Consider the following 71,931-nt stretch of genomic DNA (forward strand, 5'->3'; position numbering starts at 1 on the left):
TCTCTCAAATAAAAATTAAAAAAAAGAAAAGAAAAACTTGTCTTCCTTTTCAATTAAATCTCTGCAGCACACAACACAGCACATTCATTACATTTGTTGACCAGAACCAGGAGAGATCAGGGCACCTGAGTGGCTCAGTCAGTTAAGTATCTGACTTCAGCTTAGCTCATGATCTCAGGGTTTGTGAGTTTGAGCCCCACTTTGGGTAAGCTAGAGCCCCACTTCAGGCTCTGGACTTGTTCTCTCTCTCTCTCTCTCTCTCTCTCTCTCTCTCTGCCCCTTGCTCACTTGCTCTTTCTCAAAAACAAATAGATACATTTTTTTAAATAAAATATTTTTAAAAAAGGAACCATAAGAGGTTATCTCTAGAATCCTGCACTGCTTGTGGGACCACCTGACCTCATTGCATAAATGTCTACTAAGACCATATGATTGCCAGACCCTGTTCCAGGCACTGGTGGAGAATTGAACCGACAAGTTTCTTTGCAATTACATGATATGATTTATGCTTAAGTAGAAACTCAAAAATTTCATTTCACAGGTGCTTCTCAGGAATACTCTCCTGATGTTTAAAGTCAGAACGTTCTACCTTGGTTTCAACCTGCCTTAGATTCCTCCTGCTATGAGAGAAAGACTATTTCTTTTCTCCAGTGCGAGGTCCTTGTTAAAAAATTTTTTACTCAAAACAAATATTTTGTTCCAGACCTCAAGGACCTTTGGACGTTAGAATACTTAAAACACTATACAAGCAATTCCATTAAATGTGTTATCAAGTGTAACTGGGCATCCCAAGAGAAAATAGCAAAGTGAGATGTTAAAGAATCCATCCAGAGAGTTAGTTTAGAACACAAAAAGAGAAAACAGAATGGCTTAAAATAAGAAAGTAAGATGTAGAATACGAGGTGAAACGAGCCAATTCTCACGATAGATAGATGATAGATAGATAGATAGACAATAGAAGATAGATATGATGATAGATAGATAGATAGATAGATGATAGATAGATCGATCTCCTACTGGTTGGTTTCTCTGGAGAACCTTGACTGACACTATATTCAAAATAAGTTGTGAAGAGACATTATTTCACTTTTGCAGTTAATGATTAGAAATTAAGAGGAAAGTAAATAACCAAATGATGTGCGTGCCTATTAAGTGTCATAGCAGGACTCCAAACCACATTTGCCTGACTGAAAAGTTCATAATCTTTTGATCACCCAGAGTGGTTGGGGAGATAAATAAGGCTCATGTGTGAGGAAAAGTATGAAAGGCAGCAGATAAAATGTGAAGAAGCCCATACAAGGCACATGCCGAGGGAGTGGCAGAATCCTCAGGGGCTGTGGAGTTTCAGACCCAGATGACCTCACTCTGATACAGTCAATTGATTATTCTAAAGAAGGGGCTTACAAACAAGTGCCTGCTTGGCTCATGTGCCTTTCTGAGAATAAGTGGTTCATCCTTCCTAAAGTTATCATTCAGCCTTTATCTAAAAACTGAAACCTAACAATGGAGTTGAGTGGACCCACGGTCAGAGGCAGACCTTGGGGAGGTTAAATGTGAGGAAGGCCAATCCCCTCTGAAGGGACCTGGGGCAACACCCAGTAGAAAAACGGCATTTCGGATGTGGGTGAGAAGCCCTCATCAGATCCTCTCCTGGGAAGTGCCAACTTAGGGTTCACAGACAGTGAGGTAAGAAAGCTCAACTGTGCCCTTAATTATCTCAGTGTCCCTCCCTGTGCATCACTGAGACCCCGGTATTCCTGGGACTCAGAATGATTAGGCTGCCGCCACACACTCTCATGCTTCTTTACTTCGTAGTCCACATAGCCCAATAGTAAACATGGATTATTAAAGATTTCTGTGAGTCTTGCCTTATAATCTACAAGACCCTCCCTGAAACAACTTTAAAGATAGCGGAGAGGAGTGGACACCAAGAAGGGTAAATGGCATGAGCCTAGGCGCATCACTTGGCCAAAGGGGCCTGCTCAAAGTTTTGATGCATTTAACGTACCTTTCTATCTACCCATTCCTTCCACCCATCTAAATCCAGCATGCCCGTTGTATCAGCTATTGTGCAAAAAGCTGGGAGTACGGAGATGAATAGGACAGAGTCTCTTTCCTGTGGGGTTTATATCTCATTGGGAAGTCCAGAAATGATGGCTGTGCCTGTAGGAAGGCAGTATGAAGGCTGTTTCAACCACTGAGGAAGAGACATCCATCACTTCCGTTTTCCCAAATCCCGCTTACTAGCAGCTCAGGCTCCCATTTTTCTGTGGGCAGAGCAGTAAGCCAAAGTCCATAGGTAACACACAGCATCTGGTGGGCACCAGGATAAAGTATTCACATCTTAGTCCCCATCACGTTGTGATCCAAGCACACTTCTCAAGCCCATCATTCCCTGCTTTGTTTCTCAATATTTCAATCTGTAGCTACAGGAACTCCCTCACACTCCTCTGGTCTGTTCATGCCCTTTTAGTGGTTTCATCCCTCTTCCAATGCTATTTCTTCCCAAAGAATATCTTTCCCCAAATCACTCTTTTGGTTAATCCTTATTTGATTTTCTGGGAGCAAAACTTACTTCAATCATTCTCATCTCTAGGAAAATTCTTGATACACCTGGGAAGAGTTAGGTATCTGATGCAAGCTGACTGTGTTCCCTTCAAAAAAGATGCATTGACATCTTAACCCCTAGTGCCTCAGAATGTGATCTTGTTAGAGAATAGGTCATCAGTGAAGTTAAAATGAGGTCATACTGGAATGGGGTGGAGCCCTATCCAGTATGACTAGCGTCAATAGGAGAAGACCATGTGAAGACAGAGACATACAGGGAGAATGTCATGTGAACACAGAGGATGGAAAAGATGCCTATATAGGCCAAGGAATATATAGGAATGTCAAAGATTGCTAGCAAACCACCAAAAGGTAAGAAGGGGGAAAACAGATTCCCCTCCTCACTCAGGGGGAGCATCGCCTGACCGACATCTCAAGATTGGCCTTCTAGCCTCCAGAGCTGTAAGACAATAAATTCTGTTGTGTTAAGTCACCCAGTTTTTAGTATTTGTTTACAGCATCCCCAGGAAACCAATATAGTGTTCCTCCTCTTCCACGTTCTTGTGATACCCTCTTTTTACATTAGCCTATTTTCCTCTAGACTGAATTCCTCAAGGGGAAGGACTCTCTTATTTGTCTATGCTGGGCCATGTCTAGAATAGTGCTCCATACAGAAAAGGACTAAAAGCATATGTGCTGAATCAGCAAATAAATGAATGAAGAGGAAAAGGAGACTGGTGACTCTATGGGGAAACATGGAGATCCAGTCCAAGGGTTTTGTTTTGTTCTTTTCTTTTCTTTTCTTTTCTTTTCTTTTCTTTTCTTTTCCTTTTAGCAACCCCACTGCCAGAATTTTTCCATTTGTATCTTTGGAAATCTTAGCTTCTTCTTTAAATGCACCTCGAAAGGAAATGGTCATCAAGAATGGGACAGTTACGTGTGGGAGGGATTATTGCAAGCCAATTTGAAGAGGAAAGTTAATGCAAAGGAAGGGGCCCTAACTAGAGCAGCTCAGGTCTTTGAGAAGGAGAGTTGTTCTCCCTGAGTAAAGAAGGCATGAATTTGGGGCCCAGAAAGATCCAGAGATAAAACATTCCTCTACTTCCTAAGACTCATCCTTCTAGCTACTCCTTTTTGTCTTATCCCATATGCTTGCAGGTCACAAATCTGTTGTACCTTTCTTCCCTTGAGATCCCTTATCTCCCTTCCCAGAATTCCTGTCCTGTTGTAGTTTCTGAGCAATTTTTCAGAACTTCACTCCAGTGACCTTTTTAATAATGCTTTTTCTGATTCCTATCCCAAGCCTCTTGCACCCTCACATATCTCTTAAAGGACCTATCTGCACATCTACATATATTTAAACCAATCATGAGGCCCTCCTCTCCTTCAAAACAGAAATTATGTCTTTACATTCTTTAACATCCATCTCACTAGGAGGCATGTTGGTGGAATAAAGAAATGAAGGCCAGGTAAACTTTGCCCTAAGAAAATCGCAACTCTTCTTAGGTTGCACGCATGAATAACGGAAGAAAAGCATTGGAACCTAGGCTACAAAACAATACTCTGTAAGGGGACTAGCATTCTTTCCCACATGCGACAGAACTCAGAACTCAAAGCATCGGCAGCAATCGTGGCAGGACAAACGGCAAAGCATATTTGCAGGAAAGACCTTGGAGTTGGGCAGGATGGAAGGAGCAGCAAAGATAACAGTAGAATCTCATTCCTGAGAACGAGTTCCATACCCTTCTCTCTCTCTTGGCCCAATGACGGTGGCCAGGCACAGTGGAGGTAGGCAGCAGAGTGGATGGGATTTAGGAAGGTCCCTTTGAGTAAAACTCTCTTCTCTCATTCTAGTCTAATCTAATTCAAGGGGCCCAGATTGGCTGGGGAGGACAAAACCATCCAGGCAAGAAGAGGCAAATACCCTCAGCAAATATTGGCGGTGCTCATTTGCTCTTCACTGGCCCAGTACCCCAAAGGTGGGGGAAGAGAATTCCAGGCCAGAAAATATAATTAGTCAGCCTGCTGGTTTGGGCTCTAATTTAATCTGGGCAGCTGTGCCAGGAGCCTGTATTAGCATGACACTGGGAGGCGGAGAATATAATTACGGAGCAATAGAGAAGGGGAGGTGAGGTGGGATGGTGACCCCCATTTGTGCCCGCGTCCAGGATGGCGGGGAGGGGAGGGTGATGTCAAGGGGGAGTGAGGATTCCCCTGAGAGAAGGGAATAGGAAATAGGCTTCTGTCAGTGGATGGATGGCAACTTTAATTTGGCTTTTGAGAAATTATGTGTGTGGTGTGCAGGATGTGTGTGTGTGTGTATGTGTGTGTGTTGGTGTTGGTGTGTTGGGGGGACAGGGCTTTGTAGCTAGGGGCTAGTCCACTCTGCATGACAAAGGTGAGTCTGAAAGTTGATGGATGGCCTTGGTTACCTTGGAGGGGACAGATGGGAGGGGGATGTTGGAGCAGGTTAGGGCTGAGTTCTGGACAAACCCTTAGATACTTTTTCAGTGGGCTCGTCTAAATGGGTTAAGCAGAGTAAAGATTTTAAATCTGCACACTCATTACCTCCCTTTTGCCTTTGGCAAAAGAAATGTTATTAAAAGAATACTTCTTAGGGAATGTCATTCATAGCAAAAAGGGACCAGCTACTAATTTTACTTCTAGGGAGTTAACTTTGTGCTGGGCTGTGGGTTAAGCAGTTTATACTTTATTACGTAGTCTGTATAAAGCTCCACAAGGTATTTGGTATTATAATTCCCACTGAACAATTGAGGAAACCGAGGCTCAGAGAAGTTGAATAAGATGCCCACAGCCACACAGCTAGTAAGTGTTGAAGGCGCAATAGAAATCAGGCCTGTCTGACTCTGGATTCTAGGCTGCTAACCAGCTACAAACTAACATCAGTTGTGAGTTACTATCACAATTGGAAATAGAACTTGGCTCTCCCACAACACTGCCTTTCTGCGCAGAGGACTTATGGGGTAAAGAGGAAGATATCATCTGCCAGGTTAAGAACGGGATGTATTAGAGAAGTAGAAACAAAAGCCGTTTTCCTCATCCTCAACCCAATGCTTTGGTCAGTGGAAATAAGAATGTGATAGTAACCGCTTAATTCTTTGCTCACTTGGTGTGCACTGGGTGATATGCCCTCTCATTTCACACCTACGGCATTTGGAGGTCCCAAATGTCTCTCACTGTCCCATATCATGTGAGGAGACGTAGGCTTCCGGATTCCAGCACTTGCCCAAATGCAAGTGGCTGACTCATGGCAGGGCAGGGGTTCACATCCGGACAGCCCACTCTCTTAATCCCTGTCTCACTGTGAGCCACACTCGTCCTTCAGGCGTCATTGCCTTGGATGAGGGAGTGTGGGGCAGCCTGACCTGCCCTCCGCCCCAGGTGGGATGTGTGTGATATTCCTCAGGCACTCCTGGCTACCCAAGAACAAAGGAAAGGAAAGAAAACAAAACAAATGGTTAACTGATAAAGATCACAGTCCTGCAGGACAAGAGTCTCCCTCAGTTTACAAATGTCTTAGTAAATTACAAGAAATAGACAATCTTATCAATAGCCTAATCTCCAGAAACCTATGGACTCCGTTTCCTGGAGCCCCTAGCATCACCCTCCCCTCCATAGTGATGTGGGGAACATAGGCAAGAAGGAAATGGCAGGTAAAATTAAGTTTCCTTATAACCTGCAGCCCGTTGACAAATACCTGAGGCAAATACAGAGTACAACATTTCTCCTGGAACCTCCTACCCTCCTAATGTTAATAATGCTTTGCCACAGAGAAAAACAACCTTAGCTTGACAACTGCAAGGCCTCAGGTATCTTAAGAGTCCTCTTTAGCATATCACAGTCCCTTGAGAGACCTCCCGTTTGACTTTAGTTCCCCCACCTCCATAGTATATAACCAAGCCTTTCTTCACAACCCCAGTGCCGCTCTTTCTGCCCACGGGTTCTGTCCCAGTACTTTAATAAAATCACCTTTTTGCACCAAAGACATCTTCAAGAATTCCTTCTTGGCCGTCAGGTCTGAACCCCACCCCCATCACCCAAAAAACCTCATCACCATCCTTCCCTCCGTGTCCATGATGGAGCTGTGAGGCCTATCCACCCCAAGAAGTGACCTGAAACTTCAAAGATCCATAGAAATCTTCCTTAATTTCAAGCCTCAGCACGTACAAATCACATTTCAGCCTGTTGTTTGAGGGAATAGGACAACCTACAGCTGTAGCAGGGATCTCAGAGTTAACTTTTCCTGTGGCTTTTAGCCTTTTCCACTACCCTGTGAGGACCTGCAAAACTGTTCTGTCGTGTCCTAGGGTCCTCTGGTCTTACAAAAAAAATGGGGAGGGGGCACAGAGAGGCCTGGTTCTTCATTTTCTTTTGGTTCCATTACTCTTTCAGCTCTCTTTTTTCCTAGGCAAAGACCTCCCTCCAGGGCCTTGAAAGCCACTGGGAGTAAGAAGGGAGAGCAGCCAGCTTCCTCCTCCCAAAGGAGGAAGGGAGGGAGGCTCTGCTCCCAGGGTGTCTGGACAACAGGGTTAGCCAGAGGAGATGGCCCTCCCTGCCTGCCTGTCCTGCTTGCTCAGCTGCTCAGCATCTGCCCTGCACCCAGGAGTGGGGCTTCTCTAGGGCCCCTGCCAATCTCCTGGGCTCTGGCAGAAGGAGCCGGAAAGGCCGCAGATGGGTCCTGTATCCTGAAGCCTGCGGGCGCTGTGGGGCGGCTCCATGGTCCATGTCCAAGAAGCCAGAAAAGACGTCTTGATTTCACAGATCTCCCTACCCTTGACATCCTCCACTTGTATAGCTTTTATTCCCTATATCCCCTCTTTTACTCTCCAAAATCCTCCCGGCCTCCTCAAAAGAGGGCACATGCTCTCTTAGAAAAAGCTTTGGGCCGAAGGTCAAAAAAGCTTGGTTTTGCCCCTCATCGTGTGGGCAAATCTTCATCTATAAAATGAGACAAATGGTATCTGCTCTGTGTTTCTCACAAAGCTGGGAGCAGGGGAGGAAAGGCCTGTGAAGACGCGGTTACGTCAGCTACTGAGACGATGACATGGGTTGCCCTTAGTATTGCCACCACAGCGAGGGGAGTTACAGAGCAGCAGAAGTCTCAGAATGAGACCCACCAGGCGTGAAATCCGGGCCTCCTACTGACACCGCTAGAGCTCATTTTCTTCATCTGTCTCTTGGGGATAAGATTCTCTGCCTTGAAGGGTTGCCATGAGGTTCAGCAAGGGGATGGATAGGACGGTAGTGAGAGCTTGATACGTGGCTGTCCTCTCCCAGATTACAATGTTTCCCACATCCAAGCCAAGGCTGTAGGGCCCTGCACTAGGGCTGTGTGGGCTGGACCTTGCATAAAAGTGAAAGGAACAGCTTTGAATCCAAATGACAGCCCTGCCTTAGTTTAAAGCTAGGTTTTCTTTTCTGCTTATTATGGATCTTTGATAAGAAATACAATTGCTGAGAAGTCTGTTTTGCTTGCTGTTTGCTACGAGCATTGTGAGACCTTTCCTGATTGTAACCCGCTGTGTAGTAGAATGGGCTGTAAAACTTCCTAAATGTAGTCTGATATGTGATGGAATGAGTGATTGTACATAAACTAACCGGCATTTCTCGCTTCTGTAAACCTGCTTGTTTAGCACATTCCTCACCTACCCCCTTCCCCCTTTCTTCCTCCCGCCACAAGTAACGGACAAAGCCTTCCCGCCAAAGGACAGACAAAGGACGCCCAATCAGAGAACAACAAATGTCCTTACTTTAAAATCAACTAATCAGGCCCCTCATAATTTGAAACCTCCCCTGTGCTATTTGTCTCTGTCTATAAAAACGCTGTACCAACCCTGATCGTGGCCTCTTGCGTCACCAGCGACGAGTGCGCAGAGGACCAGGTTCGAACCTGCAATAAAAGACCCTTGCCGCTTGGCTTTGACTTATGACTCTGGTGGTCTTTTGTGGGAGGTTTAGGGACTTCAGGCATTACAAAAAGTGCCTCCCCAAGGAACCAAATACAACCAAGGTGCATGCTCTGAGACCTGCCTGTACTGGCCGGGAGGAAAGGTGTCTTTTTTTTGCCTGTCCCCCAAATCTACCGAGATTGTGATGTGCTAGACTCGAGCGTAAAGGTTTCCTGAAGCGGGTTAGGACTCCAGTACCAGAGTTTCAGGCAGAAGGAGTATGATGCACAGGAGTTACAGTAAAATCACACACACACACACACACACACGCACGCACGCATGCATAAACACAGCTTCCAGAATGAGATTTCTAAGCATGCTTCTGCTTACATCTTGCTGCACTCAATATAGTTTTGATATCTTTCTGACACTCCCCTGTTAAGAAAATGAAATACTAAAGCTAGGAGGTGAGAGCTTTGATCACGAATAGGGTGTTTACGTAGTCCTCAAATAGTTAGGAGGACTTCATAATTTTAAAACATTATAATTTTACAATAAAAAAAAAAACAGAAAGTAGCATCTTATGTTACCAATAATGGGAAAACTGATACCGTGTGCTTCCCGATGTGACGCGCTGAGGATACAAGGCACATACAGACTCCTGACGAAATCATCTCACCCGAATTTAGTCGCATGAAACTGCAAGCAAACCAAATTGAGAGATGCTCTACAAAAGAGAAGGACTATCCTGTTTAAATGTCAGTGTCGTGAAAGAGAAAGGAAAGCTGAGGAACAGTTCCCAATTAGAGGAGACAAGAGACATGGAAATTAAGTGCACTTTGTGATTCTACACATTATTAGGAGAATAACGAAATCTGAACTAAGTCTGTAGATTAGATAATAATATTGTATCCATCTTAAATTTCCTGACTTTGATCATTGTGCCATGGTCGTGAGAAATCATTGTTTTCAGGTCAGGGTGAGGGGGCATAACATCTGCCAATTACTCGCAAAAAATTCAGAAAACTAGGCAGTGTGATAAAGCAAAAATATTAACCCTTGTAAATCAAAGGGACAGTTGCACCAGAGTTCTCTTTACTCTTCTCCCATAAGTTTGAAATTATTCCAAAAGAGTAGTTCACAAAATAAAACAAAATTCAAACCCAAAACTAACTGAACATCTTCCGTTCCATTCATTCTTTGTCATGCAACTCACATGTAGCCACCTTGAGCCGCTTGATTTTTCCCAAACAAACCCTGTATTTTCTACCTTGCTATTCATGCTCGCTCAGATCTCTCTGCCAGCACAGGCTTCTTTTTACTCCATGAACGTTTGAAATCCTATCCAACCCTGGACATCCTTAATAAAAATTACCCAATATTAAGGAAGAAGCCCTCAATAGCCCCTAAATCCATCCAGTCTGCTGGGTTAATTCCTAAGTCTGGGTTAAGTCAACCTTCCCAGCAGTGGGCTAGTCTCAGATACCACGGGGGAAACCACAGGAGGAATTCAGAGCCTGGGTGTAGGCTGCCACCTGGTGGTCATTAGGAATACATTCGCTTGAAGAATTCCGTCAGCCCGTTTGTAGGGAAGTCAGGACACGTTCTCCGTGGCGCCTCATTCAGTTCATCTGAGGGTTATAAAATCCACTTTACGGTTTGTTTGAGACTAGAGTTAAGATCTGTTTATTGTTTTTCACAGAATATTCACTCAATAAATGATAGCTATTATAATTAGAAACAAAATAGTATACTGTAGAAACCATTTATTTTCACGTTTTCATTTTGTGGTTAAGGAGCATGAAATCCAGGAAAGATGCAGAGCAAAGCCTACAAGACAGATTTGTTGACTCCTGACTTCTTTGCCAAATGTAGGTCAAGAAGAAACGAGTTCATTATGAGCATGGCAAAAACTATAAAAGGGAATCAAAGAACACTTTGCGTGGTCTAAATCTTTCATGCTCATGCTCTCATGTACTTCTTTTTTTTTTTAAGTTTATTTTTTACTTTTGAGAGAGAGAGAGAGAGAGAGAGAGCACGCAAGCAGGGGAGGGGCAAAGAGAGAGAGAGAGAGGGAGAATCCCAAGCAGGCTCTGCACTGTCAGTACAGAGCCCGAGGCTGGGACTCAAACTCAAGAACCATGAGATCATGACCTGAGCTGAAACCAAGAGTTGGACAGTAGGACGCTTAACTGACTGAGCCATCCAGGTGAGGACTGAGGCCCCACCTCATGTACTTCTACCTTCTAAGGTCAGCCTGGCAAGCTGCTAGCTCCATGTGGGTAAGAGCAGGAGGGGGCTCCAGAGGTGGGAGGGAAGAGAAGGACGGTCCTGTTAGGAGGTGCTGCCCCAGGGAAGGAGGCCATGTTTCCTCCCGTGAGGTAGACCACAGCATTCAGGGTGGTTATACTTCACTTTCACTTTCTCTTCAGTGTGAACCTGTTCCTTTCAGATTCTCTTCCCTCTAGTTCAGCGTCCCTTTCTTCTCCACCTCTTCCTCCTTTTCTCTAAACCTAACAAAGGGTTCTCTCCTTGGTGCCAAGACTCCTACACAGACCAGGGGCTGGGGTTAACACACATGCCATTTCCCCCTCCTGTAGCTCTCCCTCTGATCAGCAGATGACGGTTATCCCACTTCCTGTGATCAACTGACAAAACACCGATGCAAGGGTACAATGTCTTTCCGGAAATCCTGGGTTGTTCTTCCCCAGTCCATCACTGGGTTCTACTCCACACCCTCTCGTGCCCCTATGTCTGCTCCACTCTCTAGTCCACTGTGGCTGGGGAATAGTTGGACTTCGGTGGGATGGCCTCAGAGCCTCAGGGCTTCCCTTTTATAGAGATGAGAGAAGGACGCAGGCTTAAGAAAGAGCCACCCTCCCTCCAATCTATTAACCTCCTACCCCATCTCACTATATCCTAAGTGCTCATGCTCTACTTCTGCCCCTGACCCCACACTCACCCTACGTTTTTTCCCCTTACACCAAATCTCCAGCAACCCCCGAATTCTACCTGCTGTTGTGGCTTTTAATGCCTATCCCTTTAAAGATTTTAGGGGCGCCTGGGTGGCACAGTCAGTTGAGCGTCTGACTTCAGCCAGGTCACGATCTCGCGGTCCGTGAGTTCGAGCCCCGCGTCAGGCTCTGGGCCGATGGCTCGGAGCCTGGAGCCTGTTTCCGATTCTGTGTCTCCCTCTCTCTCTGCCCCTCCCCCGTTCATGCTCTGTCTCTCTCTGTCCCAGAAATAAATAAAAAAAATTAAAAAAATTAAAAAAAACGTTGAAAAAAAAATTAAAAAAAAAAAAAGATTTTAGAGTGCTGGACACAAAGACCCCAGTTTTAAGTTCCTCAAATCCATGAGGTCACTAACCTCCTGGCACTTATCCCGTAATTTCTTCAGGGTTCAGCCCACCTTAAATGCTATTTGACTCAAAAGACATTATATTGCTTTTCTGCCATCCCCTCTTTATTTTCCCACCACCACTGAATGATATCATCGTCATGAGTGTCTGCTTTGTACCAGGTACCTGTATAGACAGGAACCCTACTAGAAGCCCTCTTTTCTTCTAGAAAGGGAGACCAAGATGAAAATTATTCCACATTTTTTTTCCCTCAAGTGCATGGGTCTGACCTAGCCCCAAAAGAACCCTGACTCTCATCCTAGTACATCCCCAGATCCTTCCCCCTCCACTGCTCTTACACTCTATTATGGGTCCCAGGATCTATCCTTCTCAACAGGCTTGTAAAACATTGACTATTCACTATGTGAGTCACACTTGAAACCCAGTGAGGCCCTGTGCTTCTAAACTAAACAGGCTTGATCAGAAGAAAGATAGAACATAGCTCACCAGACAGTCAAACAATCTTGAGCTCAAACCATCTGAGTATGATGAAACACGTGAGTGTCACTATTTAATCTAGAGAAGACAGAACTGTAGTGGCTGTAGTGGACAACTTTCCCAAAAGTAATTTCCTTGGGATGCTCCTCAAAAAATAAACATGTATGTAATATATATATTATATTTGGGAACTACAAACTCTCTCTCCTTCTAGGAAAGTCACATCTCCATCACTTATTAAAAACTTCAAGGAGGTGTGCCTTACAGTCAAGTTTGTCTTTTGTTAACCACGTGTTTCCCCAAATTATTAGATTAGCCTGGAAGTAAGCCCTCTAATGGATAGCATTTTATATTGTCTCTTTTCATATCCTCCTGGATCTAGCTTATTTCTGGCACTACCCAGTATGAATAGAGTTATAATTTCAGATCTCTGAAGGAATATACTCTACAGAGGCCTGTAACAGATTGTTCTCCCATTCTGCAGGACTTATAAACAAGGAAGATAGAGCAAGACAGAAGGAAGGACTTTCCTGCAATTGAGTTGAGTGATTCAGGAGGATGGGTGTGTTAGAAAAGTTAGCAAAGCCCATTTCTTGGAACCCTTAACTCCCAGAACATAGAAGCAAAGAGAAGGAGACGATGACCCTGGTCTGGTGGACCCTTTTGTGTCTGAAGAAAGTTTAGAAAACCCTTGATTAGTTGAACCATCGCTTTCTCCCCTAAGATTCCATCCACTGTCCCCACTTTTGAGCCTTTGCTATGGTAAGGAGACAAACTCACTTTAACGCCCCCATCAGCAATTTGAAGGAATGGGACTCAGTGAAGAATGGGCATTTGACTCAGTGAAGAATGGGCGTTTGCAAAGCCATACATCTGAGAAAGAAGAAAGCTGAGGACTGAAATGGAAGCAGGTCACTTGCATCTGGGCCTGGGAGGAGGGGCTGTGAGCCACAGCTTCTCTGTCATGGGACAACCTCTCTGAGCAGCCTTCCTGGCTCTGTCCTGGGTCTGGCTGGGCACCCTGCCAGCTGAGCTCTCAATTCGGCAGCTTCAGAACTCACTCCCAGCTCCAGTTTGGCTGTTTGAGGGGTGCATCGGTGTTCAGAAACTGTTCTGACTTATCACTGCTACCAGGCTACCTATCTGGGGGATAATATCCTTCGTGAGCAATTTTTACTTGGCTTTTCAATGGACAAGAGTTGTTTTCTAATGTATTCTCTATTACCTTTACAATAACTTCTTTTTTTTAATTTTAAAGAATTTTTTTAACTTTTTTTTCTTTTTTGAGAGAGAGAGACAGACAGACAGAGCACGAGTGGGGGAGGGGCAGAGAGCGTGGGAGACACAGAATCCCAAGCAGGCTCCAGGCTCTGAGCTGTCAGCACAGAGCCTGATGCAGGGCTTGAACCCACTAACCTAGGGATCATGACCTCAGCCAAAATCAGATGCTCAACTGACTGAGCCGCCCAGGCGCCCCCCTTTCTTTAATTTCAGAGAGAGAGGGTATTCAAGTTGGGGAGAGGGCCAGAGGAGGAGAGAGAGAGAGAGAGAGAGAGAGAGAGAGAGAGAGAGAGAGAGAAATGGAATTTTAAGCAGGTTCCATGCTCAGTGTAGAGCCTGACACGGGCTCGGATCATGGGCAGGGATGGTGACCTGAGCCGAAATCAACAGTCAGACTCTCAACCGACTGAGCCACCCAGGTGCCCCTATAATGATTTCTTACCAAAAGTCTGTCATTTAATATTTTCATTTTCCACAACTAACCGCATGTGATCATATGAGAGAAAAGAACACTCGTGTGGATAGATACCATAGATTTCTAGAGGCAAGAGAATCTTTGACATATTTCCATATTTTTCACAAGAGGAAAATTGATGTCAGTGAAATTAAGTAACAATCATACAGCTAGTGTTAAAGTTGAGGGTCCCTTCTATTCCCAGTCTCAGTGTTTATACTGAATCCCTTAACACAGGAGGGAGAGCGCCCAGAGTGACAAACTGGCCATGAAATGAGGCACTAATCTGCTGAATTGCATAGGCATTATGTGTCGCTTCATTTAGTATAAGGGTTTTTATTTTTAATCAAGGGCGGAACGAGCAAAACGTCATTTAAAAAGACCCTGAAGTCCTGGACTGCATGTAGCACCCAAAGGGCAATTGGTTTTCAGGATGCACGTGTGATATATGATCAGAGCATGTTACAGTGTCAGAGATATCCGGGCACTTCATGTTTGCAAAGGACAGAGGAAGAGTAGATGAGAGAGAGAGAGAGAGAGAGAAAGAGAGAGAGGGAAAGGGAATTAGCCAACAACTGAGAAAGAAGGTCATCACGTCCGCACTTCCTTCTCTTCCTAGGAATCCCGTGGCTTCCAGCCACCGCTGGTGAAAAAGAAAATATTCTTTAAAAAATCACACAAAATAGCAATTTTCTTTTTTTAATTAACAAAACAAAATCTCTAGAAATTGGCTTGAGAAATGGTTTATTTAAGAAACGAAGCGATGTTGATGTATACAGACATACGGCTTGCTGAATATAGTGAAAACGGTATTAAAGACCTAGGAAAACAGCTGCAGCTTGAGCATTTGTGCTGAGTCATTACCCTATGTTCCTTTATTCCTGTAGCTTTGCAACCCCTCCTTTAAGGAACGTTGTCTGCATTTTGCAGACAAGGAAGTTGAGGCCTTAATTAATGTGTGCGGGAGCGCAAAGACCCCTAGTGCCCCAAAGCCTGCTCTCCTAACTGTGACACTACCAGTGTGTATCAGAATGCAAACATTTTTGCCGGGACAATCAATTGTTCCTTATGCGGGGAAAGTCCTGTACCTTCAAAGACATTTAGCATCTTTGGCCCTCAGGCACTGAAAACCAGGAGCAGCTTGACGGTCACTCTGAAAATTAAAATGCCCTTCCATATTTATGCACTGCCTGTAGAAGTACCCCAACTGTTAAGGAAAAAACTGCATTTCAGAAACAGGGTTAAAAAGAATTTTTTTTTAAATATGAAATTTATTGTCAAATTGGTTTCCATACAACACCCAGTGCTCATCCCAACAGGTGCCCTCCTCAATACCCATCACTCACCTCCCTGAACTTCCACTGGTTTATGGGGCACCTGGGTGGCTCAGTCAGTTAAGCTTCCGACTTCGGCTCAGGTCATGATCTCACAGCTCATGAGTTCGAGCCCGGCGTCGAGCTCTGTGCTGACAGCTTGGAGCCTGGAGCCTGCTTCCGATTCTGTGTCTCCCTCTCTCCCTGCCCCTCCCCTGCTCACATTCTGTCTCTCTCTCTCTCTCAAAAATAAATAAACATTAAAAAAAAATTTTTTTAAAGCTACCACTGGTTTAGTTTTTGTAGTTAATAGTGTAGAATAGTGATAAAGAGACCAAGGGAATGCTGAGTTTGGGTTTGTTTGTTTTTTTTTTTACTTGTTGACTTTGAAGGAATTCTCAAAAAGCACCCTACTATCGTACTGGAAAATGTATTTGACATTTTCATCCCTACATGTAAAAAAAATGTGTTTGTGTATGTGTGTGTTTGTGTATGTGTGTATTTGAAAGAAAAACAGAGAATTATTATTTTATTCATATTACCCTTGAAGAAAATAATGTTTAGAGAACTTAATTTGATGATCAAGAATTTTATTTCGGCTTCTTCCCACCACACTATAGCTATACTGTGGATAGCCAAAGAGTTGTCCTCTTCGCAATTGGAAATGGAGTTTAGGAACACGGTAAAAAGAGATGAACCTGTGGTGACAGCCATAAAATTTGAAAGAAGAGAATGGGGAAATGAAAGAAAGAAGAGAATGGGGAAATGAAAGAAAGAAAAGAACAGATATGTGAAAATCAGTCACACTTAGTACATTCAAGATATGCCCCGTACAAGGGTATTGTGATAAATATTTGTAAATAAATGCTACAAGGAAGGAAACAGTTGGGTAAGAGGGATGGGAGATGGCTGGAACGGTAGACATCAAGCGAAGAGAGAGGAAGCAGTCTTGGCAGATGTTGGAGAAGTGGAGCGAGGGCTGGTCCACAATGCTGAATGCTAGTCCAGGGTGGTAGCGATTGGGGATGGAGGCAAACTTCTCAGAGTTTAAGAAAGCTTCTTGGAACTGAAAGCCAATGAACTGGAGACATCTCTAGGATGTGACAGAGTTTTAAAACTTCACCTTTAAAAATTCCTTGGGAAAGCAATCATTTCTTTATAAAAAAAAAAAAAAGTAAGAAAGAAAAACTTTAAAGGGATTTGAACATAAAAGCAAAAGGCTAAGAAGCCAACCCCAAAAGAAGTTGCCTACGACGGCATGCAGTATTTGAAAACAAGCTTCTAGAGAATTTACCAGAGTGTGAAAGAGTTATGCAAACCGATCGATTTTGGATTAGAGCGGTCTCAAGTGTGTTATAGGGCTGTGAGCATTTTCTGAGATACGTATGAGCGAACTTTCAGACACTCCTCCTCCTGGGGACAGCAAGCTTTATCACAGTCATGAGATTCCAGTTACATGGTAGGAAGACTCCCATGCACATGTTATTAAATAGGCTGTGCCTTTCCCTTAACAGGAAAAGATCTCTTGTTTTGGAAAGAGCAAGGCAGCACTCAGACAGGAAGGGCTCCTTAGTGGTGAGCTCAGTGACTTCAGATCTTTTGTTCTTCAGTCTCCAGAGCTAGAGCAAAGGATGTGGCTGGGGTAGGAGGCGGGGACTGTGTGTGTGTGTGTGTGCGTGTGTGTGTGTGTGTGTGTGTGTGTGTTTTCTCATTTCCGCTTCCCCTTTCTGAGCTGGCAACACCAATTTCATGAGGACAGAGAGAAAGGTACAACATGCAATATGATACTTTGTCACTGTCCTCACTCAGGTCCCCATACCTGGGAAGGGCTTGGCCGGGCTTTGACAACCGCTTCGCCTCACACGCTGCTCTCTACCAGCAGACAGGTGAGTATAATTTCCACCTCAATTTTAAGATGATACTGATTTGGGATGGTGCTGGGAGATAGGAAGCAGGTAGGAGAGAAATCACGTTGCCAAGAAAAGGGAAAAGTCAGGAGCAAATTTCCCACATTCTCGACTTGAACCTTGAAAAATTCATCACTACCTCGCGGAACAAAACGTCCCTTTTTTTTTTTTTTCTTCCTTCCTCCTATTCCCAGAAAGGTACTCTGTGTCGGGTCACAAAACATGGGTTCTTCTGATGGCCTGAAGTAATATTTAAGAATTTTTTTACCTTTCTCACCTGGGAAGTCCCTCTATGTGTCTTGCTGTACTCCCTCGTGCTGTAATTCCAATCTGATCCTAACTTTGAAAGGTTCTCAAGGAGAAGAGTTTCTCAACTTCCCTGTAGGTTCCATTCCAGCTCCCATAACGGTGAACAAGTGGGAATCTCTAGCTGAAATTAATGTTGCTTTTGCAGATGTAACTACTTTCCTCAGAAGCTGCAGAAGAAAGCTGGTGAAGAGATAAACTGTAGCAAGATATACGGGGATTAGATACGAGGGAGAATTCACACCATCGGACAATGTCAGGCCAATTCAATGGGAAGGTTCTAGAAAGATAACCACCTGTGAGGGTTGTTTTCCAGACTGTCCATCTCAGAGATGGATCTGTGGATATGTTGACCACTTAATGACTTACCTTATCTGGGATGGGGGGTCTGTGCTCCATGACTTACCTCATCTGGGATGGGGGGTGGTCTGTGATCCTCCAGCACCCTTTGTCTTATAGGCAGCCAGGCTGAGCATGTCACTCCCTACATGAGTTTGGGGGAAGGTAAAGGAGTGGAAAGATCCTTGCACTGGGGTTTTCCCAGGCCCCCGCTATGCTCCTGCACTTTCCAGTGGGTGGAGAAGAGGCGGGTCCCCAACATAGAACAAGGAGAAGAGAAAAGAGCCCCACAGAAATGGTTTGATAAGATCATGAGGATTTATGAGTACTGGTGACTCTGTCTATCACAAATGACTGCCTGTCTAGGCAAGGGGACTTTTTAGACAGTATGTGGGAGGCCGAGGATAGGAGGTTGGAGGTTGGAGGTTGGAGGCTTTCAACTTGTGTGTCCAAGCTTACAGACTTAAGGGTTGTTAGGCTTGAGTGATTGGAGCCAAAGATCTGGCATGATTATCCTGTAACAGGATGCATTATTAGGAGGAAGGTAAGCCAGGTTTATTCTCTCTCTCTCTCTCTCTCTCTCTCTCTCTACTAGAATACTATCGGGGTTAACAAGCAGAAGGTGTAACAAGAGGGATAGAAAGAGATCTAACAAATGATTTCTTATTCATGGACACCCCAGGGAGTTTAAAGCTATCTTAATAACCTTTCATCACAACTCCCTGGCCCCTGAAAGGGGGATGGAGCCTTGGGATTAAACATTACATAGTGGCCACAGGAATCAGAACAGTCATTTTTAGCTCAGGGTTTATGACTCTCATTCTAATGGAGAATGGAGAGGAGGTTTGGTCTCAGCTTAGATCATGACTCGTGGGCCCACTCTAGGCTACAGTAAGGAGAAAAGATCAGACATTTATTGCCACTTGATAATTGACAACTGTTTTCCACCTGCAGGGCAAAATCGAAGTGGGTATTCTGGTACCCACTGTGCTTTGTGCCCTGCCCACACCCAAGCCTAACACAGAATTGCTTAAACATAGATTTTGAGAAGAGAGGGTGTAGATATGTGAAAAATAAGAGGGGAGAATAAAAATGAGCCCATGAGGGAAAGAGCTGCATTACCATGGAAACAGGGATGAAGAATTAAAGACGTGCCAAGAAAGCTGCTCACCCTCACTTCTGTCTCTAGACTGAGCTATCTACACACCAGGACAGATGAACAGATGTTTCTTAGTCCTGCTAGCTTTAGAGCCCATCCAGGTGAAAAAAAAAATTAGTATCTCCCAACACCGAGAGCACCGAATGACTCTTTTCCAAATGTATAACTTTAATGTTTCCTGTGGTACTTGACAAGCCTTCCATGGAACTCATTCACACTATGGAAGTGGACGTAGGGAAGAAAGGGAAGGAGAGAGAAAGTGGTCTCTGGTGGTCTTCTTTCAGTATTGATTCAGCTGAAATTATTTGGGGGAGAAAGGTGGTGAAAGAGGAGGGTAAAATAGTTACATTGATTAACTGGAATTTTTCTTGGAATTGTCAAACAACATCCCCCTTTTCCCTGAAATAGATTGAACTGCTGCTTTAGACCACAGACGTCTCCGAATGCTCAAAGGCTATACTCAGGGTAATGTTTGCTCTGAAGATCTTCCCAACTGCGGTGGCATGGAAGATAACTAGAAATTAGGAATGTATTTCCTATCTGTGAAGGAACGTGAGAGCATAGGGCAGGTTGGGGGCGTGTTGAATGGGGTGCAGTCAACCTGGTTTGAGGTGGAGATTGTCCTATCTACAAACAGAGAAATGGCTGTCCTGGGATTTCCCACAGGCCTTTGCAATGGGGGTGATATGTGTGTATCTTGGCTGTAAATGCGAATGAGATGCAGAAGGTCTTGTGGGCCTCATCATGGAAACTCTGTTTCCTCCTTCTCTCTTCCCACGCTTGTTTTCACTCTTAGTCCCAGTTTATAGGCCCTGGTTGGGTGTAGGCACGATACAGACAGGACAGAAGAGAAGAGAGGTCTGTCTGATACATGTCCCTGGGAGGAGCCCCAGAGTGGAAACCAGAGTGGCATGAGGAAGGCTGTGTGATGTAAAGGAAAAAGCATATACTTGGGGCTCCGAACTTGGGAACTTTGAGTCCCACTTATAACCATCATATTTTATGTGAGTTCAGATAAGCCTCTCTCTCTCTCTCTCTCTCTCTCTCTCTCTCTCTCTCTCTCTCCCTGTCTCATTGTCTCCTTCCGTCTCCTTATCTTTCTCCCTCTCTCCCTCCCTCCCCACTCCTCTTTTTCAAAATGACTGACTGGGATTAAATGGTCTCTCTGGTCCCTTTGGGCATTAAGTAAGAAGGAAGGACCTACTTAGTGTTTATGTTTCATCTCTGCTTAACAGCAACACCCCTCTTTCACCATATGGATTTTACACACACTACTGTATCATGTTGCTCACTCTTTCTTCCTTCTTATTCCTGGAAATGTCCCAACTTTAGTGAATGGTTTAGACTGAGGGAAGATTAATAATAATAACTGCTATCCTTTATGAAGAACCTCCCTTATACATCAGGGACTTAATATACATTACCTGATATTAGCTCCCTAGAGCTCAACTAGTTGTATGTTACCTGTTTTACTTATGAAGAAACTTAGGTTTAGGGGGGACAGGTAAGTTACCATTTACATATGCAGTAGGGAGATAGAACTGTGATTCCAAACAAGGTTTATTCTGATTCCAAGGCTCTTGCTCTTTCTACAGTTTTCCTTCTCAAAAGTTGGCCATCCTTACTGGGTCCCTTAAAAATACCCCCTTGAGATACCTGCAAACAGCTGATATTTAACAGGTACAAAATGTTAGATCCATAATGATTGTTAAAATATTTCAATAGTTCCAGGGCACCTGGATGGCTCAGTCGGTTGAGTGTTCCACTTCAGCTCAGGTCATGATTTCACAGCTGGTGAGTTCAAGCCCTGCATCAAACTTGCTGGTATCAGCACAGAGCCCACTTCAGATATTCTGTCCCCTTCTCTCTCCGCCCCTTCCCCACTTGTGCTCTCTCTCAAAACAAAATTAAAAAAAAAAATTTAAATAGGGGCACCTGGGTGGCTCAGTTGGTTGAGTGTCCGACTTCAGCTCAGGTCATGATCTCCTTGCTCGTGGGTTCGAGCCCCGTGTCAGACTCCATGCTGACAGCTCGGAGCCTGGAGCCTACTTTGGATTTTGTGTCTCCCCCTCTCTCTCTGCCCCTCCCATGCTCGTGCTCTGTCTCTCTCTGTCTCTCAATAATGAATAAATGTTAAAATTTTTTTTTAATATTTTTTTTTAAATTTTTTTTAACGTTTATTTATTTTTGAGACAGAGAGAGACAGAGCATGAATGGGGGAGGGTCACAGAGAAAGGGAGACACAGAATCTGAAACAGGCTCCAGGCTCTGAGCTGTCAGCACAGAGCCCGATGCGGGGCTCGAACCCACAGACCGTGAGATCATGACCTGAGCCGAAGTCGGACACTCAACCGACCAGCCACCCAGGCGCCCCTTTTAATATTTAAATAGTTCCATACCAAGTTATGATAAATATCAATTGCTTCAAGCCACTGAGCGCCCATAACCAACCCAACTATCCCACAAGTTTCTCCAGACTGGCTCTGATTGGCCTGTGATGCTCTATAACCATCGTTAAATGTTCTGAGTGGCACAACAATCTGAAAGTAATGTGCAATTCTAGGCAGCCTTTTTCCCCTCAACTAGAACCTAGTTGGACCCTTGTTGCTGAAACACTCTGTAAGCCTGACAAAAGCAAAACTGCATCATAATCTAGTTAGAGTTCAGAAGGAAAACTATGCTAATAACCAAATGAAGCAACACTTCCTTCACGAAGACTGTCACAAAGCCAAGGATAAATTTATTTTGGTTTACACTGTCTCTTCTATACCGGGCTATAAAGTAGAGAGTTTATATAGCATGTGAAATGGATAATTTACAAAAATAGTTTCTCCTTTCTTTTATCCCAAATTACATGTACCAGTGATACTTGGGTGGTGATATTAGGTTATTTTCCTGTTCTGTAATTAATGGAAAGACCACACAACTAGAGTCAGACCAACCTGAGTTTAAATCTCAGCATTACAAGATCCTAAATATATGACCCTGGGTAAGTCACATATCTCCCTGAGTTTCACATAACAGTAATTAGCTCAAAGGTGATTGTCTTGATTAAGTGATAGTGTTTACAGGAAGATCTTATGGATAAATATAAGGTACTCTACACATCCCAGTTATTATTAGCACCTATCACTTTGACTTACCCATGTAGCGAATCTGACTACGTCCCTTAGAAAAACATACTTGAGGTATATGATGTTCTCAGTGTAGTAATAATGACAGAACTACAAAGGTTTTCTCCTGATACTAAACTCTCTGCTTCTGCTGATGATTTTCATTAGAAGATATTCATTTCAAAGCTCTTATTTCCTGAATCTTCTTTTGTCTAATTTCCATCCTATCAGCTGAAATTTCTACTTTTAACTATAACATCCTCAGAACAAAGAGAATTCCCTCCTACTCTATTTGTTGTAGTCAGATTCCAGAACATTGGACAGGTTGTGGAGAAATATTTGGGGAGTGAACCTCTAGAGAACTGGAGAAAAGAGGAAAGGGCAAAGGGCTGGAAATGAGAGCAGAAGGGTGAAATAAGGCTTTTAAGGGGTAATTCAGGTAAATAGCAACAGAAGTAGTGTGGAATTTTTTGGGTTGAGGGGGCGGGCAGTTCGTAGGAACATCAGGGAAAAGTACCAGCAAGCTAGGACTTCCTTCCTCATAGAAGTTAGATTAAGTACAATTTTGTAATATAAACCAGCATCAAGAAAGATAACAATCAGATTCCAAAAGGAACCTCTGACCAAGGAATGGAAACTTAGAATGGAACACTCTGGAAAAATAATTTTTTAAATATAGAAGAATTTGGTAATTCAAGTGTTACAAAATTTTGGTCAAACCCATGTGACCCCTACGTTCCATCAACAAAGGATCAGCATGACTATGCCCCAAGCCTCTTTCCTCTTCTCTACAAGGTATAATATATATATATATATATATACATTAGGATTTGGGACCTTGTGGAAAGTCAGGAGCACCTGTCCCGTAACACCTACTAAACGAGGGTAGTTTCTCAGCACCAGTCTGATTCTCATGTCTCTGCAGGTACAGCATTTGCTGAGCTCTTCCTGTTGCAAAGGTACGATGCTGTGTCTGAGTTGGGGCTCGGGGGAGGGTTGATGAGGAGTGACACATAACGACCGATGGGTGACCATGTACCTCTTGCTGGGCGTGGTAGAGGCACATGTGGCAGTTGCTAGAGGCAGGTAAGAGAAGCAATGACTTGAATCAGCCTTCAAAGTGTAGACAGAATTTGTCTGGATAGAATATGCTGTGGATGACACAGCATAAGCCAAAGAAAAAGAAGTGGAAAAGTTGAAAAAAGGGCAGTAACACCTGATGGAATCACGCTCATTTGGGTTCCTTCTCAGCCTCCCTCATTCAAAGACTCAAGACTCCCCGCTTTCCTGGGTCAATGAAAGTTGGAAGTGTAGGAACCTCATGAGCCAGGGCCACCTTAAAAAGGAATCTTGCAAGTGGGAAGTAACACCAGAGGCCGCTGGACCATTTCCTAATGCGTACGGGGAAAATGATACAAAGGCATTTGCTTTTACAGATAGTAGCCATACATACGGGTATTTGAAACCCAACTCAAATAAATTCGTATACATTGGTCTCGAAGGTAAATGTACACAACATCGAATCCCACCAATCCATTTTCAAGAGGATGAAACTGCTCCCCAAGGAAAAAATGTAATTGGCTTGCCAGACGTCAATGGATCAGACAAAAAGTTTGAAAGAATGTCCACGTCTCCCAATTCCTCCCAGTCAGCACTCTTTACACTGCACCACACTCTGTGGCACATGTGGGTGTATGTGTTTGTGTAACTTGTCTGAAGGAAATAGCTCCACACCCTTCCCTCTCTTACATGAGGTCCCAAGGCCTTCAAAGGTGCCATTTCGACCGCTGCGTGCACCCATCCATCCTTCAATTCTTTCTAACACTTGTCACTGCTGATGTGCTTCTCTGATATCATGTGCCACTTCCTCCAGATTCCCACAAAGAATACTCAGTTTCCTACCTCTCAGCAGCACAGCTTCCTCCCTGCAACCGCTAACCAGACAGTTCTATCCCTCCCTCCCTCATAACATCGCTGAGCTTCTCACTCCCACATAACACCCGTGAACAGGTCTCTGTGGCAGAGATTGGGAGAATTGCTCAATTTTCTGAGCCCGTGACCAGTTTGCCAAGGTTGAGATTAGCTTAGATACGGCTGGCATCCTTTCTTTCAGACTTGAAACCGTGTCGCTTCCCCAGGTGAAGAAAGTATTCCATTCTCGCACAAATTGTTCCAAAAATGGCTGTCATTCTCAGTGGGTGGTAGAGACCTTAACTTGTCTAGCCTTTCTGTTGCTGTAACCATAATGGTCATTTATTTATAAGCCCTTCTTTGGAACACTTATTCATTGTGATTCTGTTTCCATGGGCTTTCTCCCGTAGGTATTTACACTGAGTAAAACCTTTGTGCATAGGACAGAAGAGCAAATAAGAATAGTTAAGAAGGGGTGCCTGGCTGGCTCAGTCGGAAGAGCATGGGACCCTTAATCTCATGGTCAGGAGTTCGAGACCCACATTAGGTGTAGAGATTACTAAAAATAATAATAATAATAAACTTAAAACAGAAAGGAATAGTTAAGAAATTACAACTTCTTTTCATAATTATAGGAGCTCCTAGAACAGAAACAAATCTTAGACTCTCAAATTCATCTCTTTTCTCCCAACTTGAAGATGGAAACATTGTTACATGCTTAGTAGCACACAGTTATAAGTTCATTGTTAACCCTTTGGAAGCTGATCTCCCTACATAGGTCTCTTAGGTTATGATGAATCTGTAAAGCAATGGGCTCCTTTGGGGGAATAGTCACCTACTGAACATTCATTCGTTTAGAGAATAAGTATTTCCTAAGTAACTACAATGAATTCCTCTCGGTTTTATGCATTAGGGATACAGCAGTGAACAACCCAGACAAAATCTCTGTCCTTGTGGAGTTTATATTCCAGTCAGAAGAGCAAACAATAAATAAGATTAACAAATAAAATATCAACTATGTTAGTGATAAGGACTAAGAAGAAAAAATGGGCAGGGAAGGAAATCCGTGAAGGTGACTATTGTAGGCTATAGAACCCGGGTCTGACTTCATGAAGAAGGTTGGTTAAGAGTGGGCTTTGCAAGTGAAGTATGTCAAAGGCTGAGGAAGAGGCAGATGGAGAGGGGAAAGAACATGAGAAAAGTGTAGGGTTTAAAAGGAGATAAGCATTTTCAGGAGGCAAAGAGGAACTTAGCCTATATGCGTGTAATATATTTTCCAAGATGTGGAGGAATGTAGAATAGAATTCCTATCACAGAAGATGTTGAAACCCAAGTAGAGGCGTCTATCTACCATCTCCACTGGTGAGATTCGGACACTCTGCTGGCCTTATAGGGGTTTAACTGTAAAATGACACATCACAAATTTATGGTATGAGAAGCATCAAATTTTAGAGCATAATGTCCCAGTTGAGCAACTGAGAACAGAGAAATGGACTGAAATTTCCAAGGTCATACCACTAGCAAGTGGCAGAGTAAAGTGTGGGAGTCATATATTCTTTCTTTCCTTCTTTCCTTCCCTCCTTTTTCTCCTCCCTCCCTCTTTCCTCTCCTCCCTCCTGCTTCTCCTTCCCACCTTCCCTCACTTCCTCTTCCCTTCCCTCCCTCCCTCTTCCCTTCCCTCCTTCCTTCCTTCCCTCCTTCCTTTCTTTCTTCCTTTCTTCACTTCTTCCTCCCCTCCTTTTTTCCTGCCCTGCTGCCTTCCTTTTAAATCCCCCTCGTTGCCAAAAAAAACCTCTCCTTTGTGAGCTGAAGAATTCTTGTGTTTGAGATGAGGTCCATTTACTCTGGGAATTAAAGACAGTAGGCAAGTCAGCCTTTGATGTTTTCTTCTTTGGACCAACTAACACCAACCTATTCAATATTTTGAAGGTGAAGAACTTGGTAAATAAACCCCAGTCAAAGCTTTTTAGACTCTTTTCCTCAGTTCTTCCTAGTGGTAATTTCATCCTCCTTTTTATCACCTCACAGCATCTCTGTCTAAAGGACAAGTTTTTTTCTGCACCGCCTCTTTGTGGCTTCTCTGCGTCACAAGCTTAATTTATTCATTTAATTTGCCTTAAAAGGCACGAACAGTGGATGAAGAGCCGGGCGCTCTGGGTTAACAACTTCTCAAAGTGCCGGCTGCTGTCTCTCCTTGGAGGATATTTTTGCTGTTGGGCTGGACACGAAGTGAAAGAATTTAGCTCAGACAACAGTAACTATGTATTCTTTGTCTCTGGATATGTTTTGTCTGTAGCAAGCAGAGGCATCCAAAACAATTTCATTGCCCTAGGAAGGCATCTTATGTTCCGGATGTTCTTCTCAAAAATAGCTGTTTTAGGGCCTAAATTGTTGAATACCTCCCTAATGATCTCGTTTTTAAGTCCTTGAAGAATAAGAAGTCTAAGGAAACTGGCATTCTTATTCTTTTTCTGTTGTTTTCCTTTGCTCCAACAATTAAAAAAATTTTTTTAATGTTTATTTATTTTTTGAAAGAGAGAGAGAGAGAGAGACAGGCAGAGCATGAGCAGGGAAGGGGCAGAGAGAGAGGAAGACACAGAATCCCAAGCAGCCTCCAGGCTCTGAGCTGTCAGCACAGAGACTGACATGGGGCTGGAACTCACGGACTGTGAGGTCATGACCTGAGCCAAAGTTGGACACTCAGTGGACTGAACCACCCAGGCACCCCTCCCTTGCTCTAACAATTAAAAGCACAGCGATGAAGAATAAGCTGTTGGTGGCAGCTCTGGGGAGGAGACAGATGAGACCCCGAAGAGCTCTGGTCCCACTTCTACTTGTTCACCGTACGGGCTGAGTGAGAGTAGCAGGAGGGAAGAGGTAGGACAGAGTATAAGCCAGTGAATGCACCTCTAGGTACATCAGCCTCAAGGCTTTGTAAGCTCTATTTGGACAGCTGAGTGATTTTTTTCCCCTCCTTCTTCCTCTTTGAATAAGTGGCTAGTGCCATCAGAATGCATCTTTGGGAGGAACACAAGAGATGTTGAGTGGGCAGTGTTAAATGAAATATGAATGCATTGGGGCACCTGGATGGCTCAGTCGGTTGAACCTCTGATTCGACTTTGGCTCAGGTCATGGTCTCAACAGCTGTGGGGCTGAGCCCCACGTCAGCGTGGAGCCTGCTTAGTATTCTCTCTCCCTCTCCCTCCCCCCCCCCCCCGCCTCTCTAAAATAAAAACTAAAAACAAAGAAAAAAGAAAAAAATATATAAATGCATTGATGAACCAAGGCGTTAACTCATAGCTATGGAGAAACCCAGGTTGACAAATCAGAAAGTAATGATCCTGGAGGTTGTGACTGCTAATTGCATAAGGCCACATCTCCTTGTTGTTTGTATTATGGGAATTCTTTTCCAAGAGAAATCTTATGCGGATCCCTAATACATAAAACAGGAAACGAAACAAAACAAACAACAAACTCAGAATGACTGTAGCTGGAGTGACATCTTGGCTGTGGCACCTTAGAAAAAGTTGTTTAACCTTTCAGACCTGGAAATTCTTCATGCATCTCTATGAAGATCAAATAAAGTGAATTGTATACATTGCAAATGTAAAGATATTCTAATTTTTTTAACATTTATCTATTTTTGAGAGACAGAGAGAGACAGAGTGCAAGTGGGGGAGGGGCAGCGAGAGGAGACACAGAAGAGAAGCAAGCTCCAGGCTCTGAGCTGTCAGCACAGAGCCCGACGCGGGGCTCGAACTCATAAACCGTGAGATCATGACTTGAGGCAAAGTCAGATGCCCAACCGACTGAGCCACCCAGGCACCCCTAAAGATATTCTAATTTTAATGGAAGCTTCTGAGAGGCAACATCATTAAGGATTAGAGAAAGTTTATTTTGTTTTGTTTTATTTTGTTTTGTTTTGTTTTACACAGAGAGCACGCACACCAGCAGGGGAGAGGGGCAGAGGGAGAGAGAGTGAGAGAGAGAGAGAGAGAAAATCTTAACCAAGCTCCTCACTCAGCACAGATCCCACAACCCTGGGATTATGACGTGAGCCAAAGTTAAGAGTCAGACACTCAACTGACTGAGCCACCTACATGCCCCCAAAAGTTGTTTTTTAATATAGTATGTCAACTTTCATGAGAAGTAGCAGTTCTTTTATGTTAGAAGAACTTTCTCAATGTCCTTTACATCATAAGATGTTTGAAATTGCCAGATTTGCTGATTTGAAAGACTTGCCCTGGTATATTTCAGAACATTTTTTTTTTCTTTTGGAAGACAGAAGAAGGGCTGGACATCTCTTCCCTCTTCCTGGATGGGCACAGAGGTCATGCTCCTTGATGCAGAGCTGGGGAGTTGTGGGGCAACCCTGGGGTGGCTTCTGAATGGACAATGAGGGGGCTATCACTGTGTTTCAGCTCTCAGAAGAACAGCATTACGTGGCGGGAGGCCCTGAAGTCTGAGCCAGGGCCATGGAGGGCTCTGTGCTGAGCCCCACGTCCTGGGAGAAGCGGCGGGCCTGGCTCCGGCAGAGCCGCCACTGGCAGACCCAGGTCTTGGAAGAGGAGGCCGGGGCTGTCCTGCAAGATGTCTCAGATCCTGAGCCTTCCAGCCTGGATGACGTTTTCCAGGAAGGTAAGAGGCAGTTAGACCACAAATAGACTTCCACATCGCCTGGTGCTGGGGAAAATGTGCCCACGGGCACAGGTCTGCAGACCGTGGGCAGTGGTTTCCTGGGTGAGGCTAGGCCTTCAGGGAGGCTCATTTTGATGGGTTTAATGAGTTTAAAGGAAGAAGAGTGAAATGATACAAGATATAGATTGTGGGAGAGAGAGAGAGATAAGCATAAGATGAGGAAAAAGAAAGCACATTGTTGCATCATCCCGGGCTATAAGGGCCTGAGGTCAGGGTTCTCTTGAATGCTTTGGGGCATTTTTATTTTGTCTGTGCAACAAGGTTACACTCAAGTGGATGCTGGGACTCTGACTTCAACTCCACTGCTAGGGAGCTGTGTGACCTTTGGCTAGTCACTTACCTCTCAAAGGCGTGTTTGTCTGATTGAAGTGGTCATACCTCAAGTCGTGGTAGTACGTTTTCTATGTGCCTCTCACAGCTGCTTAGAGGTTCAAATGAGACTGTAGACCTAAGAGTTAAAAAAAAAAACAAAAAACTTTTATATAAATAAATCCATCCTTGCTTATTTGGCAGAAAACAAAAGTGTAAGCACAAAATTCTGATTTTTTTGTTGTCTTTTTCTTTTTATTATTATTATTTTTTAAATTTTGTTAGAGAAGAATCCACCCCTGTTCCCAAACCTTGAGGAAAAGGGAGCCGTGGGCCTGCCATCCTGGGCATTTTCCACAATCCAGGCAGAAGGGGGCGGGAAGCAGAGAGAGAAGAAACACCCACTATTTTTATACATGGGAGAATTCTCTCATCTCTTACAGAAAAGCTTTGTGGGGGGAAAGGGGTCATGGTACGGCTTACATAAGGACAAACTTGCAGAACAGGCTGAGTTGCAGGGAGGAAGCCTGGCCTCCTTTAGCTCTCACGGCGATCTGCTCTCTGCTATTTCCAGGGAATCCGATCAGTAAGATTGAAGACTGGCTACAGGACTGCGGGTAAGTGCCAGACGGGCGGTGACAGTGAGTGGGGTGGATGGCTAAATCTGCGAACAGGCCCTGACTCTTGGGAGCTCAGAGACAGCGAAACGGGTTTGACTGGGCTTCATGGTTAGATGTGAGGTGGAAATGGCGGGGGTGGGGGTGTGGATTGCAAGGGTTTGGGGCGAATGTGGGGAGTGGGCCATGAATGAAGCACAGCTCTGGGCTGAGACTAAGTTAGGAGTGGAGGCCTGGAAATCCAGACTGGATGCGGTCTATAGTCCAGAATGATGGACATCTGCAGTTAAGGGCACTGTCCGGGCTTTTCAGATCCCGCCTCCATTGCTTCTTCTTCAGACTGAAGTCTGACACTGTATAACAAAACAGGAGTTAGAAACCCAATTGTCCTTTTTTTTTTTTTTTAAACTTATTTAAAATCAAGTTAGTTCACATGCAGTGCAGTATTGGTTTCTGGAGTAGAACCCACTGATTCATCACTTACATATCACACCCAATGTTCATCTCAACAAATGCCCTCCTTAATGCCCATCACCCATCTAGCCCATACCCCCACCCACCAGCCCTCCAGCAACCCTCAGTTTGTTCTCTGTATTTAAGAGTCTCATAGGTTTGACTCCCTCTCTTTTTATCTTATTTTCCTTCCCTTCCCCTAAGTTCATCTGTTTTGTTTCCTAAATTCCACATATGAGTGAAATCGTATGATATTTCTCAGAAACCTCATTGTTCTTATCATCATAGGAATTCATCACTGTGTTAATTTCTACTACAGAACGCAGGAAGACAGGCTGCCGGTTTACCCCAGTCATTGAAACCAGAACTGGAGAAGGTACTTCAGGGCAAAATGCAGTATCTCTCTCCTCAGAAACAGTAAAATAGGAGACCCCACACCTCATCAGTACCTAACCCTAACCCTAACCCTACTTTTAAGTAGGCTCAGTCTACCCAGAGGGAAAGCTTCTATGCCCTACTTAATCCTGATCCTCTGTGTGATGATGCTGAGAATGCAGCTCCTTAGTTCCCCTTCAGGAATGTTTCAAACTTTATATGGCCTTCAATCTATAAAGTCTGGGGACCTGTTAACATATCAATAAACCCATCCTTGCTTATTTGGTAGGAACTGAATCATCTAAGGTTATTTATTTCAATTCTGCCCCAGAAGGTAATGCCAGGAGGGATTTATTTTGTGGTTTTGTGGTTTACAAAACATATTGTCCTTCTTGTCCTAATCTGGTTCACAATTCATTGGCTTCAAAGTCAGTAAAGGGTCCTCAAAGTTCAGAAAGTTGAAGGGGTGGTGGTAATAAGAATGCTGGCACTTTTTGGTGCATCACAACTGTCCTAGGATTTAGAATGCCTCACCTGATACCTACTGGAGAACCAGTCAGCTCCTGGTCTTTCTATCATGAACTATTCTTGAGTCAATTTAAATTCATCAGTAATTGTTGACAGCATATTTGCTGATAATGTCTGATCGTCTAAATCCCCTCAGAGGGGGCCAAGTAGTTTAAAATATGCTCCTTGACTCAAAACATACTACATTCCAGCTGGAAAGAATAAATTCACAGAAACACAAGATTGTAAACTCCAGAAATTACGTTCCCCCCCCCCATATTTTACAAAAATAAACCCTAAACAAAACATGGGCTGAAAAAAAATAGTCTGGTGAGTAAAAAGGCTCCAGGATTTGAGCCAAAAGTTGTGCTAACTATCTGTGGAACCACCTGTAAGAAAACAATCAACACTCCTTCTATTTCAGACTCCTTGCCTAGAAAGTAGAGACCTAGAATAATAATAAAGTTTCAATGTTTATTGTGAGATTTAAATGATATAGTATATGCACAAATGCTTTATGCTCTGTAATAATACGTGAGCAGTGAGGTTTATAAAGGAGGGGCTTTGTGCTACTTGAAAATTTCACAAAATAGACCTGCCTATATACTTAGCATCTGTCTGTCTAAATCTCTTTATTTCTCAGAAAAGTATGTGCAGAAGGGATACATGCCAACTCGAGGATAGTGGTCACCTCTGGGAAGGAATGGGAGTAAAATGAGGCTGTAGTTATATTTTTAATATTATATTTTTATTTTTATTAAGAGAGTTCAGGAACAAATATGACAGAATGCTTACAGGTGTGAAAGTAGCGTGGCAAGTGCAAGGTATCTGTCATTTTTTCTTTACCTTTTGATGTGTTGAAAAAATTTTAATAGTGAAACTTTAAAAAGCCCACAGGAAAATCTCTTAATACACATTTGTCAGGGTGCCTGGGTGACTCAGTCAGTTAAGCATTCAACTCTTGATTTCGACTCAGCTCATGATCTCACGGTTATGAGTTCAAGCCCCACACTGGGCTCTGTGCCAAGAATGCAGAGCCTGCTTGGGGTTCTCTCTCTCTCCTCTCTCTGCCTCTCTCTCTCTCTCTCTCTCTCTCTCTCTCTCTCTCTCAATAAAAATAAATAAACTTCAAAAAAACTACATTTGTCTCTGGAGGGGGAATTATTAGGTTTATAAAATATTTCCAATTATATCTATTTTTGAATCCTCCCTAATACAATGTAATACTTTTTAGTTATATGAAACAATTAGAAAAATTAAAGGTTAAGGATGATTGACGGTAGCGAGAGAACACTTGATTTTGGTAATAGACATTGAAGAAGATAGGGAAAATGCATTCCAGATATGACTTTCTGAGTCACCACAGTGTTCAATTCTTAGGCTGCCAAGACCACAGACGAGACAAGAAGAACGAGGAGCCCATATTCACCGGATACCTGTCCACTCTGTTGACAGGTGCTTGGCCGCACTTCTCAAATTTTATTTCAAGGCTCTATGGTTTCCATTTTCTTTCCAGTGCCAAATAAACATTCTCCGATAGCAACACGGTTTTGTTTTCTGACAGGCTTTCCAAGGAAACCTGCCAACCTCCTGGGTAATTTAGTGTCAGTGTCTCTCAGTGTATTGAATCCAGTGGCAGACCATTCTGCTGCAGGTCTAGATCATGTATATCTTCACAAACTATGCTTCTCCTTTTTCTTTCTCCTCTTAAAGCTCCCAGGGGGGTTTCTAGGATATGAGTGTGTTGCTTGTGCATCATGAGAGGTAGGGTTGGGAGCCCAGAAATCATCTGTGTGGACTTGAGCTTAAATCTCACAGGCAAGATCTATGGAAATTGCTGGAAGAAGCTAAAAAGAGTCACATCCTTCTTTTCACAATCCGATCCTCCCTCCTACTTTTGCTTAGGAACTCGCTATACGAGACAAGCAGTACCTTGGCTGTCCTATTTCAGACTTGAGATGATGCAAAGGGATCTTTCAGTGCAAGACAGAGAGGAGCAGCTACGGATCTAGTTCCTAGTCATGGGTTTTATGTCCTAAGCATTAATACATGAAAGGCCTGGTACTTGGGTGATGGCCATGAAGTTTTCAGTCATCTTCGGGTCAATTAGTAGATCCAGACTCATGTCCGTACTTCTGTAGTAGATTCCACCTACACACAGCCTATCCCAAAGCTCATCCTGGGCTGGTCCTCATATAGAGAATATGAACACGCCTGCCAGGGCACAACCAGAGAAGAGACATGTAGGCTGAACACCCAACAAAACCTCGTATTTAGTGAATAACACTGAGTTGTGCTTGGACACCCCAGAAATTTTACCTGCGGTATTTTTTAAAGTAAATTTTATTGAAGTATAGCATACATATCAATTGAATTTTTCTTTTTAATATAACTGTAGTACAGCTCAACACGTATAAGTTTCAGTTACACTAGATGAGTGAGTCTTAGAGCTCTACACAACATAGTGCCTATATTAACAGTGCAGTATTGTTAACAATGCAGTATTGTGTGCTTCGAAGTTTGTTGAGGGTAGGTCTCCTGTTAAATGTTCATTCTTTTTTGTCGTTGTAAAGCATTAATTTATCATACGATTTGTCCATTTTACAATAAAGATTTGGTGTCTCCCAGTTCTGGAGGGCTTTGATACTTCCATTACATGTAGCTACATCACAAGCATTAAATGCAATAGTCAACCTCACTATTCTAATAGTTGACTTTATATGTTGTGGTTCTTTAGTAGTAATAGTAAATATAAATTTATACTGATATTTTTAATAGTGTATATACTAACATATATGTTCATAATATTATATTAAAATCATTTTTGTGTCATCTGTTAGGAAGAGAAGCACATTTATAGAGTTACCCATTCTTTTTTTTTTTTTTAATTTTAATTCAAGTTAGTTAACATATCGTGTAGTGTAGGTTTCAGGAGTAGAATTTAGTGGTTCATCACTTACAAATAATACCCAGTGCTCATCCCAACAAGTCCCTTCCTTAATGCCCACCACCCATTTAGCCCATCCCGCCCCCCACTAGCTTCCAGCAACCCTCAGTTTGTTCTCTGTATTTAAGAGTCTCTTACGGTTTGACTTTTATCTTATTTTTCCTTCCCTTCCCTTATGTTCATCTGTTTTGTTTCTTAAATTTCACGTATGAGTGAAATCATATGAGAGTTAACCATCCTTAATTAGCTTGTGTATTACATTATTTTATAATGTACCTTGATGGGCAGTTTTTTTTTTCATGAAGACGTAAAAATACAGATTTTGGAAAACATGACTGATTTTCCACTATTGAAAGGAAGGTGCCAATAAAAGATGTCTATATATGCAGTGATTTATTTTGCAAAACTTAAACACAACTTGATCTATGGGTGTTCAGTTAGTAAACTCATTACCATTAATGAGTAATTAAACATTTCACTGAGTGATTACATACTGAGGTTAGATTCAAAGCATCATGTGCAACTTCCCGTTTAAAAACTTTCAGGAAAATGAACGCTGTAAAACTCACAACATATTAGTCCTTGGAAGCGGACATATCTAGGTATCCACATCCTCTTATGTAATATCTGAGAACAGAACAGCAGCCAGGAAGCAGGAATGCAATCACCTGTTTCAGACACAGAATTCTTCCTGGTTGGTAAAACTGAGTTGTTTCTCACTAGCAAGTATGCTGATTTCTGTCTGTCCCTCTTGTGGAGATGGCAAATGTTTGATAAGACCATACCTCAAAATGTAAAATCAGAATCTCTAACCAAAACGCAGTTTCTGCTGCTTCCTGAGAGATATGATCATGGCTCAGAGAGAAGGAAGAGGGTGTGGGGAGTCAAGTTGACCTCTTCCTACAAGTTGAAAACTATCAACACTTGTATCTGTCATGTGGAAATTATGGCACCCCTAAGCACGGCTACTATAAATGTATTTCTCTGGTTTTGTTTCTCTGTTTTTTCTTTCCTGTTTTACCTAGCAACTGCAGACTTGTCGCTTTCTGAGCTGACTTTGGACGGAGTGGTCAGTACAATAGCAGCACAATCTAAAATACAGTGCACCCTAGTCCCACTTCCCCTGACTACTTCTACGAATTTGTCAACTAGCCACTCTGTCTTAGCTTTTCTTCAACATAAAGGCAGTTAAGTACTGCTGGTTCGCATTGGAAAATTACGTGAACTTGTGAGATGTATTTGAGGAAAAGCACCTTGGAAAATGTAGTGGCTTCAACCCTCATTTTTGCTCCTCAGGTACTCTGAAGAAGGGTTTTTTGAGGAAACAGGACAGTCAGGCTACAGTGGTGAGTATAGGCTCTCTTCTTTCTTCTATTATTCTTCTATCTGGACAGTGATATGGCTGTGTGTGTGTGTGTGTGTGTGTGTGTGTGTGAGAGAGAGAGAGAGAGAGAGAGAGAGAGAGAGAGAGAGAGTATATATACATGCACACACATATGCACATATAAGAATGCTGACTGCCTTTTAACTGTCTATAAAACACCTATTAGTAGTCACAAGGCAGTCTACGAGGTCCAAAAGATAGAGTAAGCGTTGGCTCAGCTGACAGGCTGACTAGTACTCAAAGATTATCTTCTGTTAGTGGTTGTTCAGCTACCAACCACCGTTACAGGAAAAGAGCTTTATAAGATGTGTGTGTTTATGCGTGTGAGTGTGAGTACACACCTCCGCGTGCTCACTACCTGACAGAGGATCGTGTACATGACTATGTGATATAGGAGACAGGTTAATTACAGGTGATTGTTTCAGTCTTTCTAAATCAAAATATAAATGTGATTTCTGAAGTAGTGTATGTATAGCTGGGGGGAGTTTTGCAAACATGTGATGTCTGATGTGATTATGTGTTCATAGATGTTCGTGTATATAAATGTGTGTGTGTGTGTGTGTGTGTGCATGTGTGTGTAAGCCTGTTTTCTGTGACCTTTGCCTTATTCCACAGGGTGCCTCAGCCATGGAACCAGCTTCGAAGATGATTTGACCCTAGGAGCAGAGGGTAAGTGGCACAGCTCTTTGATGTTGGAATCAAAAAAGAGGTTATACATTAGATACTTAAGAAATGAAAGGGTAGAATGCAAAGGGAGAACTGTGGAAAAAAGAAACCCATTCACTGGGGTCTTATCTGTAGGAAAAAAGCAGTCTCGTTACGACGTAAGGTAAAACTCATAAAGCATCATGTGTCCAGACATACTTCCTCACTAACCTCACATGATGCCTACCAGTCCATCATGAGGGCTTTCATTTGGCTCCTGGGAAGATTACGTATAAAATCACCATAACATTGGCTGCCCAGACATCACTGAATCTGTGTAGGAAGCGTAAAGCAGACTAAATACTGGGTATAAGAGAGAGATTGCCTGCAAGAAGATGACGGTTTAAATAAAGGATGGAGGTATTGCAATGTACCAGTGTCTCCCGGGACCTGTAGAGACTCACTCTGTGGGGCAGGAACACTAGCCTAGAAGGCTGAATGATGTTACCCTCCTCAAGACAGAGAAACTCTGGCCTAGACACCAGTCATGGTTTTTATAAGTTCGGAGGCTTAGGGCCACTTGTTCTCTGCCATGTCTGCCTCCCTTCCAGGTCTATGTTTGATGATCTTTAGATACTCCCATGAAGAGCAGAGTTCATGGGGTTCAGCAAGCCTGTAGTAGTGGCAGAGAGGAATGGAGGGGGGCTGAGTTTTAAGTTCAGAAAGGCAGCATAGGTGATTTTCATTTTCCCTTCTAACTTTCTTTTTGCCTTTTTGTTCCTTGCCCAGCCACACTGTTGGCCGCCAATGGCAAAGTCTTCTCCAGGTAAGTGTTAGGGTCACCCAGACTGAATGATGTCTCTGTCAGGAGCCACTGAACTAGGGTAGGTGTCAGAGTCAAAGAGATCAAACACAAAGAGGTAAAGGGTGAGATTTTCCAACCAGGAATGAGGCCCTAGACTGAGTTTGTGCAGTAGACGGTAGAAGGTACACAGCAGGGGGGTAAATATGCCCAGCAGAGCACGTCTTGGAACCAGGATGTAGACTGCTGACAAGAGTCATGTGACATCAGCTCTTATCCCTGCAGGAGTCTCCTGGAGACAGCCCGGCCCTTCCAGCTACTGGATCTTGGCTGCAGTTTGGCTTCCAGCAGCATGACCAGTGGGACCAACAAGACTAGTTCAAGGTAGATACCAGGTGTGGCAGGGTTGTATGAGTGGGGAAGAGGAGAGGCAGAAGAGAATGGAACCAAGAACCCTTGCCCATTTTTTCTTGGATACCTTACTGGAGATTCTATGCAGTTACGTACTTGAGAAGTATGTCCACATTTGCTTCAAGAACAACGGGCAGGGGGCAGTGCAGAGGAATCCATGGCTCAGAGCTGGAATGCTGTGTCAAACAGAGGTGAACTTGTACCCCAGGAGGTGTAGTATGGGTATCACCACAGTTCCTAGACTTATAGCAATTGTTTACGGTAAATGCATTGATTGATCTGTTGATTGAATGAAGCAATTAAATATTGATTCACTCAGGCAATTTTGTATCCCCTTATGCAGATGGGGCAATGACTATGTGAAATTTGAAAACGTGAAGCAAAGTGCTTGCCCCCAGGAGCTCCAGTCAAGTAGGGTGAACAAAAGACAAACACAAACAACTTTAAGGTGGAAAGTTATGAAAAACAAAGCAGTGTGATAACAAGTGTTTGGAATTTGGTGTCAAGGTTTGAATTTGAGACCCAGTTCTCAGATTTATTAGCCATGTGCCTATCTTTAGTGATTTGTCCTCACTAAGCCTCTACCCTGGCCACATCCCACTTCAGTTGAGTCAGAATCTCTGGAGACTCAGATATCTGTACTTTTTTACTGAAATATGCTTGACATACAATATTATATTAGTTTCATGTGTGTAACATAGTGATTCAACACTTCTACACATTACACTGTATAAGATAGGATAAGTGTGGTAACCATCTGTCACCATAACAATGTTGTTACAATATTACCGACTATATCCCCTATCCTGTACTTTTCATCCCCATGACTTATTCATGTGGAATGCATAGTTATTGAGCTCTAGTGTCACCAGCTTGGTGGTACACAGCTTTGGATGTAGAGACATGTTAGTGCCACACTGAGAGAGACAGAGAGAGCTTGATCTTCTGTAATGCAGGGTTTCTGTCCTGAAAAAAAATAGTGCTACAAAATCAGGTTTTGAACATTGGTTAATTTTTACCTCAGGGTAAGGATAAAATGAGTTTTGTGTTTCTTACACACTCAGTGCCTCGTTGTCCCACACAACCATCAGGGTAAGTTGAGTAGCAAGCCACAAAGCATTTGGCAAAAGCCAGCGAAATCATAGTATGTGCAGGTGGGAACTGACTGATTAATAACCCATAACCATAAGATTTCTTTAAATCTATGATGTTTTCAATTTTTTATATCCCTCTCATAGCAAATTTTCATTCATCTGTGATGTTTAAAGTACTATGATAGAGTCTAATTGGATTTTTAAACCAGGGCTGGGTTGTAATTCCCATGTTCAGACCAAAAATGTAGGTTCACAGAAGGGAAAGCTTTTCTCAAAGTCAAAATGGAAGCTAGAGAAAGGATCAGGAAGGTATGTAAGTCTTCTGGCAATTTTATTAGGTACTCTGGATGACCTTGAAACTCAGAGTTGCCCCTATTTACCGAACCTCCCTCCTTTCAGCATCTCTGAGATTCTGGACAAGGTGCAAGAAGATGCAGAAGACATCCTCTTCAGTCTGGGCTTTGGCCAAGAGGACCACAAGGACAATTCTCGGATTCCCGCCCGATTTTTCACTACCCCTTCTCAGGCCAAAGGCATTGATTTCCAACTCTTCCTGAAGGCCCAGGTGCGGAGGGTTGAGACGGAGGACCCTTGCCTCATGCTGGCCAGTGAGTGTTACCATAGGCCCGCTCTACTTCGCCGCCATTCACAACAGTGGCTCTAGATGCTACTTCCTCTTGGTCAGTTTCACCGACCCTTTGTTTCTTGTGTCTATTTCCTTGCTGCTGTTTTCAATGTGGAGAATTTTGATGTATGCCTCTCCCTCTTAAAGAAATAGTCTTGAAGACACTTCATATCACTATTACTTTCTTAGGCCTTCTCTCCTTTAGCTGAATCAAATGAGAACAATGTTTTTACCTCTTATCCCCATTTTTATTTCTCAGTTGGAATGATAGAATGTTCCTCATTTATAGCCACTATATTAAAATCACTTCCCTTTAGGGCAATTGTTCTCATCAATTGGAACAATAGAACATGCCTCATTTATAGCCACTGTATTAAAATCACTTCCCTTTAGGGCAATTGTTCTCATCAGTTGGAACAATAGAACGTTCCTCATTTATAGCCACTGTATTAAAATCACTTCCCTTTAGGGCAATTGTTCTCAAAGTTAAATATGTTAGATTGTCCAGAGACTTTATAAAACATTCATATTCATAGGCTTTTTTTTTTTTCCACAGAGGGAGAGGCTCAGGAGTATTTATTTTATTTTATTTTTTAAATTTTAATGTTTTATTTATTTTTGAGACAGAGAGAGACAGAGCATGAGCAGGGGAGGGACAGAAAGAGAGGGAGACACAGAATCCGAAGCAGGCTCCAGGCTCCGAGCGGTCAGCACAGAGCCCGACGCGGGGCTCGAACTCACAAACTGCAAGATCATGACCTGAGTCGAAGTCGGATGCTTAACCGACCGAGCCACTCAGGCACCCCAGGAGTATTTATTTTAAACAAGCACACAGGATTCTTATGTGTAATCCTTAGACCACATCCAGGGTAACAATTATTTAAATTGTCCTGATTCCATACTAAGCAAAGATATGAGAGGACTTCTCTAGCTGGATGAGGGATAAAAGACTCTATTTGATTCTTTTTTTAATGTTTATTTATTTATTTTGAGAGAGAGAGAGAGAGAGAGAGAGAGAGAGATACAGCAAGCACAAGCAGGGATGGGGCAGAGAGAGAGAGAGAGAGAGAGAGAGAGAATCCCAAGCAGGCTCTGTTCTGTCAGAAAGGAGCCTGGTATGGAATTCAGTCTCACAAACCATGAAATCATGACCTGAGCCAAAATCAAGAGTCAGACGCTTAACCAGCTGAGCCACCCAGGTGCCCCTCTATTTGACTCTTATGTTAGATTATGTTTCAAATTATATTCTGTGACATCCTCAACATGATTGTGTTTCTGACAGTGTTGTTTCAGAGTCTTTGCATCAGATTCAACTTGAAATAATCTTGGTAAAATTACATTCCTGAGTTCGACCTGCTGCAACAATGATTTTGAGTTGGAGTATTTTCACAACCTTAGATGATTCTTATGCACACTAAAATTAGAGGATAATTTATTGAATTTATTTTAAGTGCCAAGTACATAATTAGATGTTAAATTCTGGAAGAACAGACTAGAGAAGAGGAACATGATTCTTGCCTTTTGGAAGTTTTACACCGTAATAGACGTATGGTTTATCACAGTGCTTTTCAAACACGGATATGCGCATGAATTACCAAAGGAGATTATTAAAATGCTTGAGATACAGTCTGAGATTCTACATTTATAACGGGTTCCTAAGCAGTGCCCATGCTTCTGGACCAGGGACCACACTTTGTGAAGCAAGGTCTAATAAAATGATATAGTCCATGAATAGGAGCCCCACATTGGGTGTAGCATTTACTTTTTAAAAAATGATATAGTCCATCTAAATTTCTGTACCCTAGTCCACTGGCTAATAATTGCCATTCTTCAAATTTGTCGCTGTCCAGAAGCCTTCTAGAACCCTAAAGTTTTGTTACTAAGAAAATGATGTTGATTTTGTCCTTTTTTGTCATGTTTGTCATCTAAAGCAAACAGTACTAGAAGCCATTGTTTAGAATATACTGACATCAGAAAGGATATGTTAAATCAGGATGCAGAAAAGCTCCTCATCCCATACAGAATTAATTTTTGGGCTGAAGGAAATCATCTATTCAGGATGGTGAATCAAGAAGTCAAGAAAGTGAAGAAGGGGGATCCTGGGTGTGAGAAATCTAAATGGGAGAAACACTGCTGGGAAATATGGCATCTTCTTTCTGAATTTTGAGCCTTGGGAAGGCTATTGAAGGAAGATATACAAGGGATAATTTACTGATGACCCCAGATTCACCATCTTTAACCCTTGTGCCCAGGCAGGTTTAAGCAGGTGCAAACACTGGCCGTCACTGCTGATGCCTTCTTCTGTCTCTACTCCTATGTGTCTAAGACACCTGTCCAAAAGTTCACACCATCCCACATGTTCTGGAACTGCAACCCTGATGTGCCATCCATCAAGATTCTGGCTCCACAACCTGAACCTCAGTCACCCAGAGAGCGCCTCCGGAAAGCCATCTCCAAGATGTGCCTGTATACATGTCCCCGAGACCGGCTATCAGCACCCCATAATATCACCAAAAAGAACAGTTTGGACCAAGTGGTACGGGAAGTGATGGACAGAGTGAGAGGAGATAAACTGGTCTTCCAACAAGACCTTGGGTTTGGGCCAGGCTCAGAGGAAGATCCCGTTCCTCCCACCAGGGACACAAAGCTGCCCACTTCTTCTGGTCCATGTGCCCTTTGCCATAAAGAGGAAACACAGCAGGGGATATCCACAATGCAAACACCATCACAAACTCTGGATTCGAACCCAGAGGCAACCTGTTGCACACATTCTTTGCCCAAAGCAGATCTACAGTGGAGCACAGACCCTGCACAGGTGAAGAGAGAGCTGTGGGGTCTACAGGCCACTAGTAAGGAAGTCCATTTAGCCAAGGATGCGACTTTCTGGAAAAGAAAGAGCAGAGCAAGAAAGAGCCTGTTTCAGGAGAATCCCATGAGCAGGATGGTTAAGTCATTGGACTTGTCCATCATCCAGCAGAGCCAAGAGCACCCAGCACTGCACCCATCTCTAACCCAGCAGCTGCAGGACACTTGTGACTTGGAGGACATGAGAGGGTTGGGGGCAGGAGAGAGGCTGGCAGAGAAAGGCTTTGTATTCTTGCCATTGGGTAAAGGGAATCCAGGCTCCCTGTCCTCGCCAGATATCCCAATTCTTGAACTACATTCGGAAACTTTTGGGAGTAGGTTAATGGAGAAGGATTAATAGGTGTGATTTCTTAAGAGCATCCAGGTTTCCAGAACTTTTCTAATTCCTCATCTGATCTGATCTTCACTGAAGTTTCTCATCAAGCACACCTGTCTATCATTTGTGGGATCAGCACAAGAGTATAAATAGAGGTCGATTATACACTAAGCTAAACACTATGAAATAAAGTATGTTCTCTTCTACATCAATAAATATGTAACCATAAAGACCTGGAAGTCCAGGTTCAAATTTAAATTCTCAGACTCTTCGGATTTCTGTGCTAGAACACAGCAGTGTGGGCAGAGCCACTCCCTAGTTCCTGGACTGTCACCTTCTCTTCCCACGCCCAGATCTGTCCTAAACCACAAAGACTTTGCTTATAGATGTGTGAGCACCCCAGCCTGCATATCCAAAAGCTACACACACAAAATAGCCATCTACTCACAAAAATAGCCATCCGCTGGTCATCACTCATGCCTAGGAGTGCATACGTTAGTCCAGAGGTTAACCTTTTAAGACAACAGATATCAGGCAAAACCAGTGCAATTCCCTGAAGAAGCCTTGAAGCCATCTGAGCACAATATCTGGGCATCCTTTGTAACCAGAACATGTTCTAGAAGGGGTAGTGCAGGATCCAGGTGGGCATATCATGTAGGTCCACCAACTCTTCATCCTGTGAACTCTCAAAAACCTAAGACCTCTCTTGCCTGGGACTATAGACAGTACTGCCATCAAATGCTGAGCTCTCTTGGGAAAGTTCTCAGACCCTTGCCACAAAGAGAAGCTGTGATGATTTGTAATATCGTTTGCATGTATGTCACCTCTCACTGGACATAGAGCTGCACCTCAGCTCCTGCGTTCCTCACTACCACATTCCTGCCAAGACAGAAGAATCCAAGTCTCTCAAGTACACTCAGCCTCTTTCCCCTATGGCCACCTGCCATCCAACACCTTTCCCCACTGGCTCTGGGTTCTGCTGGGATCTTGGTTACAGGTGCAAAGCCATAGTGAGGACGAAGAGAGCTGCCGGCCCAACAGTCCCAGACACCCCCACCTGTACCAGATGTGCCAGCAAAGACTCAGGCAGTAAGTGGGTCTCTCCCTCCTCTCTCTCTCTCTCTCTCTTTCCCTTCTGCCCTCCCTCAGGCAGTGATTCTCAGACCTGGCTGCATATTGTGATTGCCCAGGAAAATTTTTTTAAATACCCATGACGAAGGGTCTCACATCCTGTGATTCTGATTTAATTGACATTAATTAAATGTCATGGCATGGAAACCAGTGCCTGACCTTTTGTTTTTAAGCTCCTCAGGTGATTCTACTATGGCTGGTTAGATACTTCTTTAGTTCAGTGGTTCTCAGACTTCAGCATCAGAATCACCTGGAGGGCTTATTGAACTACAGATGTCTGGGCCCAAATCCCAGAGTTTCTGATTGAGTAGCCCTGGACAGGGCCCAAGAATTCGCATTTGTAACAAATTCCCAGGTGATGCTGATGCCACTGGTCTTGTAATCACAGTCTGAGAACTGTTCTGGGGTAAATTCTGTATAACCTTCATATTCCAAACGTAGCCTGCAGACTGGCAGCCCTATAGCATCACTTGGGATTTTGTTAGAAATGTAGAATCTCAGACCCCACCCCAGATCTCAGGAATCACAATTTTATCAAGACCCTTAGGTGGTTTATTTGCATGCTGAAGTTTGAGAAGCATTGCCGGAGTTTTTAACCATAAAGAGCTACGTCCTGGCTCCTGCTTAGGGCTACATTCTAATCAGCCCACATCACCACATGGGGAAGGCCCCGTGTATCTCGCAGCTATGTTCCCCTAAACTCTGAGCTCCTTCCAGTAGGTCTGATGTCCACAGTTCTCCTTCCCTTGTCAAAGAAGGATAACAAATCTCACATAGGTGGTTATTGCAGCTAAAATGTCTTTCCTTTCAATGCGAGTTTGAGTATTAACTGTGTCACTTAACTGTGTTCATTAACTTTGAACGCTTTGGCTAAAGATTCATTATTTAAACTAAGTATAAGTGAGGCTCCTGTAGTCTTTACCACCTATCCCCTAGGACCATAGAGAAGATGGCATCAGGAAAAAATTATTTTTCTAAGATAGCAGGACTTGAAATCCTTCTTGAATTAAGGCAATGAGTCTTGCTTAGAGTTCCTTCCATTTTGAATCTCTTAGTACTATTGACTGCACTTCCTTGCCCAATAGTCATTTTGGGTCAGTACTCGAAATTTACTGTGTTACTTGTCCAGAATCACAGAGATCTTTACATTTCTAGCTCTTCTAACTTTCTGTGATTGTAGAGCCCTAGTTGCTTTTCTTTCTCTCTTACTCATTACTTTCATCTCCAGATATATAAATTGTATGTATACAGTAGTCACTCACAAAAGAAGTAAATATCAGAAGGCAGCAATATATTATATATAGTTGGGAGAAGTTTAGGATATGGAGTCAAACGACCCATTCTATACTTACTCAATGATCTTGTAAAAATCACTTAACTTTAATTTTATCCTACATAAGAGGAGACTAATAATAATTGTGTGTGTGTGTGTGTGTGTGTGTGTGTGTATGGACTGGACATTTATGTAGAGTTTCAACCCCTTATAGAGAGTTCGTGAAGGCAATGTAACATATTAGAACAACAATGGTGTTGCTGATTTTAGAAAAGGTAATCATGGGCATAAAATATTTAGATCAGTGATTCTCAGTCCTACAAGGTTTTTTTTAACTGCTATTTCCTGGAGTCCAACCAATAGAGTTAAATGCAAATCTCTAAGGTTTGGACTTGGGCATCATTTATTCTTCTTTTAAAGCTTTCCTATTGCTGCATAGCAAACCATCTAAAAGGTAGTGGCTTAAAGAAAACGTTGTTTCTTATTTCTCACTATTTTGTCGGTTTACTGGAAGATTCCCCTGTTTGTCTCACCTGGGCTCACTTATGCAGCTGTTTTGGACTATTTGGCTGGGCTGGATTGGAAGGTCAAAAATGGACTCCCCCACATGTCTGGAACCTTAGTGTTGACTGTCAAAGGGAGCCCTCTCCATGTGGTGTGTCTTTCTTTGATAGTCTAGCTTGTCTTTCCTATTTTGCTGAATTCCTAAATTCATCAAAAACTGAAATTCCAATGCTTCTATTTACGGGTATGTTGCAAGTTTCACAACGTCCCCTTTACCACATGTTATTGGTCAAATCAAGTCACAAGACCAAACTGAATTCAAAGGGAAGGAAAAACAGACTTTTTTTTTTTTTTTTTTACATTTTTATTCATTTTTGAGAGACAGAGGGAGACAGAGTGTGAGTGGGTAGGACGGAGAGAGAGAGGGAGACACAGAATCCGAAGCAGGCTCCAGACTCTGAGCTGTCAGCACAGAGCTCAACATAGGTCTCAAACTCATGAACCACAAGATCATGACATGAGCCGAAGTCAGACGCTCAACCGACTGAGCCACCCAGGCATCCCCAGACTCTATTTTTTAATAGGAGTGGCAAGATCACATTGCAAAAAACCATGTGGATGGGAGGGTTGTCATGCCACTTTACAAACGGTCCATCACAATGATCTCAGTGCACCGTGAGGATTAAGAATAACTGCTTTCATGGGGCACCTGGGTGGCTCAGTCGGTTGAGCGTCTGACTTCGGCTCAGGTCATGATCTCGCGGTCTGTGAGTTCAAGCCTCCCTGTCGGGCTCTGGGCTGACAGCTCAGAGCCTGGAGCCTGCTTCGAAATCTGTGTCTCCCTCTCTCTCTGCCCCGACCCTGCTCACACTCTGTCTCTGTCTCTCAAAAAGTGAATAAACATTAAAAAAAATATATTAAAACAAAAAAGAAAGAATAACTGCTTTCATTAAAGAGCTTACTCCTCACATATTAAAGATACACTGGGGGTAAGTTTTCATTCTATAGCTAACTCAGACTCAGCCACAGCATACAAATTTGAAAAGGAAATTAATTGCTAGACTTACCACGTTAAAATAGAAACTGCGGAGTCTGTGCTCCACAGCTAGGTTTCTTTGCCACTGACTTAATTTACTCTGAAATACAAAGCTTTGCGCAAGTGTTATTTGTCCAGCAGATGTCAGCCTCACACAAGAAAATGCCAAGATGTCTGGCAAAGCAGGCCGTGTGCAGGTTCTATGTTTTACTTTCTGGGCAGTACCTACAACACCCGGGACACCGGTTCCTCTCACAAAACTGTCCTCCAGGGAAAAAGTATTGTTAGGAGTTGTAAATTTTAGATAAGGAATCAGATTCTGTTTTCTGCCAGGGACATGTGGTTAGAAATGATGTATTTCCCTTATTCTAAGGACTGCATTTTTCCACATTTTAATATCTCTGAAATAGAATGGGTCTTACAACTGACAGTGCCGATGTCTATTTTTTATTCCTCTTTAGTGAAATATAAAATAAAGGAGTCTTGCAAAAGATGGTTTCTCAGATTCAGTGAAACACAGCAACTTTAGGAATTAAATGTACTTAACTCTCTCGAGTAGTTGAGGAAATGATTTTGCAGGTTGCCCTTCTATGATTTCCTAGAAGACTCCGAGATCTCTGCTTCACTGACACAGCCTTTGGCAAGCGGGCCACGGTGGTTCCCAAATCTTTTGGGCGTTCCATAAATTTGTTTCATCGTCTTTTCACAAAGCTATGAATTATCTCTCTCTATTCACTCCTCTATCATCCTTTAAGACATCACAAGAAGGGGGCAATACCTGTGAAAGCACCTCAGGACTGCCAAGATTAAAGACTGTGTGATAAATGTGGAAGGGGCAAGTTCACTCACCACCTTCTAAGGCAGAGCTAGTCTGCCTCCAGGACCTGTAATTGTCTCTCCCAAGGACGAATGATCTCCCAGGAGCTCCGTATCAAGCTTCGTGTTCACCTACTACTTGTCATCAGGCATGAGAGGGGTGTGAGCCTGGGTAGGAAGGGATAGCAGCCCCCAGCCAGACATTGAGTCCAGTTGTACAGTCCTCACAATGCACAAAAATACTCAAAGAGGCAAGCGGGGGTGGAAATCCAGCTCTCCTGTGCTTACCATCCAAAATCTCAAAGGCCTTTATCTTCTAAGCAGAGTTCCTTTTTTTTTTTTTTCTAATTCATCTACATAAGGTGAGTGCTTTTCTGTAGTTAGCCCACGGACACCTTAAAAACGGATCTTGTCCCCAGCTATCAGCTTTCACTTAGTCTCTGTCAGAGAAGAAGTCTTAATCTTCCTCCCAGATCCTAGGAAAAGATGACCCTCATCATGCCTCATAATTTGCACCACACTCAAGACTTTCGAATGCATAGCCCTTTCCATTTGTGCCCTGTTGCAGAAATTTAAGCTGTTGACCTCTATCACATTTATAAAAGGCAGAGCCAGATCGGGGGGGGGGGGGGGCACAGGCTCAAATATATTCTATCTGCAAAGGGATCATACCTGGAGGTGGAAGTTGCACTTTATGGGCAGCTCTCCTGGTGGCAGTGGGAGAAGACAGGCAGGATTGGGTGGGGAGACCACGCAGAGCATCGGATAAAGAAGGAAACTAGTCTTAGATAATCCCAAATGTCAGGTAATCCAAAGCTGTCTGTTGATATTTAGGGGACCGATATGAGACAGGTAGCTACAGACTTGCACTTTGATGTAAGATTTTCCCGTGTGACAATATTAACAACAAATGTTTACGTATAGTGCTTACTACATGTCAGGCCTAAGCCTTAGCACTATGTGGGAGTTAAATCACTTAATCCTATGACATAGCCGTTTTATTGTTCCCCATTTTATAGATGGTCACACCCGGCATGGTTACTTTTATACCAAAATAAATTTTGAAGAGCCACTATCAGACAGGTGGTGTAGGGAGGGATGGGGAGAGGCAGAGAGGAAAGCAACAGGGCACCAGGAGCACGTGACGATTATTTTTCTGCCTCACTTACAGTTCTTACCAAGGTTTTTTTGCATCTATTGGGGAAATATAATTAAAGACAAAATCTTCTGCCATCCCAGAAAACCTCTCCAGAAAGGTATAAGAAAAAGAAAATAGTTTTTTTTTTTTTAATATGATGTGTGTGTGTCAGAGGCCATCCACTAAAGAGATTGCAGAGACAGGAAGAAATCCCACCCTCTTCCAAAGGCAGGCAGATAAAGGCCCTTACATACATACAATACGCCTTGGAACTGGTGTGGCCAGCTCTGTCAGCTAATTGCCTTTATCCAAAGGACTAATAAAACTTCTCGTATCTTTACGACAGAGGTAGTTGCGCAGGTGGGAGCCGGGCATCTACGGTAGACTCCTGGTCTCTCATGGGGACCCAGAGATAGGGCGAGAGTCTTGGATGATTATTACATTTCAAAGCAAAGGCTTCCATCATCCTTGAGAAAGACATTTCAGGGTCACAAATGTGGCAAGAGGCTTATTTAGAGATTTACATACATTTCAAAGGCAGAAAGAACTTACAAGTTTTCTAAAGAAACCCACTTTCAGAAAAGGGGAGGGGGCTTCCACAAGAGGGAAAATTAAGCCTTTTATTTTTAATTCGTATTTGCCATTATACCTGTGTTCATATCTTTCCTCTCCTTTGGCCTTCCCTTCACCTGGACTGGATCATCTCCCCTTGTGTTGCTTAATGTCCATTTTCTGAGTTACGTTTCCAATGTTTCGGTGGATTTCCAAGGCTGTAGCCAAAGCTGTCGAGCCACACAACTTCAGGTGTCAACATTCACGTGGCCTGCCATGCAAACATTGTTCCTAGAGATGTGCTGAGCAGAGGCCTGATCTTCATCCACAGCGCCTTACCCAGCTCTTCAGGTAGAAAGGGACTTTCATGACAAATACAGCACTTTCAGAGTTATTACCTCATGTAAGTCTTTTAATCATTTAGGCTAGATGAGAAAAAAAATTGCTTAGCAAGATCACATAACTCGTTAGTTAAAAACCTCAGATCTCCTGACTCCCAAACCAGTGCTCTTCTCATCAGAACACACTGCCCTGAGTGTGCAGGAGTTCGGACTACCAAGGTGGATCAGAGCAAGCCCCACTGCATGTACTTGAATCTGATTATCATTAACTATGTGCCCTAATCCTTTGCACTAAGCACCAATGCCCTCACCGCCTTTGTGACTACTGGAGTTTGCCTGCCTTCTTATAAACTCACCGGCAAGGGAATGCCATTCAGATTAAGCGGGAATGCTCACAGTTCAGCAAAAGACATGACAGGAAAATCAAGAAGCACATTTATATAACTTCATTAAATGCTGCAGAGGCATAGAAACATGAACTTCCCAGAGGATGACATATCCAGGTGAATGTAGACACATGAGTAAAAGGTCAAACAAGGCAAGAATAGTGGGGGGAAGTAGAAGAAGAAGTGACAGAACATTGATATACCAGGTAGAGATACACACATTCCAAGGCAGAGAGAAATGGAATATCATAACATCTTCAGAAACTATACCTTGTGCAAATTGAGAGAAAGGGGATATGTGGGAGATCAAAATGAAGAATAAGAAAGATAAGTAGAAATTACATTATGAAACGAAGGTCTTCAATATTATTTTAAGTGTTTTGATTTCATCTAGAAAGATGAGGAGCCACTTAAAAATTTACAAAAGAAGTGACATAATTAGATTTATCTTTTAGAAAGATCATTCTGGCAGAGGCATGGGAGATGGGTGGAATAGGGAGCCAACGGAGAAAGAAAAATCATTTGAAAGCCTACCACAAAAGACTGAGGGGAAATGGGACAACCAGAAATTAGATGAGCATACCAGGAATGGAGGGGAATAAGAGTGGGACTTCAGATATTTAATATGCCCAATGGCTAAACTGAGAACCAGTCAGACTTGTGTTTGGGGGGAAGGGGAAGGAAAAGAAAAAAAAACATAGGGAAATTTCCAAGTTTCTTCTTGAGAGATTAAGTGAATATTAATGTACTTTTATTAAGAACAAAATACAGTAGGGGCGCCTGGGTGGCTCAGTCTGTTAAGCGTCCGACTTCGGCTCAGGTCATGATCTCACACTCTGTGAGTTCGAGCCCCTTGTCGCGCTCTTTGCTGACAGCTCAGAGCCTGGAGCCTGCTTCAGATTCTGTGTCTCCCCCTCTCTCTGCCCCTCCCCTGCTCATGCTCTGTCTCTCTCTGTCTCAAAAATAAAAACAAAAACATTTTTAAAAAGAGAACAAAATACAGTAGAAGGAGCAAGATGGAAGGCAAATATTTTAAAGGATAATTTTCAAAAACACAAAATAATGGTTTTTGTGTTAATATAAATAAGGTAAACACATTCAAAGATTTTATTCAACTCATTAATTAATAAGAATTCCTATTAATAATGTGTTTGAACTGGTCCAAAGACTATTTGAGAAGCTAGTTCTTTTAAAACTAGGTAACCCGAGTTAACTACACAACTGGTTAATACACAACCAGACCATAAATTCTCATCTTTGAGGTTATTGGTTACACTCGAAAGAAATTATTTGCATCTCTACTTGGCATACATTTGTGAGATAACCTCTGCCCCCACAGAGTAGTGAAATAGCCGATAAAACACAAAACAAAACAAAACAAAACAAAACAAAACAAAACAAAACTCAAGGATAACACTGTACTGAAAGTACGTCTGGTAATCTTGTTTGTCTATTTTCAAGTCTAGAATAATTCGATGAGTTAAGATCTGGATATGATGAGTTGGCAGTAGTTCTGAAATACTAAAATAAAGAAGTCCATAAGGCAGCTGGATATATGAATTTGAGGATAACATTTTTTTTGGAATTCGAGGCTTACTTATAATAGGTGAAGGAAGGCATGAGAAATAATAGTTCACCTAGGGAAAGGTTGCAGAGTCAGAAGTTGAAGTGAAAAAGGAACCTTTAGAAACATTAGTATTTAAAAATTGATCAAATGGTGTGTAAGTGGCTCAGTCAGTTAAGCGACCGACTCTTGATTTCAGTTCAGATCATGATCTCAGAGTCGTTGGATCTAGTCCTGAGACGGGCTCCATGCTTAAGATTCTCTCTCTCTCCTTCTTCCCTTCCCCCACTTGTGAACTCACACAACCATGCATGCTGTGTCTAAAAAAAAAAGGAAAAAAAAAGAAAAGGAAAAATTGATCAAACAGCAGATGTTCATAAAGGAATAGCCACATGGATTGAAAAAAGAAAGTGTCAGATAGTAGCCAAGGGAAGTTTGTCTCAGGAAGGAGGGTGTAGTCTTCAGTAACATACATCATAAAATATCCAGAAGGAAGGAGAATGCAAAGATATCATTGGATTTGCAACCACATAATGACTGATGTATTTTTATTCGTGTGGCAGGGCTTTAAAGTATGATTGTGAAAAGTGAATAGGAAATTATGCAATAAAGTAGGTAAAGGGGTCCAGAGATTCTAAGGAATGTCTTGTTTTTTCTAGGATGGGGAAGGTTTAAGCATATATATTTGCGAAGGAAAAGAATCAATAAGGTGGGAGAGGCTCTGGTTCAGGAAGGAAGAGATATTGACAATGTGGGGTCACTGGAAATTTGGAATCAGTTGAGATCCAAAGTGCTTTTGAAAACTTAACTTTAAAAAACAAAAATAAAGTGGGGTGCCTGGGTGGCTTGGTCGGTTAAACATCTGACTTTGGCTCAGGTCGTGATCTCCGGGTCCATGAGTTTGAGACCCACGTCGGGTTCTGTGCTGACAGCCCAGAGCCTGGAGCCTGCTTCGGATTCTGTGTCTCCCACTCTCTCTCTGTCTCTCTGTCTCTCAAAAATAAATAAACATTAAAAAAAAAAGTGAACACTTCTAGGAATCTCACTTCATGAGGGGCACACAAGAAAATCCCAGTTACATGAGGGTTTCTTTGCTGCTGCTGCTGCTGCTGCTGCTGCTAATGACTTTAAATATGACTGGCAGTAGTGAGAAACATTTCAACAGGTGGGATAGAAAAGCTTCTACCAACCCCAGCACCCAGGGCTGACTCAAAAATGCATGATGTCTTTCTTTTTATTCCCACTGCAGGCTTTTTCCACCACCACAACCATACATGTTCTGATAGCAGTGACCTCATAGAAGAGCCTAATTCCCACCTCTGCTCACAAGAGGTTGTACTACCCCAATGTCCAGCTCCTGCTCCCTGACCCTACAAACCCCTGAACTCGGTAGGAGAAAAGCATCGTGGTCCACTGGAAAGATCAGACCTCGAGACTTGGAATCTATGCCCTGATGTTGTCATAAACTGCATGCACAGAGAAGGACCTGAGGCACATCACTTCATTTCTCTGTGCATTGGTTTCTCTACCATGTGGGCATGAGAAAACACAAGACAGGCAGTGGTAAACTGGACAAAAATGTAATTTTCCCCCATGCTTTGACACTGCCTAAGGCAGTTAGAGGATTTAACAGTGGTCGAATTTAGGACACAAGGATTGCTACGGGAATGCTCTCAAAGGACTCAAAGTAATGAAAATGGAGAAATCCCACCTTTCAGCTCTGAAGCCTTGGTGCACCCAGCAGTAAGGTTCCCTCTGAGCCTCTACACATCCCCATGTGTTCCCAATTAAGTTCCAGAAAATCTTCCACAACACCAGAGTCCTGTTTTTTTTTTCCTTGAAGTCTCACCTGAAGAACATCCTCTTATCCCAAATTCCTCCCTCTATCTCTAGTTTCATATCTTCATAAGAAAAAGAAACATGGGTGGGATTCAGGGTTCCTCCTCTTGGTCATTGCAAAACAATCACAGTATTTTCTGCTGGCAGAAAACAAAAGACCAATAAAAATATTTTTTTTAACTTTGGCATATTTTTAAAGAGAATTAACAGTTGTGGTTTGTGTTGGAAGGAAAATATTTTGTCAACAAACAGGACTTGAAGACCTACAGTGCTCTTTGAGGTGGTGTGTGGTACAGAGCATTTTAGGCCTGTTCCTCCCCCCAAGAAAATTCTAGTAGAGTAGAAGTGGTAACACACACACACACACACACTTCCAATAATGTATTACTCAGTTGCCTAATAAACTGCAAGTCAGCAAAGACCAGAAGGGAGAGATTTGAGGGAAAGTATAACCATGAGTGTCAAAGTAGAAAAAAATCGTACTGGATGCGATGAGTCAACAGAGGTTGATTTTGAGAATGCACAGAGCATTGACCAAGTCTGGTTGTCGAGCTAGGTGGAAACAAGGGACCAGAGAGTTTAAGAGCTGGGATGGAGGGTTTTTAGAACATCTTTATTTGCTGGTTGGCCTTATATAATGGAAAAGTAAACTTTCTGGCATCTTTGTGACAACTTGGAGCTAGGGGCCCTGCTGAAGTTAGGTTCCAGCCTTCCACAGAACTTGGGAGAAAGGGGCACTATCTTCCTTGAAGTATCTCAGGTCCTAAGAAAGACTTTCCTGGGTTGTAAAATTGAAATGAGGCTGGGAGAAGATTTATATCTCAAAGGGTCAGAGAAGGATTTACAGTAACAAGCTTTCTAAAGTAAATGCTATAAGAAAACGGAAGTGAGAGCCTACAGTCAGAGGAAAAAAACTCTCCAAACTGCAGTTACACTGAGGAGAATGTTAAGGCCATCTTGGTCATGAGAGATAACAGAAGGATCTGAGATTACTTCATTTAAATTTTTTTTTTAACGTTTATTTATTTTTGAGACAGAGAGAGACAGAGCATGAACGGGGGAGGGTCAGAGAGAGAGGGAAACACAGAATCTGAAACAGGCTCCAGGCTCTGAGCAGTCAGCACAGAGCCCGACACGGGGCTCGAACTCCCGGACCTTGAGATCGTGACCTGAGCCGAAGTCGGACGCTTAACCGGCTGAGCCACCCAGGCGCCCCTGAGATTACTTCATTTAAAAAAGCCTAAGAGACAGTATATCTGACCACATCTTATTGAGGAAATGGACTGGGGCTGCAGAAAGAGGCCATCCCCACACTCAGCTTTGCCGGATTCCCTATAGGAATTGTGTAACAGAAAGATTCTAGAAAGTGCAGTCGGTGGGAGGTGCTTGCCATCTGGGGCTGGGTATGGACAAGATAATCTCCTCAGGTCTGTAACTGATGGATCTGCATAGGCAATAACAAAGGAAAGAAAAAAAAAAAACATGCATTTGCCTCCTGGTCCCCTCCAAGGCAGATTCCAAAGAACTTGGACAGTAATTGGAATTATCTGGGTAGGACTCTATCATTAGCCTGAAGAACAAAGGCTTCCCCTGCTTCTCTCTCTCCTTAGCTCTCTCCAGCATCTGCCCCGCTCCACCTCCTCTCATTTGCTACCAAGGACAACCAACCTCCTCTGCCCGGGCCCCAGCTGCAAACTGTCCCTGAGGTGCCGGTGACAGGGGTGGATAGGACAGAGCTCCAGGGCATTCGCAGCTGGACAACTGCTCACAGGCTCCAAGCCAGTTTGCAGTTCCCATCTCTCAGGTGTGGGTGGAAGGGGAAGGATGGGTGACAGAGTGGGTGCCCAGTTTAGGAAACATGGATTGGAGGGGTGGCAGTTCATGGCTCAGCAGTTGCAATGGGAGGGAAGGCACCATAATCTCAGTAATGCTCCCAGATTCCTGTACCCCTCCTTACTGGCAGTCCCCATCAGGACAATCCAGCCATTATACGCAGTGAGCCCAACAGGGAAGGGGTTAATATTCCATTTCCACTGGGAATATCGAGGCCTGACCATCCTTGAATGTCACAGTTTGAAAGGACTAGCTTAGTTGTCTGTGAAGAAAAAAGTCCCAGAGAAAGGAAATAAATGTAACCAAGACCACATGTGGAGCAATGGACAGATTATCTAAGCAGAACCAACAAGGAAACAATGGTCTTGAATGACACACTGGACTGGATGGACTTAACAGGTATATTCAGAACATTTCATCCTAAAGCAGCAGAATACACATTCATCCTACACAAGCAGCACATAGAACATTCTCCAGAATAGATCACATACCGGGTCACAAATTAGCCCTCAACAAGTACAAAAAGATTGAGATTATTCCATGCATATTTTCCAACTGCAACGCTATGAAGCTTGAAGTCAACCACAAGAAAAAAATTGGAAAACCCTCAAATACATGGAGGTTAAAGAACATCCTACTAAAGAATGAATGGGTTAACCAAGAAATTAAAGAGGAAATTAAAAAGTACATGGAAGTCGATGAAAATGAAAACATGACAGTCCAAAAACCCTGGGACGCAGCAAAGGCAGTCATCAGAGGGAATTATATAGCAATCCAGGCCTTCCTAAAGAAGGAAGAAAGGTCTCAAATATACAACCTAACCTTACACGTAAAAGAGCTGGGAAAATAACAGGAAATAAAGCCCAAAACCAGCAGAAGAAGGTAAATAATGAAGATTAGAGCAGAAATCAATGATATTGATATTAAAACAACAAAACAAAACACTAGAGCAGATCAACAAAACTAGGGGCCATTTCTTTGAAAGAATTAGCAAAATTGACAAACCCCTAGCCAGATTTAACAAAAAGAAAAAGGAAAGGGCCCAAATAAATAAAATCATGAATGAAAGAGGAGAGATCACCACCAACACCATGAAATACAATCAATAATAAGAGAATATTATGAGCAATTATATGACAACAAATTGGGCAATCTAGAAGAAATGGATAAATTCCTAGAAACATGTAAACTGCCAAAACTGAAACAGGAAAAAATAGAAAATATGAATAGACCATAACTAGCAAAGGCATTCTATCAGTAATCAAAATTCTCCCAAAAAACAAGAGTCCAGGGCTGGATGGCTTTCTAGGGGAATTCTGCCAAACATATAGAGCAGAGTTAATACCTATTCTTTTGAAAATGTTCCAAATGAAAGAAATGGAAGGAAACCCTCCAAACTCATTCTATGAGGCTGGAATTACCTTGATTCCAAAATCAGACAAACTTCACTAAAAAGGAGAATTACAGACCAATTTCCCCAGTGAACATGGATGCAAAAATTCTCAACAAGGTATTAGCAAATGAATCCAACAATACATTAAAAGAAATATTCATCACGATCAAGTGGGATTTATTCCTGGGCTGCAAGGTCAAATCAATCAATGTGATACACCACTTTAATAAGAGAAAAGATAAGAACCATATGATCCTTTCAATTGATGCAGAAAAGGCCTCTGACAAAATACAGCCTCCTTTCTTGATAAAGACCCTGAAGTAGGAATAGAAGGAACATACCTCAACATCATAAAAGCCATATAAGAAAGACCCACAGCTAATATCATCTTCAATAGGGAAAAACTGAAAGCTTTCCCCCTAAGGTGAGGAATATGACAGGGATGTCTACTCTCACTGTAGCAGGATTCTCACACAGAGAGTCGTGACACAGACTTTTTTTTTCCAGGAAGCAACTTTATTCCTGCCAGCACCACTCAGTTGGGTTCATACCCAAAGAACTGAGCCCCAAATGACACGTGGCATAGTTTTTTTTAATACATTTTTTACTTCTTTGTCTCCCATATATGGTAACACACAAACATGTAGTCTGATTAAATGGTCTCATGTTACAAGGTCGTGAAGTATGTTGTCACCTATGCATATAGCCAGGTTGCCTTGAGGGTTGTTTTTCTTTCCTTAGGAAGGGGACTCTACCACATCATCACTGTTTTTCAACATAGTACTGGAAGTCCTAGCCTCAGCAATCAGACAACAAAATGAAATGAAAGGCATCCAAATTGGCAAAGAAGAGGTCAAACTTTCGCTCTTCGCCAACAACATGATACTCTCCATGCAAAACCCAAAAGACTCGACCAAAAAAATGCTAGAACTAATACCTGAATTCAGCAAAGTCGCAGGATATAAAATCAATGTACAGAAATCAGTTGCATTTTTCTACACCAATAATGAGGCAAGAAAAACAGAAATCAAGGAGGGGTCCCTGGCTGGCTCAGTCAGTTAACTGTCGGACTCTTGATTTCAGCTCGTCATGATCTCACGGCTTGTGAGTTCAAGCCCCACAATAGGTTTTGCACTGATATTGGAGAGACTGTTGGGATTCTCTCTCCTTCTCTTTCTGCTCCTACCTCATTCTCTCTTTCTCTCTCCAAATAAATAAATAAACTTTTAAAAGAGAGAGGAGGGGAGCGCCTGGGTGGCTTAGTCGGTTAAGCGTCTGACTTTGGCTCATGTTATGATCTCGTAATCTGTGAGTTTAAGCCCACATCAGGCTCTGTGCTGACAGCTCAGAGCCTGGAAACTGCTTCAGATTCTGTGTCTCCCTCTCTCTTTGCCCCTCCCCCACTCACATTTTCTCTCTCTCTCTCTCTCTCTCTCTCTCTCTCTCTCTAAAATAAACAAACATTAAAAAAGAGAGAGAGAGAAATCAAGGAATCAGTCTCACTTACAGTTGCACCAAAACCCTAAGATACCTAGGAATAAACCTAACCAACAAGATAAAAGATCTGTACACTGAAAACTATGGAAGGCTTATCAAAGAAATTGAAGAAGACACAAAGAAATGGAAAAAACATTCCATGCTCATGGATTGGTAGAATTAATATTGTTAAAACATCTATACCACCCAAAACAAATTACATATTCAATGCAATCCCTATCAAAATAGCACCAGCATTCTTCACAGAGCTAGAACAAACAATTCTAAAATTTGTATGGAACCACAAAAGACCCTGAATAGCCAAAGTAATGTTGAAAAAGAACACCAAAGCTGGAAGCACCACAATTCCAGACTTCAAACTGTATTACAAAGCTGAAGTCATCAAGACAGTATGGTACTGGCACAAAAACAAACTCATAGATCAGTGAGATAGAATAGAGAACCCAGAAATGGACCCACAAATGTATGGCCAACTAATCTTCAACAAAGCAGGAAAGAATAACCAATGGAAAAAAGACAGTCCCTGCAAATGGTATTGGGAAAACTGGTCAGTGACATGCAGAAGAATGAACCTGGACCACTTTCTTACAGAATACACAAAAATAAATTCAAAATGGATGAAAGACCTAAATTTAATACAGGAAACCATCAAAATCCTAGAGGAAAAAACAGGCAACAACCTTTTTGACCTTGGCCGAAGTAACTTCTTGCTGGACATGTCTCTGGAGACAAGAAAAACAAAAGCAAAAATGAACTATTGGGAATCTCATCAAGATGGAAAGTTTCCGTATAGCAAAGGAAACAATCAACAAAACTAAAAGGCAACTGATGGAATAGGAGAGGATATTTCCAAATGACATATTGGATAAAGGGTTAGTACTCCAAATCTATAAAGAACTTATCAAACTCAATACCCAAAAAACAAATAATCAAGGTAGGAAATGGGCAAAAGACATGAATAGACACTTTTCCAAAGAAGACATCTAGATGTCATCCAGATGGCATCATCATCAGGGAAATACAAATCAAAACCACAATGAGATATCACCTCACACCTGTCAGAATGGCTATAATTAACAACTCAGGAAACAAAAGATGCTGGTGGAGATGCAGAGAAAGGGAATGCTGGTGGGAATGCAAGCTGGTGCAGCCACTCTGGAAAACAGAATGGAGGTCCCTCAAAAAATAAAAAATAGAATTGCCCTATGACCCAGCAATTGCACTACTAGGTATTTATCCAAAAGATACAAAAGTGTTGATTTGAAGGGGCACATGCACCCCAATATTTAGAGTAGCACTATCAAAAACAGCCAGATTCAGTAAAAAATAATGAAATCTTGTCATTCGCAACTATGTGGATGGAACTAGAGGGTATTATGCTAAGCGAAATTAGTCAGTCAGAGAACAATAAATATCATATGACTTCACTCATATGAGGACTTTAAGATACAGAAGAGATGAACACAAGGGAAGGGAAACAAAATAATATAAACACAGAGAGGAGGACAAAACATAAGAGACTCTTAAGTATGGAGAATAAACATAAGGTTACTGGAAGGATTGTGGGAGAGGGGATGGGCTAAAATGGGTAAAGGGCATTAAGGAATGTACTCCTGAAATCATTGTTGCACTATATGCTAACTAACTTGAATGTAAATTAAAAAAAAAAATTTAAAAAGCAGCCAGATTATAGAAAGAACTCAAATGTCAATGGACTGACAAATGTATAAAGTAGATGTTGTATATATATGTGTCTGTGTGTGTGTGTACACACACACAATGGGATATATACATTGTATATATACAATATATGTTGTGTATGTATATACGATGGAATATTACTTGGCAATCAAAAAGAATGAATTCTTGCCATTTGCAACAATGTGAATGGAACTAGAGTGTATTATGCTAAGTGAAATAAGTCAATCAGAGAAAGACAAATATCATATGATTTCACTCCTATGTGGAATTTAAGAAACAAAACAGATGAACATAGTGGAAGGGAAGGAACAAACAAGGATTCTCCATAGAATCCAAAGGGCTATGAATTCAGAACTTGAGGGATTCATGGCAACTGAGAAATGTCCTCAAAGTAACATATACTTGACATATACAAGATGGACTGGGAGTGGAAAGGGGTGATCAATCCCAGACAACCAATTTTCCAGGTCTTACCTAAGGAAGAAAATTATTTGAAACCCCTTCCTCCCTCAGAAAGGCTATACTCCTTCAGAGTTCAGGTGAAGGAGCCCAAATAGGAGAGAGGGTTTTAGTGACAAGCAAGAGAAATGTGGGATGTCCCAATTTCAAAGAGGACCAAGTCAAGAGAAGGGGTCCTCTGTTCAGACATGAACTGTGTATTTCTAGGTGTTGATGAAGAAGAAGAAACACTGAGGCAGCAGGAGAGAGAAAGGTCAACAAGGTCCTATTAGAACCCAGGCTCAGGGGTGCCTGGTTGGCTCAGTTGGTTAAGCATCCAACTTCAGCTCAGGTCATGATCTCCAGGTTCCTGAGTTTGAGCCCTGCATCAAACTCTCTGCTATCAGCACAGAGCCTGCTTCTGAACCTCATTCCTCCCCCACCTTCTCTCTCTGCCCCTCACCTCCTTGCACTCTCTCTCTCAAAAATAAACATTTTTTAGAAATTATTTTTTTAATTAAAAAAATTTTTAATGTTTATTTTATTTATTTTTTTGAAATGTTCATTTATTTATTTATTTATTTATTTCTAAATAAATAAATCAATTAAAATTGATTTACCTTTATTTTTTATTTTTAAAAATTTACATCCAAATTAGTTAGTATATAGTGAAGCAATGATTTCAGAAGATTCCTTAGTGCCCCTTACCCATTTAGCCCATCCCCCCTCCTACAACCCCTCCAGCAACCCTCAGTTTGTTCTCCATATTTATAAGTCTCTTTTGTTTTATCTTCCTCCCTGTTGTTATATTATTTTTGTTTCCCTTCCCTTATGTTCATCTGTTTTGTCTCTTAATGTCCTCATATGAGTGAAGTCATACAATTTTTATCTTTCTGTGACTAATTTCACTTAGCATAATACCCTCCCGTTCCAACCACATAGTTGCAAATGGCAAGACTTCGTTCTTTTTGATTGCTGAGTAATACTCCATTGTGTATATATATATATACCACACTTTCTTTATCCATTCATCCATCGATGGACATTTGGGCTCTTTCCATACTTTGGCTATTGTTGATAGTGCTGCTATAAACATGGGGGTGCTTGTGTCCCTTCAAAATAGCACACCTGTATCCCTTGGATAAATGCCTAGTAGTGCAATTGCTGGGTTGTACAGTAGTTCTATTTTTAGTTTTTTGAGAAACCTCCATACTGTTTTCCAGAGTGACTGCACCAGCTTGCATTCCCACCAACAATGCAAAAGAGATCCTCTTTCTCTGCATCCTTGCCAACACCTGTTGTTGCCTGAGTTGTTAATGTTAGCCATTCTGACAGGTGTAAGGTGGTATCTCATTGTGGTTTTGATTTGTATTTCCCTGATGATGAGTGATGTTGAGCATTTTTTCATGTGTTGGTTGGCCATCTGGATGTCTTCTTTGCAGAAGTGTCTATTCATGTCTTTTGCCCTTTCTTCACTGGATTCTTTGTTTTTTGGATGTTGAGTTTGATAAGTTCTTTGTAGATTTTGGATACTAACCCTTTATCCGATATGTCATCTGCAAATATCTTCTCCCATTCTGTCAGTTGCCTTTTAGTTTTGCTGATTGTTTCCTTCGCTGTGCAGAAGCTTTTTGTTTTGATGAGGTCCCAGTAGTTCATTTTTGCTTTTGTTTCCCTTGACTCCGGAGACGTGTTGAGTAAGAAATTGCTGTGGGCAAGATCAAAGAGGTTTTTGCCTGCTTTCTCCTCGAGGATTTTGATGGCTTCTTGTCATACATTGAGGTCTTTCATCCATTTGAGTTTATTTTTGTGTATGGTGTAAGAAAGTGGTCCAGATTCATTCTTCTCCATGTCGCTGTCCAGTTTTCCCAGCACCACTTGCTGAAGAGACTGTCTTTATTCCATTATATTTTCTTTCCTGCTTTGTCAAAGATTAATTGGCCATACATTTGTGGATCCATTTCTGGGTTCTCTATTCTATACCATTGATCTGAGTGTCTGTTCTTGTGCCAGTACCATACTGTCTTGATGATTACAGCTTTGTAGTATAGTTTGAAGTCTGGGATTGTGATGCCTCCTGCCTTGGTTTTCTTTTTCAAGATTGCTTTGGCTATTCGGGATCTTTTCTGGTTCCATACAAATTTTAGGATTATTTGTTCTAGCTCTGTGAAGAAAGCTGGTGTTACTTTGATAGGGATTGCATTGAATATGTAGATTGCTTTGGGTAGTATCAACATTTTAATAATATTTGTTCTTCCTACCTAGGAGCATGGAATCTTTTTCCATTTCTTTGTGTCGTCTTCAGTTTCTTTCATCAGCTTTCTATCGTTTTCAGTGTATAGATTTTTCACCTCTTTGGTTAGATTTATTCCTAGGTATTTTATGGGTTTTGGTGCAACCATAAATGGTATCAATTCCTTGATTTCTCTTTCTGTCGCTTCATTGTTGGTGTATAGGAATGCAACCGATTTCTGTGCATTGATTTTATATCCTGCAACTTTGCTGAATTCATGAATCAGTTCTAGCAGTTTTTTGGGAATCTTTTGGGTTTTCCATATAGAGTATCATGTCATCTGTGAAGAGTGAAAGTTTGACCTCCTCCTGGCTGATTTGGATGGCTTTTATTTCTTTGTGTTGTCTGATTGCAGAGGCTAAGACATCCAATACTATGTTGAATAACACAGGAGAGAGTGGACATCCCTGCCTTCTTCCTGACCTTAGGGGGAAAGCTCTCAATTTTTCTCCATTGAGGATGATATTAGCGTTGGGTCGTTCATATATAGCTTTCATGATCTCGAGGTATGATCCTTCTATCCCTGCTTTCTTGAGGGTTTTTATCAAGAAAGGATGCTGTATTTTGTCAAATGTTTTCTCTGCATCTATTGAGAGGATCATGTGGTTCTTGTCCTTTCTTTTATTGATGTGATGAATCACGTTAATTGTTTTGCGGATATTGAACCAGCCCTGCATCCTAGGTATAAATCCCACTTGGTAGTGGTGAATAATTTTTTTAATGTATTGTTGGAACCAGTTGGCTAATATCTTGTTGAGGATTTTTGCATCCATGTTCATCAGGGAAATTGGTTTACACTTTTCCTTTTTAGTGGGGTCACTGTCTGGTTTTGGAATCAGGGTAATGTTGGCTTCATAGAAAGAGTTTGGAAGTTTTCCTTCCATTTCTATTTTTTGGAACAGTTTCAAGAGAATAGGTGTTAACTCTTCCTTAAATGTTTGGTAGAATTCCCCTGGAAAGCAATCTGGCCCTGGACTCTTGTTTTTTGGCATATTTTTGGTTACTAATTTGATTTCCTTACTGGTTATGGATATGTTCAAATTTTCTATTTCTCCCTGTTTCAGTTTTGGTAGTTTATATGTTTCTAGGAATATGTCCATTTCTTCCAGATTGCCCATTTTGTTGGCATATAATTGCTCATAATATTCTCTTATTATTGTTTTTATTTCTGCTATGTTGGTTGTGATCACTTCTCTTTCATTCTTGATTTTATTTATTTGGGTCCTTTCCTTTTTCTTTTTGATCAAACTGGCTAGGGGTTTATCAACTTTGTTAATTCTTTCAAGGAACCAGCTTCTGGTTTCATTGATCTGATCTACTGTTTTTCTGGTTTCAATAGCATTGATTTCTGCTGTAATCTTTATTATTTCCTGTCTTCTGCTGGTTTGGGGTTTTATTTGCTGTTCTTTTTCCAGCTCCTTAAGGTGTAAGGTTAGGTTGTGTATCTGGGATCTTTCTTCCTTCTTTAGGAAGGCCTGGATTGCTATATACTTTCCTCTTATGAACACCTTTGCTGCATCCCTTACGTTTTGTGTTGTGGTGTTAGAATTTTCATTGGCTTCCATATACTTTTTAATTTCCTCTTTAATTTCTTGGTTAGCCCATTCATTCTTTAGTAGGATGCTCTTCAGTCTCCAAGTATTTGTTACCTTTCCAAATTTTTTCTTGTAGTTGATTTAGAGTTTCATAGCATTGTGGTCTGAAAATATGCACGGTATGATCTTGATTTTTTGTACTTGCTTAGGGCTGATTTGTGTCCCAGTATGTGATATATTCTGGAGAATGTTCCATGTGCTCTGGAGAAGAATGTATATTCTGCTGCCTTAGGATGAAATGTTCTGAATATATCTGTTAAGCTCATCTGGTCCAATGTGTCATTCAAAGCCATTGTTTCCTTGTTGATTTTTTGATTAGATGATCTGTCCATTGCTGTGAGTGGGGTGTTGATGTCTCTTACTATTATGGTATTAATATTGATGAGTTTCTTTATGTTTGAGATTAATTGATTTATATATTTGGGTGTCCCACATTTGGCGCATAAATGTTTACAATTGTTAGGTCTTCTTGGTCTATAGACCCCTTGATTATGATATAATGCCCTTCTGCATCTCTTGATACAGTCTTTATTTTAAAGTCTAGATTGTCTGATACAAGAATGGCTACTCCGGCTTTCTTTTGTTGACCATTAGCATGATAGATGGTTCTCCATCCTCTTATTCTTAATCTGTAGGTGTCTTTAGGTCTAAAGTGGGTCTCTTGTAAACAGCATATAGATGGGTCTTGTTTTCTTATCCATTCTGTTATCCTATGTCTTTTGATTGGAGCATTGAGTCCATTGACATTTAGAGTGAGTACTGAAAAATATGAATTTATTGCCATTATGATGCTTGTATAGTTGGAGTTTCTGGTGGTGTTCTCTGGTCCTTTCTAATCTTTTGTTGCTTTTGGTATATATATATATATATATATATATATATATATATATATATATATTCACCTTTGTCCCCTCAGAGAGTCCCTCTTAATATTTCTTCCAGGGCTAGTTTAGTGGTCACAAACTCCTTTAATTTTTGTTTGTCTGGGAAACTTTTTATCTCTCCTTCTATTTTGAATGACAGCCTTTCTGGATAAAGAATTTTTGGCTGCATGTTTTTCTGGTTCAGCACACTGAATATATCCCACCAGGATATATATCTGGCCTGCCAGGTTTCTGTGGATAGGTCTACTGCAAACCTGATCTTTCTTCCCTTGTAGGTTAGGGACTTTTTTTCCCTTGCTGCTTTCATGTTTCTCTCCTTTCCTGAGTATTTCGTGAATTTGACTATGATATGCCTTGTTGATGGTCGGTTTTTGTTGAATCTAATGGGAGTCCTCTGTGTTTCCTGGAGTTTGATGTCTGTGTCTTTCCCCAGGTTAGGAAAGTTTTCTGCTATGATTGCTCACATAACCCTTCTACCCCTATTTCTCTCTTCCTCCTCTGGGACCCCTATGATTCTGATGTTGTTCCTTTTTAATGAGTCACTGATTTCTCTAATTCTTAAATCGTGCTCTTTTGCCTTAATCTCCCTCTTTTTCTCTACTGCGTTATTCTCTATAAGTTTGTCCTCTATATCACTGATTCTCTGTTCTGCCTCATCCGTTCTTGCCGCCGCAGCATCCATCCGTGATTGCAGCTCAGTTATAGCATTTTTAATTTCATTCTGGCTATTTTTTACTTCTTTTATCTCTGCAGAAAGGGATTCTAATCTATTTTCGACTCCAGCTAGTATTCTTATTATCGTGATTCTAAATTCTGGTTCAGATCTTGCTTGTGTCTGTGTTGGTTAAATCCCTGGCTGTCGTTTCTTCATGCTCTTTCTTTTGGGGTGAATTCCTTTGTCTTGTCATTTTGAAGGGTGAAAAGGAATTAATGAGGTAGAAAAATTGAAATTAAAAAAATTAAAATTAAAAAAAATATTAAAATTAAAAACTAAAAACACACCCACACAAAAATCGAATAGATGATGCTAGATCCTAGGTGTGTTTTGGTCCGGGTGTAGAAAGTGGTTCGACAGATTAGAGAAACAAACAAAAAAAAACCCAAAAACAGAAAAAAGGGGGGGGGGGGAGCGAAAAAAAGAAAAACACAAGGAAGTCGTTCGAGAATTTGAAAAAATGAATACACTAAAGGAGACTAAAATACACAAAAGTAGAGAATATAGTAGAAAAAAATTATGGAAAAATATTTTTAATAAAAATTAAAAAGAAATATGAATTTTTTAATTTTCTGTATTTAAGAAAAAAGAAAAACAAAAAAGAGGAAAAAGATAAAAAAGAAAAAAAGGAAAAGACAAAAAAAAGAAACCGTTCGAAAATTTGAAAAAGTGAATACACTGTAGTAGACTGAAATAAAATGATGGGAGTAAGGTAGAATTTGAAAAAATTTACATAAAAGCAAAAAATATAGTAATAAAAGTTAAATGAAAATATTTTTAAAAGAAATTGAAAGTAAAAATGAAACTTTTCTCTTTCTGCATTCAAGAAAAAGAAAATAAATGAAAAAGAGAAAAAAAGAAAAAGAAAGAAAAAAAGGAAATTGTTTGAAAATTTGAAAAGGTGAGTACACTGAAGTAGACTAAAATAAAATGATGGAAGTAAAGTAGAATTTGAAAAAATTTACACAAAAGTAAAAAGTATAGTAATAAAAATGAAAGACAGATATTTTTAATAAAAATTGAAAATAAAAATGAGTTTTTTTCTTTACGTATTCAAGAAAAAGAAAAGAATTGTAAAAGAGAAAAAGGAAAAAGAGAGAAAAAAAAATGAATAGATGAACCTGCTAACAGATTGAAGTAGGACTGAAATACTTCGTTTTCCCCTAGAAGTCAGTCTATGTAGCTCTTTATAGTCCATAGATTAAGCTGGCAGTGAGGTTCGTGTTCTTGCAGAGCAAAGTTGGCCCAGTTGGGTAGGGCTCGGTGTAACAGCTCCACTCTCCACTAGATGGCGCTACTAGGCTACTGGGGTGGATTGTTGCGGTGCTGGTAGGTGCGGATGCGCATGCACGGGAGTGGTGAAAAATGGCGCCACCCAGCCACCCAGTCTGTTCTCCCGGATCAGGAGTCACGCACCGGTCCTCCATCTTCAGCTCTTGTACACTCCCCGCTTTTCCACTCTCCGTGACCAGGCTCCAGGCAGTACCTCTCTCCCAAGTTTTGTCTCAGATGCAGCTGTTTCCCCCGGCCCCTGACTTCCAAAGGACTGCGGCTTTGACCTGCTTCGCCCCGTTGTGGGAGGGTCTCACCGAGCGATGGCCGAATGAGCAATGGCCGAATGTCGGCTCCACCCAGGAACACCTGCTGGATCCTGCTGTTGCCGGTTTCCCTCCAGACTGCAGCCAGGTGCCAGCCGGCCCCCCAAAAAAATCACGAGACAGTGTAGCCTCAGCGTTTCAGGGACCATGGAAAATCGCAACACACATCTGGCACCAGGCTTCACTGTCAACAACCTTGCCCCAACACCAGCGAATGTGGCTGCCTGCCGGGGTCTGCTGGGACCAGGTGACTTCAACAGGCTCTACCAAATGTCCTTCCAGCAGTGGAACCGCTTTTCCCCGTGTGGCCCAAGAACCTCCCAGACCCCACTCTGTTCCTGGGGATTCACCTTTCCCACCCGAGCACCTGCAGGTATCGAGCTGCGGACTTGCAGCCTTTGTGCTCCCCTTGTTTACAGTCTTAATGGAATTTAAACCCTCTCCTTTCTCCTTTCTCCCTTTTTAGTTTAGTCCCTGTGGCTGTTTCCAATTTTCCACTTTCTTTCCAGCTGCTTTTGGGGAGGGGTGCTTTTCCCATATGCTCCCCTCCTCCCCAGTCTCCGTCCTCTTTCCACCCACAAAAGGGGTTCCCTACCTTTCCGGGCTTCTTGCCCCAAGTTCAGCTCTTCATGTTGTGTACCTGCTGAATTCTGTGGTTCAGGTTGTGCAGATTGTTGTGTTAATCCTCCAATCAGTTTTCTAGATGTGTAGGATGGTTTAGTGTTGGTCTGGCTGCATTTCGTGGACGCAAGACACACAAAAAGCTAGAAATTATTTTTAAAAAAACATAGCCCAAGCTCAGGTCCCATGGTCAGGCCCACATTCATTGTGAGTAATTCCAGTTGAGTAACTGGAAGATATAAATGATCATTAATTTTATTGCTGACTTTTACTATTGTTACACATAATGATGATTAACTATTATTACTGATAAAAAACAAAAAAACAACTGTAAGACAAATGTGCCTATCACGTTCCAGTCACTATTCCACATCCTGGTTAGCAATTTTATAAATGTCTAAAGTTTCGACAACATTGTACTAAGGAGAATGTTTTTAATTGGATATGTAGGGGAAAAATATCTCAAACTGTCTACAATATTAATGGAAATGATTGTCTCATGGCCTGGGAAGGTTAGAGAGAGAGTTGTCTTTTTTTTTTTTTTTTTTTAATATTTCTTTTTTTTTTTTTAATTTTTCTTTTAACGTTTTATTTATTTTAGAGACAGAGAGAGACAGAGCATGAACGGGGGAGGGGCAGAGAGAGAGGGAGACACAGAATCGGAAGCAGGCTCCAGGCTCCGAGCCATCAGCCCAGAGCCCGACGCGGGGCTCGAACTCACGGACCGCAAGATCGTGACCTGAGCTGAAGTCGGACGCTTAACCGACTAAGCCACCCAGGCGCCCCTAGAAAGAGTTGTCTTTACATACAGCTAGAACTTATAGTCCCAATGGTGGGACCAGAGGACTTTATTCTTTCCATTTCTTGCCTCTGATTCTTTGATGATTGGTTCTATTTTCAGTGAGTTTTGCCTTTCATCCTCCTAGAATTGGCTTCCACTCAGTCCTGGCCTCAAATCTTTCCCACTATGTATAACATGAAGCATGAATCTCTTTCCCCTATTTCAATACAAAAGCTTTTGGCTTCAGTCTGATTGGATCAACCTAAGTCACTGGCCTCTCACGAATCCCTCCATTCCTGAACAATCAACTGTGACTGAAGATTGAAGATTCGCTCACTGGTTTGCTTAGGTTTCAGCCACAGGTTCCACCCTAAAGACCTGGGTAGATTCAGCTTCCCCAGAAGCACATGGAGCTACCTGAGAGACACGTGGATATTCATATGTAAAGCAGGCTAGAGTTACACAGGAAAAAGGAAATTCATCCTATATAGCTAAACTACCATCTATAGACAGAAGACATTTTATGTATTTCACAGTGCATTCCTAACATTTAGGAAATAACTTTCTCCTGATAAAAATGCGAGATAAGTCTCATTGGCTGCACGGTTGTCAAAAAGAGGAAAACAAAATTAGAAGTATTACGTGACATGTCTAAGACCTAACAGGAGGGGTCAAGGGCCCTCATCTTCAAATAGCCAACCTATGAGTGGTTCACAGAAGTGACCATCCAACTGGGTGCCTGGGGGTCTCAGTCAGTAAGCATCCAACTTCGGCGCAGGTCATGATCTCACAGTCTGTGAGTTCGAGTCCCGCGTCAGGCTCTGTGCTGACAGCTCAGAGCCTGGGGCCTGTTTCAGATTCTGTGTCTCCCCCTCTCTCTGTCCCTTCCCTACTCGCACTCTGTGTCTCTAAAAAGTAAAATAAAAAACACAAAATATTTTTTTTAAAAAGGGATCATCCAAAATGAATTTTCCAGGAGGTATGTCTAGTGTTGTTTATTAGTACAGTTTTATTGAGAAATAAATAACATAACACTGTGTACGTTTAAGGTATACAACATAATGGGTTGATATATGTGTACATTGCTAAATGATTACCACAATAGGGGTGGTGGAAATCCATCATGTCACACAGTTACAATTTTTTTCTTGTAATGAGAACTTTTAAGGCCCACTCGTTTGGCAACTGGTGGATACATATGGTGAACACATAGAGTATGGTGAACTATAGTCACCATGTTGTACATTATTCTCCAGAACTTCTTTATCTTATAGCTTGAAGTTTGTGCCTTTTAACCACCTTCACCCATTATATCCTTGCCTCTGGCATCACCAATCTGTTCTCTGTATCTTTGAGCTTGATATTTCATTTTATGATTCCACATACAAGGGAGATCATACAGTATTTATCTTTCTCTCTCTGACTTATTTCATTTAGTGTGAGGTTGTCAAAGTCCATACATGTGACAAATAGCAGGATCTCCTTCTCTTTTATGGCTGAATAATATACCATTTGTGTATATCTCCCATTTCCTTTATCCATTCATCTGCCAGTGGACACTTACGTTGTTTCCATGTCTTGTCTGTTCTACATAAGCTTCCAGTGAACATGGGAGTGAAAATACCTTTTCAAGATAGTGATTTTTTTCCTTCCAAAAAATACCCAGATGTGGATTTCCCAGATAATATGATAGTTCTATTTTTAGTATTTTGAGAAAACGTCACACTGTTTTACATAGCGGCTGCACCAATTTACATTCCGCCAATGCTACACAAGTTTTCTTTTTTCCAAGAACTCAGTAAACACTTATGTTTTCTCTTTTGATAATCTTTACAATAGGTCTTCATATCTGGTCATAAGCCTTGAAAGGTTTGCAAATTTCTTCTTCTTCCAAGACTTCTTTTGCTGTACATGTAAATTATAAAATAAATTTGTCATTTCCACAACAATACTTTATAGGATTTTTTATATTGTTTTGAAAGTACATACAATTTTTTTTTAATTTTTTTTAATGTTTATTTATTTTTGAGACAGAGAGAGACAGAGCATGAAGGGGGAGGGTCAGAGAGAGGGAGACACAGAATCTGAAACAGGCTCCAGGCTCTGAGCTGTCAGCACAGAGCCCGATGTGGGGCTCGAACTCACGGACCACGAGATCATGACCTGAGCCGAAGTCAGCCGCTTAACCGACTGAGCCACCCAGGCGCCCCCATGCAATTTTAAAATAACCGACTTATTCACATTATGGAGTCCTCAATTCATAAACATGATCTATTTCTTGGATTTGATGTTTTCTTTAATTTATGTCAATAATAATTTCTATCTCTTAATGGAGATGTCTGGGAAAGTTTTATTAGATTTCTTCCTGGATATTTCATCCATTTGAACTGATAATAATTTCATATCAAAAATTAATTTGGGGGCACCTGGGTGGTTCAGTCAGTGAGGATCCAACTTTGGCTCAGGTCACGATTTCAAGGTTTGTGGGTTCGACCCCTGCATCAGGCTCTCTGCTGTCAGTGCATAGCCTGCTTTGGATCCTCTGTTTGTGTCCCCTTCTCTGTCCCTTCCATGCTTGCTCTATCTCTGTCTCTCTCAAAAATAAATGTTTTTTAAAAATTAATTTTTACTTTGTTATTTCTGGCAAAACCAAAAAAGAAAGAATGAGAAATGCTTTGGTACATTTACTTCATATGCAGTTATGTTGCTAAATTTTCTTAGTAATCCCAATTAATTATCTTCAATTTTCTATATGTTAAATATGTTCTTTATAAATGATGTTAATTTTATTTCTTCTTTTCCAAGCCTTGAACCTCTTCTATTTTTTTTTTCATGCTTTATTGAACTGGCTTAGACCTTCAGTACAATGTTGAATAAGACTGGTGACAGTGGGCAACATTCACCGTACTCAATCTCAGGTAAAAAGGGAAATGTTATTCCAAAGCTAACAAAACTCTTCGCACATATGCTCAAATGATCATACATTTGAACACACTTAGGACTCTGAAATCAGTCATATTACTTCCCTATTGTTGCATCACTAATTATCACAAATTCAGCGTATCTTTAAAAATTATACATTTATTTGCTCATAGTTTCCATGGGTCAGAGGTGTAGGCACTAAAACACCAGGTCCTCGCCACAGACTCCCACAAGGCCGCCAGCAAGGTTTCAGCCAAAACTTGTTCCTTTCTGAAGCTCTGGATCTTATTCTAACATCACGTGGTCATTGACAGAATTCATTTCCTTGCAGTTATATGACTGAGAGCACAGCTTCTTACTGCCCCTCAGCTGAGGCCACCCTCAAGTCTGAGAGGTCAACTGTAGTTCCAAGTCACCTTGTTCTCCCATAAGCACTTTATATCATGAATGTTTGGTTTTTCCAAGCCAGCAGGAAATTTTGTCCCTGCAATGTATGAACAAAGCATAACCAAAGGAGTGACATCATACGAACCTTGTCATGCCCTATTAGTTAGAATCAAGTCACACATGCCATCCACTCCAAGGGAAGGGATTACACAAGGGCAGGCGTGGGTCAGTGGGGTTCAGTCTACAATGTGGACACCACACGATGAAATCTCCTAATGGTGAACTATGTTTTCATTTTCATGCCACCTTGCAGTATTTCAGGGAGAGTCTGGAGAGCTACACCTGAACACTAGAGGAAGAATTCCATCAACAAAAAATGTGAGTCTAAGAGATCTTTTTTCATATTTGTCAGTGAATATGCTTGAATCCCATCAGGGAAAGACCCCCAATTAGACAGAGAAGGCATGACCAGATAGTTTCACTTCAATGGGTCAAGGAAGAATGTCACTGTATGACCCCACACCCTGGTACTGAGCAGGTATTCAGGTGAGAGACTGAATGGTAGGTG

At 42.0% G+C, this 71,931-nt stretch overlaps 1 protein-coding gene and 1 long non-coding RNA gene across 4 annotated transcripts; one reads left to right on the forward strand and one right to left on the reverse strand.

Moving 5' to 3' along the window:
• The first annotated feature begins 17,071 nt into the window (after positions 1-17,071).
• On the forward strand, positions 17,072-52,893 carry TESPA1 (thymocyte expressed, positive selection associated 1). 3 transcript variants are annotated; one of them, XR_009265626.1, is made up of 10 exons: positions 17,072-17,228; positions 28,499-28,715; positions 29,659-29,701; positions 35,280-35,329; positions 35,983-36,036; positions 36,802-36,838; positions 37,100-37,198; positions 38,719-38,927; positions 41,197-43,214; positions 52,116-52,893. XR_009265626.1 is itself a non-coding variant. In XM_058742484.1 (10 exons), exons 2-10 carry the CDS (start codon positions 28,553-28,555, stop codon positions 43,216-43,218), a joined length of 1,545 nt encoding a protein of 514 aa, XP_058598467.1. In that variant the 5' UTR covers positions 17,072-17,228; positions 28,499-28,552; the 3' UTR covers positions 43,219-46,560. The 3 variants fall into 3 exon arrangements, 2 of the variants coding, with proteins under 2 accessions (XP_058598467.1, XP_058598466.1); XM_058742484.1 differs by lacking the exon at positions 52,116-52,893 and having other exon boundaries at positions 41,197-41,998; positions 43,131-46,560; XM_058742483.1 differs by lacking the exon at positions 52,116-52,893 and having other exon boundaries at positions 41,197-46,560.
• LOC131519449 (uncharacterized) lies at positions 39,457-39,951 on the reverse strand. Its single transcript, XR_009265627.1, has 2 exons — positions 39,748-39,951; positions 39,457-39,509 (listed from the first exon to the last, which is right to left on the reverse strand). It is a non-coding gene; the product is annotated as an uncharacterized LOC131519449 (long non-coding RNA).
• Positions 52,894-71,931: the final 19,038 nt, after the last annotated feature.

This window comes from Neofelis nebulosa, chromosome 8 (genome assembly GCF_028018385.1).
Source record: "Neofelis nebulosa isolate mNeoNeb1 chromosome 8, mNeoNeb1.pri, whole genome shotgun sequence".
NCBI lineage: Eukaryota > Metazoa > Chordata > Mammalia > Carnivora > Felidae > Neofelis > Neofelis nebulosa.

What these genes read in the sequence shown, in the direction of transcription:
- TESPA1 (XM_058742483.1), top strand. Translation starts at nt 28,553, where the DNA reads ATGGAGGGCTCTGTGCTGAGCCCCACGTCCTGGGAGAAGCGGCGGGCC. An exon ending in AGGACAGTCAGGCTACAGTG is followed by an intron (nt 35,330 to 35,982) that starts GTGAGTATAGGC and finishes CTTATTCCACAG; the next exon opens with GGTGCCTCAGCCATGGAACC. An exon ending in CCCTTGCCTCATGCTGGCCA is followed by an intron (nt 38,928 to 41,196) that starts GTGAGTGTTACC and finishes CCTTGTGCCCAG; the next exon opens with GCAGGTTTAAGCAGGTGCAA.